This window comes from Panthera uncia, chromosome F1 (genome assembly GCF_023721935.1).
Source record: "Panthera uncia isolate 11264 chromosome F1, Puncia_PCG_1.0, whole genome shotgun sequence".
NCBI lineage: Eukaryota > Metazoa > Chordata > Mammalia > Carnivora > Felidae > Panthera > Panthera uncia.
Window position 1 is genome coordinate 62,811,591 of NC_064813.1, and position 71,053 is coordinate 62,882,643.

General features: G+C 51.8%; 1 protein-coding gene across 1 annotated transcript; it reads right to left on the minus strand.

Moving 5' to 3' along the window:
- Positions 1-34,085: 34,085 nt before the first annotated feature.
- VANGL2 (VANGL planar cell polarity protein 2) lies at positions 34,086-42,937 on the minus strand. Its single transcript, XM_049634688.1, has 7 exons — positions 42,654-42,937; positions 42,384-42,504; positions 39,173-39,780; positions 38,336-38,472; positions 37,742-37,877; positions 35,173-35,404; positions 34,086-34,511 (listed from the first exon to the last, which is right to left on the minus strand). The coding sequence occupies exons 1-7, from the start codon at positions 42,722-42,724 to the stop codon at positions 34,251-34,253; spliced, it is 1,566 nt and encodes a 521-aa protein (XP_049490645.1). The 5' UTR covers positions 42,725-42,937; the 3' UTR covers positions 34,086-34,250.
- Positions 42,938-71,053: the final 28,116 nt, after the last annotated feature.

A 71,053-nucleotide genomic window follows, 5' to 3' on the forward strand; every position in this document is an offset into this window, starting at 1 on the left:
ACCTCGCCTCCCAGGGCACGATCAACACAGTCCTGGTGATCGGCAAAGAGCTGGGGACTCTGAGGCACTTTGATGTTCAGAGCTACTGGGGGGTGGGGGGGGGGGGGGGGGGGGGGGTGGTGCAGAAATGACTTCTCAGTTTGCAAACTTTCCGGTGGCTGTGAGCCTCTATTTGATCGAACATGATCAGCCCCAGCCTGGACACCTTCTCTCTCTCTCTCTCTCTCTCTGTCTCCATCTCCCTCTCTCTCCTTTCTTCCTTCCTTCTCTCCGTCTTCCCCTCTTCCTTTCCCTGCCTCTCCCTCTCTCTTCCTGACCTGTGCCCCTCCCCCCACCGCCTCCCTTCTTCCTTTTTGCTTGGCCGTTGCTCTCAGTGCTTCAGATGCACCTTGATGGGGGGAGGGGGGGGGTTCTATCACAAGGAGAGAAAAAAAGAGTCTGAACATGCGATTTTGAGGCTCCTAACTGAACTGCTGCTTGTCCTGGGAGGCGTGGGAAAGACACAGATAAGACAAAGGAGAAAAACACTGTTCCTTTGAAAGAGGAAATGTAAAAACGAAACTTACAGCCCTGTTTACCTTTTTCCAAAATAACATCAGAGTACTGGCATCTGAGAAGAATAATAGTTCTGCCGCTGTGTGGCTGCTTTCTTTTGAAGTGTTCTCTGCAGTAGCTGGAAAGAGCTTGGGCTTTGTTGTGGGACCGCACTTGGGGGGGGGGGCGGCCCCCTCGCAGGCTGTGTGACCCGTGTGGCGGTGTGACCCGCGTGGGCTGCCAAGCCGGTGTCCACAAGGCCCCCACAGTCAGGCTGTCAGCGGCCGGCGTGGTCCTGATTGGTGGCTGACAGTGTGGCGTCCCTTGCTGAATGAGTCTAGTCGATCCCGATTCGACAGTGTGCATAAAGGACCGACTGGAGCCGAGTGTGGACGTTCAATAAATCTTAGCTCCGTCGATTCTTTTCCTACCCAGCCACCCCCAAACATTTTCACCAGCACAGTTCTGTTAGGAAGCAGTAAAAAATAATACGTGATATATTACCATGACGTTCCGCAGCCTCCGTAACGGAAAGCAGAGACCCAGAGGTGAGTGGGCTAAGAGCACCAATGGTGACTCAGACACACCGACACCTGGCCACGGCACCTCACACCCAGCTCAGACCATTGATGGCAAGACTCGAGGCCTCCCTGGTAATCAGTTAACAGTTTTAAAGCGGAAAGAGCACAGACTTGGGAGTCAGAAAAATCTGTGTTCAGACTCTATCCCTGTCACTTCCTATCTGTATGGCCATGAACAAGTCACATAACCTCACTAAACCTGTTTCCCCACCTGGGCAATGGGACCCATGTGCCTAAATGTTTCAGTGGGATCACGTATGTGTGAAAAGAACTTAAAATGGCGATTCTTTCTTTTTCAATGTGGGCTAAGTCTCCAAGAAGCGTAAATAAAACAGTAGTTGCTAAACTCGGCACACGTTACAGAGCTGGCCCACTTTTTCGGGAACCCACAAAGACGACGCGCGGAGGCTGGCTTCGTGGCCCTTGGCACCTCACTCCTATCGGGAGCCGACACCAAAGAGGAAGAAAAGAAAACTTGTGCAAAGAACCCACGTTCTTCACAGCATGGGACAGACGACGTGCCCTCACCTCAAGCCGGTTGGATGGCCTCCGCTAGAACCATACGTGGCAGATCCTTTCGAGTGACACGTGTCCTAGAGAGTTTGGAGTTTGCAAGGACTGTGAAGAGAGGTTGAGGATAGGTGAGCCTAAGGCCACAGAGCACAGGACTGACCACCCGCAGATGGTGGCACAAACGCAGGAGCGTTTCCTCAGACAAGACATCAGCTTCCAGAGGTGGCGTTGACCTGGAGCCAGCTTGAAAGCTCGTCACATTGGGGCACCTGGGTGGCTCTGTTAAGCATCCCACTTCACGGCTCGTGGCTTTGAGCCCCGCGTCGGGCTCTGGGCTGACAGCTCAGAGCCTGGAGCCTGCTTCAGATTCTGTCTCCCTCTCTCTTTCTGCCCCTCCCCTGCTCGTGCTGTGTGTGTGTGTGTGTGTGTGTGTCTGTCAAAAATAAATAAACATTAAGAAAATAAGAAAGAAAGCTCATCCCTCCATAGAGGTCCCCCATGACCAACTTTGGGAGGCTCAGCCCTGAGAGTTGAAGTTCAAAGCAGCCAATCAGATAAGAGGCATCACCCACAGCCTCCCAGGAAGTATAGGTAAAAGATTCCCAGCAGGGGAGTCTTGGAAGTCTTTACAGAATAGTCAGTAATGTCAATCTGCCCCAATCCGGGTCACAGGGATAGAAAGATGGGCTCCAACCTCCATCCTACATCCTTTGTCAATACAATGCCCTCTTTCACTGCATTGTCCTTGTGGTCACCTTTGGCTCTAAACTCTTGCTTCTGCTAAATGAGTGCACTTTATGAATCATTGGAGCAGCCGTGTGTATTTCCCTATTCCCTACCCCCTTAAACCCAGAAAAGATCCGGATCATTTCCAGAATTTCTGCCTACAGAGCCCCACTTACACAAAGCTGTTGCATGGATAGAACATTTTCACTGTAAGGAAGGTTTTAGGGGGTGAGGGGTCTGGCTGACTCATTTGGTGGAGCGTGCAACTCTTGATCTCGGGGTTGTAAGTTTGAGCCCCACGTTGGGTGTAGAGATTACTTTAAAAAAAATAAATCTTTGGGGCACCTGGTTGGCTCAGTCGGTTAAGCACCAGACTTCAGCTCAGGTCATGATCTCATGGCTAATGAGTTTAAGCCCCGCGTCAGGCTCTGTGCTGACAGCTCAGAGCCTAGAACCTGCTTCAAATCCTCTGTCGTCCTCTCTCTCTGCCCCTTCCCCACTCGTGTTCTGCCTCTCTCTCTCAAAAATAAAGACACATTAAATAAATAAACAAATAAATAGATAGATAGATAGATAAATAAAATCTTTTTAAAAAGAAAGGATTTTGGAAGAAAGGTTGGTTTACACTGAAGCAACAGACTCAGCTATTATTTTTTGTTTCCCAGAAAGCATTTCTATCCCCGTTCTTCTGGTAATAGACCCTTCCCCTACCCCAGGCAAAAATGTAGTCACATGACCTGCGTTGGATAATCGGCGCCCTATTCCACTGGTACTGATGATTGGCACAAGGAATGGACATAGAATCCAAACAAAGCTAATTAGAACATGTCTCTGGAATTGTTACATGCATGCTGGGACCCCCTTCCCCACAAAAAGCTCTCTCTTTACGGTTGCTGAGTTGGGTCTGGCAGCAACCAGGCTTCTTGCCACATGGTCAAGTCCTGTCTGCAGTAGGAAAGAAGGAATTCAAAGAGGAAGAGAGTCAAAGAGAGGAGCAAGGCCGGAAAAGAAGGAAGGGGAGAAGGAGAAAAAGAGAGAGAGAGAAAGAGAGAGAAAGATCAGGTACTGTTAACCCAAGACTCTGCTTAACTCTCTGCAGCACTGGTTTCCGCCATTGTTCCTTAGTTGCTACAAACCCACCTAGTATCTTTCCAAACTCTGTAACCCACTAAGATCCCTTTTTAAACTTAAGCTTCTTTGAATTGGATTTGTGTCACTTTCAAACATAAGAAGCCTAATGAACACAGCAAAAACCTTCCAATTAAACGCTGGGTATCTCGGGCCTTAAAAAGCCCTTTTCCTACTCCGCCCCCAGAATGTTCACGCCATGCAGGTCTCAGTTTTGTACATTTCTTATCACTCCACTCCCTTTCCTTGCTCTTCCCCTTCTGCCTTCTCATTTCTGTTGCCTCCTAGAACCAAAAGTAAATTCCTTCCTTTTTGTAGGCCAAACAGCTCGACCACTTTCTTCATTTCATTTCATTCGGTCCTGAAATCCATATCCTCAGATCATATCCTTTACCCTAAGTGGTTTATCAAGGTATTTTCCTAAATACAGTTCAACACACACACACACACACACACACACACACATAGAGTCTTGGGCCATTTGTTGGCTATTAGGAAAAAATCCAAATCAGATATTCCATAACAACTTTTTGGACGATTGGCCAGGTAAATTACTTAAGTCTTCTCATCTACAAAATTACATGTCAGAGCTAAAGAGGCCATACAGTTGAGCTATCCTAACCCCTTTAATAAACTTAGAGAAGGTAAGTAACTCATCCAGTACCAAAAAGGAGTTAGTAGTGTTATCAGGGCTCCTGATTCATTGTCCAGGGCCCCAGGTCACCAGGCAAAAGAACAAGCCCTTATGACTTTGACAAAGATCATAACACAGGCTGGTTTAGGTTTGCACATTCAGTGTTCAGAAGGCACCTCCCAGCTACGGTCCCTCAACTATAAATGACGTAAGACAGACCGCCAGTTCTCAAACACTTTTCAATCTGGAACTTCTTCTTTAAATGAAATCGTATACTGATTGCAAATAAAACCAAATATAATCATAATCATAATCATAATCAATACATTAGTTCAAATGCTTCGAGAATCAAGGTGCCAAAGATATACTCTCCAGGCCACGATGCAGATCTGACCCTCGGGAAAAAGAGAAGAAAGGAAGAAGGACTGAGTAGAGTCTCAGACTGCTATACAGTTCTATGAAAGTTCCATCCGGGCTGATGAGTCCTTAAGCCAAAGTCACCCATCAGAGGTATCTGCACCTCCATTAGCATTCATATCACATTCAGTCCATGGCTAGGGGCAGCCCATCAGACCATGGAAAGGGGGGCTTTAGGACAAACACAATGTTGTGTTCAGAGCACGCTGCTGGAGTCATCTATCAATTAGGCTTTCTACAACAAAAGATCTGAGTGTGTGCTTCCATGGCGACCTCCAAAGGAAAAAAAAAAACAAAACAGAAGTTGCATTTGGTTCTTTTCTCTATCTTCCACTTCTCTCCTTATTGTATTTACGTGGAAATAAATGGGAGATACAGGAAAGAACCAGATGGGAAGCTATAGAGTTGAAACATACAAGATCTGATCGGACAATTCACTAGCTGGGCCTGACAGGTGTAAAAGAAACGATCAGCAAACTTGGTGGCCTAGTAGGAGAAACCATGCAAACCAAAGAGGAGAGAGAAAAATACTCTTTTAAAAGAAGAGAGGGGCGGGGGGGGGGGGGGGAGAAGGAAGCGCCTCAGTGAAGTGTGGCTGTTAAGCAGCACAGCACGAATGTAATCAGAGACCAGAGAAGGGGATGGCTGAGAAATATTCCAAGGAAAATGATCTAAAATACTCCACATTTGCTACAACTATCAACGCACAGAATCCAAGAAGCTCAATGAACCACAAGCAAGAGAAACATAAAAACCACCCAAGTGATTCCGTAACCAAATTGTTGGAAGCCAGTGATAAAAAGAAAATACAAAATGTAAACAAAGAAAAAGGAACATTACAAACAAGAAAAAAAAGATAAGAATTATCGCAGTCTTCCAGTAAAAAAAAAATTTTTTTTGAAGTGCAAGCCAGCAAACAACATCTTTAAAGTGTCCCAAAACAAAACAAAACAAAACAAAAACACTAAATCTAGACCTCTATCCTGAGAAAAATACAGTTCAGAAAAGAAAGCAAAATATAGACTTTTTAGGAAGAATAAAAAGGTTAGAAGAATTCATGGCTGGAAGAACTAAACAACAAGAAATGTCTTTTTTTTAATTTTAAATGTTTATTTATTTTTGAGAGAGAGACAGAGACAGAGCATGAGCAGGGGAGGGGCAGAGAGAGAGGGAGACACAGAATCGAAAACAGGCTCCAGGCTCTGAGCTGTCAGCACAGAGCCCGACACAGGGCCCAAACCCATGAACCACGAGATCATGACCTGAGCCGAAGTCAGATGCTTAACTGAGTGAGCCACGCGGGTACCCCAACAACAAGAAATATTAAAAGAAGTTCTTGGGGCACCTGGATGGCTCAGTCAGTTGAGTGTCCAACTCTTCATTTCAGATCAAGTCATGATCCTAGGGTCACGTGGGGGTTGAGCCCCGTTTTGGGCTCTGTGCATGGAGCCTGCTTGAGATTCTCTCTCCCTCTGCCCCTCTCCCCTGCTCATGCTCCCTCTCGCTCTCTCTCTAAAATAAAATAAATAACAAATCTAAAAAGACATTCTTAAGGCTAAATACAAAGATTCCAGATGGAGACTTGGATACACACAAAGGAATAAAGAAGAATGGCTCTCACCTCACCTAACAAAACTTGAAAGCATGCCTCAAAACATCAAGCAATTCCCAAGTAAATTAACTTCACACACAACTCAAAATTATTTAAAAGAATTCAAAGAATTCCAATAACCTAAAATTCACTGTATCTGGAACCCAATAAAAAATTACCAGATACTGCAAAGAGCGTGGAAACTGTGACCCATAATGAAGACAAAAGCAAATGAAATATAAATAGAATTTTTAAGTGATCCCGATGACAGAACTGGTAGAAAAAGACATTTAAACAGTGGTTGGGGGTAGGAGGATGCCTGGCTGGCTCAGTCAGTAGAACATCCAACTCTTGATTCCTGGGTAGTGAGTTCAAGCCCCATGTTGGATATAGAGCCTACTTAACCAGTGATTATAAACACATTCTGTATGTTCAAGAAGCTAGAAGAAAACACAAGTATATTAAGGAGAAGCATGGAAAATATAAAACAACCCAAACTGAACTTCTAGAGATAAAAAATATAATGTCTGGCATCAAAAAATACACTTGGTAGAATTAAGAACTGATTAAACACTGTAGAGTTTAAAAAAAAAAAAAGTTTAAAAAAAAAAGACACGAACTGGAAGACACAGCACTAAAAACCGTCCAAAATGACACATAAAGAAAAACTGGGAAAAAAATAACTAGGAATCACTTACTTTCAGGGCAAGTTCACATGGACCAATATACATGTAACTGGAGTCCAGAAAAAGGGAGGAGAGGGGCAAAAGGTTTGAAACACTAATGGTCAAATTTGCCAAGTTTAATGAAATTATAAAAGGCAGATCCAAGAAGCTCCATAAATCCCAGCCACAAGAAACTTGAGAAAATGACGCCGAGATCCATCATAACCAAGTTGCTTAAAACCAGTGATAAAGAGAAGAGCTTAAAGGCAGTCAGAGAGGGTGCCCGGGTGCCTCAGTCAGTTAAGCAGCTGACTCTTGATTTCGGCTCAGGCCGTGATCTCACGGTTTGTGGGTTCGAGCCCCAAGTAGGAACCTACTTGGGATTCTCTCTCTCTCCCCCTTTCTGTGCCCCTTCCCCACTTGTGCTCCCTCTCGCTCTCTCTTTCTCTCTCTCTCAAAATAAATAAACATTTTTTTTAAGTAGCCAGAGATAAAAGACACATTATATACAGAGGAATAAAGATAAAATGATAACAGGCTTCTCAGTGGAGACCGTGCCAGCCAGCAGACAATGCCACGACATCTTGAGAGTGAGGAACAAAAACCGTCAACCTGGGATTCTATACCTAGTGAAAATAGCCTTCAAAAACAAAGCTGACATGAAGAATTTATCAGACATGCAAAAGCTGAGCAGACCATCACTGTAAGAAACGTTAAAGAAAGCCCTTCAAATAGAATGATAATGATAGACTTTACCCCTTATCGCTCTACTGAGATGCCCCAGCTGGGGACTCTGGAGATGACTCAGAACCACCTCCAATGATTTCTAAGAGCCCTTCCAGTTCTCACCTTTTAAAATGACTTGATTCTGGATTGTGTGTCCTGCTGGGTACTTCCCCTAATAGCAGAAGGAACAGCCATCAGATAAATGTTAGTGAGTGTGTCATAGTTTTGTGATGCAAAGAGTCAGAAATGAACTTAATGAGGTGATTATCCAAAAACATCCTTTCTTCTGATATTAGTGATATATACCGGTATTATTTTGATCATCAGCCATCAGGGGTGTGGCAAAGAGGCAGGGTCTGTGCTAGAACTGACAGTCAGACAAAGCCAACAAAAGCAGGCACAGTACAGAGGAACTGCAAACACCCTGAGGCTGACTCCTAAGAAACTGAGTGCTAGGTCCATAGAGCAGGTGGTTAGTTACACAGACTCAAGACCCACTCTTCCCTTCGCGACCTCATTTTCTTCCTATCTACAATTAAGATTTTGGTTAAATGACCCAGAAGTTCCTTCCGGTTCTAACTGCCTGGGAGCCGATACGTGTGGCTGAACTCAGACAAGTCTCATCCTGTCTGTGACTGCCTGGCCCTTCTCAATCTGACTCGTTATCAGCAGGGAAATTCCTGCCACCCCGAAGTGGGCATTATTTTTATAATTCAAAAATCTAAACCCCACAACGCAGATGGACCTTGAGGGAATATGCTCAGCAAAATAAGTGGGACAGAGAAAGACAAATACCGTCTGATTTCACTTAAATGTGAAATCTAAACAAAACGAAACAAAACAGACAAGCCGATGGATAGAGAGAGCAGATCGGCGGTTGCCAGAGACGAGGGTGGGCAAAACAGGTGAAGGGGCCCAAAGGTCAAAACGCTGCTATCAAATAAATAAGTTACGGGGGTGGGCTGTGCAGCATGGTGACAATGGTTAATTGTATTTTTGAAAGTTGCTAAGAGAGTGGATCTTAAAAGTGTTCATCCTGAGGGGAAAAAAAATTGTATCTATCTATCTATCTATCTATCTATCATCTATTAGATAGATATAGGTATGACTGTGAAGTGATAGATGTTATCAACATACTGAGGTGATCATTTCACAACACATGCAAATATCAGACCATTATGTTGTACACCTGAAACTAATATGATGTGATCTGTCAATCATATCCCAACTTTACAAAGTAAAGTGGATAATGGTTACGTTGGAAAATCTTTCCAAAATTTATATATCACATAATGTCCTTGCAAAGGCACGGAGACCAAGTCAATGATTGCCAAGGTCCGCAGGTGGCGAGAGGAGTTGACTGTACTTGAGCAGCACGGGGGGAGCTGCAGGAGCGACGGAAATGTGTCCTATCTTGATCACAGTGGTGTTTCCATGATTGTATTCATGTGTGAAAACCTACAGAATGATACACCCTCAGAATGAATTTTGCTGTTTGTTCATTTAAAACTAAGTAATTTCTGGGGCCTGGGTGGTTCAGTCAGTTGGGCATCCGACTCTTGATTTGGGCGCAGGTCATGATCTTACGGTTCGTGGGTTTGAGCCCCGTATCAGGCTCCGTGCTGACAGTGCGGGGTGTGCTTGAGATTCTCTTTCTCTCCCTCTCGCTCCGCTCCTCTCGTGCTCTCTCTCTCAAAATAAGTAAATAAACTTTAAATTAAGTGATTTCTAAAAGAATAAGCTATTAGTCCCAAGTTGATTCATGTTGTTTAAAGTTTACATCATTTTAGGGGCGCCTGGGTGGCTCAGTCGGTTAAGCGTCCGACTTCAGGTCAGGTCATGATCTCGCAGTCCGTGGGTTCGAGCCCCGCGTCGGGCTCTGTGCTGACAGCTCAGAGCCTGGAGCCTGTTTCAGATTCTGTGTCTCCCTCTCTCTCTGACCTTCCCTAATTCATGCTCTGTCTCTCTCTGTCTCAAAAATGAATAAACCTTAAAAAATAAATAAATTAAAAATAAATTTTAAAAAAGTTTACATCGTTTTAATAGATACTAAATAATTTTCTAAGCAATTACATTTAACTTCATATTTGAATCCTAAAATCTCTTAAAGTCTCTTCAAAACATCCCAATTCTTAGCATATACTTTAAACCATTTAACGTATAATGTAAAATAAATACATTATTTTTAAAATATGACACTTTGAATAAGAAACTTTGAATAAGAGACTTTGAAGAAACAGATTTATTGAGGTATAATATATACACCATCAATTCATCTATTTTAGGCGTACAGTTCAATGATTTGGGGTAAACTTGCAAAACCGTGCAACCATCACCAATATCCAATTCTAGAACATTCCATCACCCCCAAACGTCCCTTTATACCCATTCACAGTTTAAGAGATTTTCAAACAGTGGTAAAGGAGGAACCAATCTGATCATAATTTGCAAACACAGAATCACCAGATCTCAGAGTCGTAAAGCTCTTAAGACTGACTAGCTCAAACCTGCACCCACATTCAAATGCCTCTCTAACACGTCTGATGGGTGGTTAGTGTGCCCGGTTAGACAGCATGCAGTGACTGACTTTACAACCCATTTCATCCTTGGCCCATTTCATCCTTCAGCCAGGCCTATTTATTGCAGTCAGTCCTTCCTTCAAAGCCTTGAAGCCTCACACGCCTCCCCCTGCCACCGCCTGCCGTGTGCCCTAACCTGCGGCTGAATGTTGGGAAACCCCAATTCCAGCCCTCTTAGGAAAGTTTCTCTGTTCTAGGGACAAGCTGGGAATCTTAGGGACTGAGAAATAAATTAGTATCCAAGGAAGGTAGCAGGAAGAGTCTAAAGGAATGGTTCTTAAGCGCTCAAGGTCCAAACTGTGGTGGGCAGGGAGTGAAACTAAAACAAAGATCATTTATATTTTGGTATGTTGCCCCATTCCACGAGCTCCCTGCTTCCTGAGTGGGTAAAGCCTGCGTGACGGGTCCCCGAGGATTGCGCTGGACGAGTAAAAAGAACAATGGGGAGGTCACAATCCTACAGACCTCCATGGAATGCCAGGAGAGCGGGTGTGCTGGCAGCCTGGGAAATCACAAAACCACCAGGGCTTGGCTCCGTGGGCTGGGAATCTGTGCCATCACACAAGGCCACGCACCCAGATGGTCCCTGAACTTGGTTCCATGCTCTGATGTTGCCCTCTTCAAATTTTTTTTTTAATGTTTACTTATTCTGGGGAGAGAGAGAGAGAGGATGAGTGGTGGAGGGGCAGAGAGAGGGGGACAGAGGATCCGAAGCAGGCTCCAGGCTCTGAGCCGTCAGCACAGAGCCGACGTGGGGCTCGAACTCACAGACTGCTAGATCATGACTTGAGCCAAAGTTGGACGCTCAACCGACTGAGCCACCCAGGCGCCTCCCCTCTCGCGATTCTTAATTTTTTAACAGGGGGCCCAGGTTTCATCTTGCGACGGGCCGCATAAACTACACAGCTTGTCCTGAAACCCACTCACCCCAGGAGTGGGGTCAGAGGAGACATAATAGGCACACGTCACAGTCACGCGGCCCCTTAGGATTTCCAAGGCCTCCTGCACATCCGGCTTGACCGTGACAATGAGTCTTTCAAGGAGGCAAAAAAGATGAGGTCATTAGTTAGTTGTAGTCTGTCCAAGGGCACAGAACTGGGGACTTTCAGAAGAGATCTTATCTGCTGTGTAATTTATCTTTCTGCACCTCCTTCCACAAATAAAAAGCTCGGGCTCAGAGGAGTTACGGGACTTGTCCAAAGTCACACAAGTGGACTTACCGGGAAGCGGGCTTCGAGCCGTTGTCTCTGGAAGTTCTGGACCGTGAGCTCTGTGAGGACGGGCGCTGATTACGTGTTCCTTGTTCGCAGGCTCAGAGTAGGTACCCAGTGAATGCACATCTAACTGCTTCCGCCTTTAAAATACTTTATTATTTCTATTTCATTTGACCTTCCCAACACGTCTAGAAAGTAAGTGAGGTAGGTACTGTATCCTCGTTCGCAAGTGAAGGAAACCATTTCGAAGGGGCACAGGTATCCTTACAGAGCTGTAGAGTGACGGGGACGGGGAGGGGCGTGCGCAGACTGGATGGGCCTTCACCCCTCCTCATCACCTTTTCACCAACTCTCCCCACATGGGAGACCTTCTTTCCAGTTCCTCCTCCAGGGTAAGAAATCAGTTGTCTATTAAGCACTGCGTCCGTCCAAATGGGCACTGAAAGAAACCCTGGACCCAGAGGAAAAGAGACTAAAACCCACGTATGTGTGATACGTATGGTCACATAGAAAGATGGCGGTGGAGTCCCACTGAATTCTAGCAGAGGATGCCCATAGTCCCACAAATCAGAACACAAGTCAGCCTGGGGTCCCCCAGGACGCAGTTACAGAAAAGACTTGGGCCTTCTTGCTTCTGGGTAGAGCTCCTATGGTTCATTCTCCATGACTTGAATTATCCTTCTGTTCCCTCAAAGTATCAAAACCTTGAGAGGCAAGTATTGGGGGCGGTCACCCACAGGTGGCCCTGAACTGTGTGACTTGAGCAAGGCAGCAGCTGGGGCCACGGCATCCCAGGGAAATTACAAGGCACGAATGTGGCAGTCTGCCTAGGACTGAATCAAGGAATACTCGATACTGATTGTACTTTAGTATTTTCATAATACCACAAGGTAGAATAACCACATGGAAACCATCAATGGGAAGAGGAAAGAATGGCTGTCCGGAGTCAACAATTCCATTGTTCTCAGGGGCACCCGGGTGGCTCAGTCGGTTGAGCATCCGACTTCGGCTCAGGTCATGATCTCACAGCTCGTGAGTTCGAGCCCCATGTTGGGTTTTGTGCCGATTCTCTGTCTCCCTCTCTCTCTGCCCCTCCTCCACTTGTTTTCTCTCTGTCTCTCTCTCTCTCTCTCAAAAGTAAAAATAAACATAAAAAATAAATAATAAAAACAACCAATAATAAAATAAAATAAATCACAATGGAGCAACCACACCCCCACTACCTGACCCTGTAAACAAAACTCAGTTCCTTGATTATTAAAGACCCGGATGCAAGAGGCAAAAATATAAAGATCTTATAAGACAATGTAGTAGAAAACCTTCGTGATCTCGGTGTAGGAAAGGACACGAAAAGCATGAACAGTACTCATATGTTACACATTTTTAAGTCTGTTCACCTAAAGACATTATAAAGAAAGTGAAAGGCCAAGCCACGAACTAACACCCATATATATGGGATGCATAACTGACAAAAGAATAATATCCAGAAACATTTCATGAATTCCTGTGAACACATATGCACAAAAGAGAGATGGAAAAAAATAAAATAAAATAAAATAAAATAGTGGCAAAGACATGAAGAGGCATTTCCCAAAGGGCAAAGGGGAAATCCACATAGTCAATAAAGACATGTGAAATTGCTCAACCTCTTTAATAACCAGAGAAATGCACATTAAAACCACAAGGACATACCATTGCACGCCCTCAGATAACAAAGATAAAAGAGATAACAAAAATGCAAGAGAGAATGTGGAGCAAAGGAAATTCAATATAAGTTATGCTTGCTGAGTGCAGAGTCGTTTGGCGAGTTGGTCTTTTCTCGCACTCAGCCATTCCACCCATAGGTGCATACCCTACACTTGAAGGGGTTCCAGTCAAGTGCGCCAGGAGACAGGCAAGAACGTTCACAGAAACCCCGCGCGTCTTAGCTCAAACCCAGGAAGAGCCCGAATGCTCTTCAATAGTAGAATGGATAAATAAACAGTGATTTCTTCAAATCGTGTACTATTATACAACACCCCCCCCCAAAACTGTAACTGGGAGGTCAATCTAGCTCAATCGCACCAACATAGTAATGAATAAGAAAAGCAAGTCACCAAAGAACAGGTGCGGGGTGATCCATGTATATAAAGACACAAACGAGCAAAAATAAGGTCTATCCTTTAGAGATGCCAACATAGGGAAAAGGAATGAGTACCACAGAACTCAGGGTGGTGTTACCCAGAGGGGCAGGAGGGACATGTCACGGGGAGGGGCGTGGGGAGGCCATACTCTGTTCTTTGACCTGGCGGGTGTTCACGCTAGCGTTTGCCTTAACTTCACCAGTTCGTTGAACAGCACGTAGCATGGGAAATCAGGAAACCGTCGTTTCTATGTGTCAAATCTGAGCAAATACTGACAACTTCAAATGGTTTGATAGAAAATATATGTGGGGCGCCTGGGTGGCTCAGTCGGTTGGGCGGCCGACTTCAGCTCAGGTCATGATCTCGCGGTCCGTGAGTTCGAGCCCCGCGTCGGGCTCTGTGCTGACAGCTCAGAGCCTGGAGCCTGTTTCAGATTCTGTGTCTCCCTCTCTCTGACCCTCCCCTGTTCATGCTCTGTCTCTCCCTGTCTCAAAAATAAATAAACGTTAAAAAAAAATTTTTTTTAAATATATGTGTGTGTTGACACAATATGATCTGTGCATGCTACACTTCCCAATTAAAAAAAAAAATGAAAAGAAGAAGGAAAAAAGGAAGTATTGAATAGGAATCAGGAAACCTAGGTTTCTAAGGTGACTAACTGGGTTCCAAACTGCGTTCTAAGACCACACAGAGCTCTTTACCTGTTTCTTTTTTTTTTTTTTTTAATTTTTTTTTTTTAACGTTTATTTACTTTTGAGACGGAGCATGAACGGGGGAGGGTCAGAGAGAGAGAGGGAGACACAGAATCTGAAACAGGCTCCAGGCTCTGAGCCGTCAGCACAGAGCCCGACGCGGGGCTCGAACTCACGAGCCGTGAGATCATGACCTGAGCCGAAGTCGGACGCTTAACCGACTGAGCCACCCAGGCGCCCCACAAAACTGATTCTTGAACTCCGGATTACAACTTAGGTCCAAGGAGATGAAGACAGAAGCAAGACTTTCTTGTAAACAAACGGGCGGGGTGAGTACCGTCCCGCCGGAAATTGCCTTCGCCAGGGGTCCCAGCACGGAACTTCCCTGCAGCGGGTCTGGGAAGTGTTTGGATTCTATAGTCAGGATTACCGTAGAGGGTCTCCCAGCCGTCCTGAGGCCTCAGGAGACCATTCCAGCTTTGTGTAAGTTGCCCATGAGCCTGAACCCCAGGGAAGGGGCGGGCTGGTTGTTAAGTCTCAATGTCTAAGGAAAAACGGAGATTAATAACAAGTGGTCGCTCAGACGGGTAGGGATGATATATTGCCTTACCATGACACGCACGGATCTGACACAGAGGCCTGGTGAACAGCTTGACTTGGTTAGACCCCTCTCCGCAAGGCTCAAGCAATGTCGTCCGGGAACCCACCTTGATGTGAACGCACTGAATCACGGTTTCCTGAACCTGTGGATGAATTGCCTTTAACACTTACAATAAGTTACCACAAACGTTATCCACCCCGTGGATGCTTCACCAGTACCTGGGTGTTAGTGACCAGACCTCTCAAGAGCCTACCGATTCATATTTCATGTGGGAAGAGTCCTTGCGTTCTGTTTGCTCTAACGCTCGTGTTCATTACAATGAAGGACAGCACATCTGGCCACTGTAGTTTGGATAAATAGACTGGCATAACCCTCGGCCAACTTGGTTTCTTCAAAGTCTATGTGGGTGTTTTATCGCCTCCCTTTAAGAAATGGACAGGGAAAGGGGCGCCTGGGTGGCTCAGTCGGTTGGGCGTCCGACTTCGGCTCAGGTCACGATCTCACGGTCCGTGAGTTCGAGCCCCGCGTCGGGCTCTGGGCTGATGGCTCAGAGCCTGGAGCCTGCTTCCGATTCTGTGTCTCCCTCTCTCTCTGCCCCTCCCCCGTTCATGCTCTGTCTCTCTCTGTCCCAAAAATAAATAAACGTTAAAAAAAAAATTAAAAAAAAAAAAAGATTAAACGTAAAAAAGAAATGGACAGAGAAAGCATTGAATCCCGAGGCAGTGAAGGCATAGCGAGGTTTGCAAATTTTATAACCTCTCTCGTAAAATATGTGCCTTGATTACTGCTCATAGACAAAGATATTGCAAACGAAGAGATAATGTCTTTCAGAAGTCATTTGCCGACCGTCACCGGTCATAAGCAGTTACTTATGAACTCGCCAGAAAGATGTAAGCGTTTACACGGTCACTAAAGCGCAAGCAGGTAAACAACACTTTGCTTGTATAAAATCAACCCAAGTATTTAGCAAAGCCCCCACGAGGAAAGGCTGTGCCTCCTTAACCCTCTCCTGATACCAGAGAAGTGCATACCGTCGCATCAAACAACTCTGGACACACGGAGAAAACCAGCCAGCCCTAATAATTCGTGGAACCCTCTGTTCACGGATGCGATAAGCTACCCAAGCTTGGTGTCACCCAGCAGCCACCAAGGTGCCTCAAAGAAAACAAACAAAGAAAACAAAACAGCACGTTAGCCTCCAAGAACTCTGAGGCTTGGCGGGATTTGATTTTGGAGAAGAGCAGTAAGTGATAGAATGGCCAGGGGAATAGAGTGAGATGTTAATGTAAGAGTGAAGAGAACTGTTTACAGAAATGGCCACAGCCCCGGAGGTGTCATGGACCAAGCTAACCGTTTTTATAACAACCAAAACAGAAAGTAAGAAAAGAACCTGGGAAATGCTCATCGGTTCAGAAGTGAGAAACTCTTGTTTTTAGAATTCAGGAGGTACCCCAAACCATGGCTGGAGTCAGTCTCAAGAGCCCCGGCTCTGATGAGGCGGTGTTGTTGCTCCCCGGGCAGAATACGCAGAAACAAACCAACAAAAAGACTCTTAACCGCCGCACGGTGAGCATAGACTGCCAGCCAGAGGCGAATTTTCACTTCCTCGTCCTCTAGTTCTCTCCGATCAATTCTACACATTAAAAAAAGGGTGGGGGCCTGGGTGGCTCAGTGAGTTAAGCGTCTGACTTCAGCTCAGGTCACGATCTCACGGTCTGCGAGTTCGAGCCCCGCGTCGGGCTCTGTGCTGGCGGCTCAGGGCCTGCTTTGGATCTGCTCTCTGCCCCTCCCCGACTCATTTTCATTCTCTCTCTCTCAAAAACAAGTGAAAACATGGGGCGCCTGGGTGGCGCAGTCGGTTAAGCGTCCGACTTCAGCCAGGTCATGATCTCGTGGTCCGTGAGTTCGAGCCCCGCGTCAGGCTCTGGGCTGATGGCTCGGAGCCTGGAGCCTGTTTCTGATTCTGTGTCTCTCTCTCTCTCTGCCCCTCCCCCGTTCATGTTCTGTCTCTCTCTGTCCCAAAAATAAATAAAAAACGTTGAAAAAAAATTTTTAAAAAGTAAATAAATAAGTGAAAACATTTTTTAATTAACATTAAGATTAAACAAGTGGGGGTCGGGGTGCCTGGGTGGCTGTTGGTTAAGCCTCTAGCTCTTGATTTCCACTTGGGTCGTGATCTCACGGTTCATGGGTTCAAGCCCCATGCGGGGCTCTGTGCTGACAGCGCTGAGCCCACTTGGGACTCTCTCTCTCTCCCTCTTTTTCTCCCTCTCTCTCTGCCCCTCCCTTGCTCTCTCTCTCTCTCTCTCTCTCTCTCAAAATAAATAAACTTAAAAAAAATTCAATGTACTTTGTAAAGGAAAAACCCACTCCTACCGTCTGTGTTACTCACATGACCACCACACTCCACGAGACTTCCCTTCTGACACCAGTTGTGTGGGTTTTCCACCCGTCGAGCAATCCTCTGAGACATCAGCTATTCAAAACAACCCACCAGTTCAGGACCGACACGAACCTGGGATTAGCAGTGGATTCTGCATGTTAGGGGCTGAGTCCCCAAGATTCCCTCACATCAGGAACCAATCACAAGCCCACGTTTGCACCTGTGCTTCCGGCCAATCACCTAGAAATCAGGGTTCCCATGACTCCTTCTTTGGGTTTAGTAATTTGCTCTATAGAAAGACACACAGGACTCAGAGCAACACTTGATTACGTTTACCAGTTTATTATGGAATATAGGATACCATAAAGGATACAGACGAGCAGCCCGATGAAGAGATATATGGGGGCGAGGTCTGGGAGGGTCCTGAGCACAAGAGCTCTTGTCCCCGCAGAGTTGGGGTGCACCATGAATGGGTTCACGAACCCAGAAGCTCTGTGAACCCTGTACTTTGGGGATTTTTATAGAGGCTTCATCACGTAGGCATGATCAGTCATTAACTCCATTTCCAGGCCCTCCTCCCTTTCTAGAGAATGGGGATGGTGCTGAAATTCCAAGCTTCTAATCAGGGCTCTGTCTTTCTGGTGACCGGCCCCCATCCAGGAGCCCACCCAGAGTCACCTCATTAGAACAAAAGGCACTGCTGTCACCCAGGACACTCCAGGGGACTTGGGAGCCCTGTGCCAGGAACCAGAGTCAAAGAGCAAATATCAGAAGAAGGCAGGCCCCTGGTGTTCTTACTACTTAAGAAATTACGAGGAATTTCAGGAACTCTGTGCCAAGAACAGGGATGGGAAGGGCAGAGACCAATGAATATATACACATTTTTTTTTCTATTATTTCACAGCCTTGGTACGACATTCACATTATTTGACAATCAAAACAATATTTTTAATGACAGTAGTTATTTAAGCCTTTCAAACTGTCCCTTCCGAAACACAATCTCATCAAGTATTTTATAAGAAACTACACTGACTGATTTTATTATCTTAACGCGGAGATCCTGCAGAAGAAAGTGCTTCTATGTAGACAAGAATGCAGAGGTTAAAAACACACAGGAGCACGGTGTGCTGGCCTAGGCACTCGTTTTTTAGTCTCTCTCAATTTTAATTTCTTTAACGGTTGCCTGGGTGGCTCAGTCGGTTCAGCGTCCGACTTCAGCTCAGATCACGACCTCGCAGCGTGAATTCAAGCCTCAGATCTTGTGCACCCTGACAGTGCAGAGCCGGCTTGGGATTCTCTCTCTCCCTCTCTCTCTTCCCCTCCCCGACTCACGAGCATGCTTGCGGGCTCTCTCCCTCTATAACCAACAAAGATATATTAACTAACAAATTCAGTACTATAGCGCGAAGTCAATTAAGAACCTGAGAAAAGATAATTAATACTCGGATGCGATACAATAACTTAATATTAAGAAATTACCAGAAATACAGTAATTTCTTAAAGCTTTACACAGACGATAAACCTGGGTTAACTCTATAGGGCCGTGCAATGTGCAACATTGCCTAAAGTTAAAAAAAAGGACCGACCTAAGGGTGCCCGGGTGGCTCAGTTGGTTAAGTGTCCGACTTCAGTTCAGGTCATGATCTCAGTTCGTGAGTTTGAACCTTGCGTCGGGCTCTATGCTGACAGCTCGGAGCCTGGAGCCTGCTTCTGATTCTGTGTCTCCCTCTCTCTCTGCCACTCCCCTGCTCATACTCTGTCTCTCTCTCTTCCTGTCAAAAATAAAACATTTTTAAATACTTGTTTATTTATTATTTTGAGAGAGACAGAGAGAGCGCTAGTCGGGGAGGGGCAGAGAGAGAGAGGGAGAGAGAAATTCCCAAGCAGGCCCTGCATTGCCAGCCCGGAGCCAGATGCGGGGCTCAAACCCATGTAGGCATGAGATCATGACATGAGCTGAAACCGAGAGTCGGAGACTCAACCGACTGAGCTGTCCAGGCTCCCTTAAAAAAAGTTTTTTTAAAGGAACCAATATAGATGGATACTACATATTTAAATTATAATTCAATGTGGTGGCATGTAACTATGCTTATATTTACATACTTTTAAACAATAGAATAAGGATTTGACCTATAAGACAAGTATAAGAAATTTAGATGGTTGCATACAATCTAATTTTTTGTTAAAATAGAAACAAAAGATTTGAGCTGGCTAACTGCTGCGTTTGTATGTGAGTTTCATGCTGTGGCGAACACACGAGAAAAAAAGTAGCCATCATTTAACCCCACAGCCACAAAATAATTTTATTTGTCGCAAGGGTCGTTTTAATTAGCAGTGTAAGTAAAACTGAATTTAAGTTCAACTCTCTTGTGTTTATTTTACCAAGTAATATCAAAATTTGGTAGAGCTTGGTAGAAAAGAACTTCTCCGAACGTCTTAAAGGACAAATAAGCCTTTTTGTCATTTTTACCTGTTTTGCAAAATAAACAGTTGGGCCCGAAGTCTCTCGATGAATCCGTAATCAAGTTTAGATTGATGTTTTCCCCCTTAGGAGTCGGAGATCCCTAGAGATTCGCTGTAACCTCATGCCCCTCGTGCTGCTACCCTTTCTCCATTTGAAGAGCAGTTCCTGGTTTGCTTCTGGGAGCTGGTGGACCCTGAATGTTAGTTACCATGGGACACCTGAGTGTCGCACAAATGGCCCAGCATGAACGGGGTGTTGTCTGAACCACCAAGGATACACCTGCAGAGGCGGGTGGGGTGGCTTAGAGACGGCTCCACACTTTCCCATCTCTTCCCCTCACCCCCACGCCTACAGCCTCCTGGTGGGTTCCCTCTGAACCATTAACGGAGGAAGAAAATGTACGGTCTTGGGTCTGTGCTCCGGCCCAGCTCTAAAGGGAAGAGAATGGCCTCTCCCCTACAGCCCACTCAGTGGTGGCTTCCAAGTCAGGGATGAGCGAAAATCTCTCCAGTAGGAAGCACCCCAAGGAACACACCGAATCGTCCACTTTGGTCGGAAGGAGATTGCCTGAGGTACATATCTGCGCGGCTCGTGAGCCACATCTAACAGGCTGGCCGACTGACCAGAGACTTAAAAGAAAAAACAAAACATGAAGACCGGTAAAAGGAAAGTCTAGGGAAGAACTATGTGAAACGGCCAGAGTGTGAAGGTATTTGTGCCCCATGTAAGTGTTCTTTAAAGTACCGGGGTTCCTCAGCTGTGACACAAAACTGCTACATGCAGAACACTCACCGGGCTTCTCAGCATCAGCCAGTGGGAGCTGGAGGCAAGGCGAGCCAAGGCAAACATGAATTCTGGCCGCCTGCTGGGCCACGAGCGATAAAGTCCTTTGTCTCTGACCCAGGGCTCTCGTGTCTTCTGTCAGCGTCCAGGAAACGGTGGCAGGCAAGCTTGTTAGCCTGCAAGTGGGACACAAATCTCAGATCCTTGACAGTTGTTAACAGTGTGGACAATGAGAATGAGATGCTGACAGAAACACGGCTTTCTGGAAGAGGAAGTACGAGGGCCCTTTGTGGGCTGGGTTGGGAGACAGGAGAGGCTGCCTGGGATCTGGTAGCAAATGCTCTCATCCAAGTAACGGGCAAGAGGTGGGGAGCAAGGGTCCCCACTGTGCCACCTGTCAGTGAGGCCGAGGGGTGAGAGTTAAGATTGAAGCGAGCTGTCCAGTGGTGTTCGGCTTCTCTTCATCTTCCGGAGTGGGAGGAGGGGGGGGTGTCAGGCCGACAGGTGTACCAGTGAGCCCCACGGCAGCGGCCAATTAGTCAAGATACCCCCAGAGCTAACACGCGTGGTGTCGGCGATGTGGGAACCACAGGCAAACGAAAAGCGAAATGTCCCTACTGCCTACAGCCCATCGACAAGTCCTTGAGACAGGCTGAGGGACCTTCGTCTGAGAGCTGTCAGCTGCCTCGCCGTTGACACTTCGCTAAGGGCAAAAGGCAATCTCAGCCCAGCCCCCCCACCCCCAGGTTCCTGTAAGTCAGCTTGAACATAGAAAAATTCCTTTGGAATTTTTGGAATTCCTTTGGAAACCCTCCGCCCCTCCCACCGCCGCCCCAGACACATGCTGACAATCACAGTCCAAGCTTACGCCCTCCTGATACACATCTGAAGGGTCTCACGACAATTTTTACTGGACAGTAGTAAATGACCCGTTCCCAGCAACAGCTAGCCCCCTCAAGGTCCTGGAAACCTTGTTTCCAAAATACCTTAGAGACTTCTGCTACCGCTAACCCCGTCCCAGCTTGAAGGTCACTGCTCACAACCCCAGTACAGCTCTTTCTGCCCCCAGATCCTGTCCCTGTGCTTTAATAAACCACCTTTTCGTACCGAGGGTGTCTCAAGAATTCTTTCTCGGCCATCGGCTCCGAACCCCAACATTTTCCGCGGCATCGGGGGTTGAGAAATAGAGCTGGGGCTAGACAAAACCAGAAGTCTGTCTACTTGAGCCTGGGCCACCAGCGGTCACTTGACGCTGAAAAGTGAGTGCAAAGCCTTGCTTCCTGACACAGAGCCGCACTCAAGGATCTGGTTAAGTCACTGCCATCTCCCCCAGAGAGAAGCACGATCTTTATCCTCCAAGGCTATGACAGTTGTTTATAGAAAGCCTCTCTGTGAGGTGACATTAAGCTGACATCTGAATGACGAGAGCCTGGTAAGTGAAGGTCAAATGGTAAGCATTCCAGGCGGAGAACGCCTGATGCAAAGGTCCTTGGCCGAAAATGAGCATGGCATGTTCCGGAACAGAGAGAAGCACTGAATGTGGGGAAAGAAGGCAGGGCAGGAATTAAGGATAATTCCCATGGTTTTAGTTTGAGCCAGGAGGTGGACAGTGATGCGTTTAATGAAACATGATCACCAGGGAAGAAGCCAATGTAAACAGGGAATCGGTTCTGTTGGGCCATATTGAGTTTGACATGACTCCTAGATGTCTTTGTGAAAAAAGCAATTGGATTTCTTCTTGGATCCAGGTTCTGGGTAGAAATCAGGACAAGGAAGAGAGACTTGGGAGTACTTGGCATACGATTAACATTCATCAGGTGCTTCCAATGTCCCAAGCACTCGCTGAGCAATTTATGAAGATTTCCTTAGTTATACTCTCACAATCCCTGTGGGGTTGGCCCTGTACTATTATCTTCATTTTAATGATGAGGGAACAGAAAATTTCCCCATGGTTGTTCAACCAGGAGTGGTAAAGCCAGAAGAAAATCCCAGGCAGGCTGACACCAGAGTCCAAGCTCATTACCGTTTGGCTGTGCTACCTGGGGCACAATGGCATTTAAAGCCACGGGACCAGAGGCACCTGGGTGGTTCTGTCAGTTGAGCATCCGACTCTTAATTTCGGTTCAGGTCACGATCCCGGGGTCATGGGGATCGAGTCCCAGGTTGGGCTCCGTGCTCAGTGTGGAGCCTGCTTAAGAATCTCTCTCTCTCCCTCTGCTCTTCCCCCTGCTTGCTCTCTCTCTAAAATCGAAATAAGTAAATAAGTAAATAAATTTCCAAAAAAAATAAATAAGGCCAGGGGACCAGATGAGGTTCCCCAGGGACGGCGTGTAGATAACAAGAAAAGGACACAGAGAACAGCCACATCCAGTAATGTCTCTTTGGAGCTCCCAATTCCCTGTTTGCTTTTGTACTTATCAGACAAGACGCTGATTTTTCCATTTGATCGGTCTCCTCAAAAATGTGCCCATACAGATGACGAACCCCGCTTCCCAAACCAGATCCACTGGCTGTTATAAATGAACAGAGTATCATTCTTACCTGTAATTACTCTCTCGTATAGAAGACTGGTTTGATTCTATCCCCAAAACATTATTTCCCTTTAATTAATTGATAAAAATGTAACGTCTGGACCCGCCACGACCTTCCGGGATGCCAACACTCTGTGGGAGCCGACCAGAAGCACCCAGCAGGCTTTCCTGGGCCTCTCTTTACCTACAATACGTGCCATGCCAGGAATTCTGGAAAGCAGAGTTTCTATGTGGCTTACTGAAGAATTCAAGGGGAAATAAAATTCTGAACTGAAAATGCTTAACTCAGAATTTTCCTCAAACGATATATACTGTTTCAGCAACTATGCACAAGCTTTGGCAACTCAGAGACTCCCCTCGGGAAGAACCATGGTCCTTGAGCAAGTACCAGGCATGGGCTGTGTGGTCTAACCATCAGGGATTTCCACAAAGTTCCTCCTTTCTTTAGTACTGAATAATGGGTGTGTGTATCAGCAGGGCATGTTAGATGCCCCAATTCTTCCTCTCTCTCTCCTTTTATTTTATTCTTTAAAAAAAAATGTTAATGTTTATTTATTTTTGAGGCGGGGAGGGGCAGAGACAGAGGGAGACACAGAATCCGAAGCAGGCTCCAGGCTCCGAGCTGTCAGCACAGAGCCCGACGCGGGGCTCGTACTCATGAACCGCGAGATGGTGACCTGAGCCGCAGTCGGACGCTTAACCCACCGAGCCCCCCAGGCACCCCTTTAGTTTACTCTTAGAACGAAGGATTCATTTGTAACATTTATTTCGGTGGCCATATCTGTTTGTGAACAAAGACCACATCTGTATTCTTCCCTGCCATATACCTAGCACAGCTCATACCTAGCACAGCTCCGGGCACAGAGAAGGGCTCAACAAGTGTTTGTTGAATGACTAAACGAGGAAAGCACAGGACACAGATGAGGCAGCTCCCAGCAACATCAGCCATAGATCATAATGATCTTGAAGCCTGTGTAGCGATCACAACGATTTTGACAAAGAAACTTGAGAAGGTACCTCGAGGGGCACCGGGGTGGCTCGGTGGGTTAAGTGTCTGACTCTTGATTTCCACTCAAGTCATGGTCTCACGGTTCGTGAGTCTGAGGTTCGTGAGTTTGAGCCCCACATCAGGCTCCAAGCTAATACCTCAGAGTCTGCCTGGGTTTCTCTTTCTCTCTCTGCCCCTCCCCTGCTCTCTCTCTCTCTTTCTCTCTCAAAATAAACAAATTAACTTTAAAAATAAATAACCATAGGGGCGCCTGGGTGGCTCAGTCTGTTAAGCATCCGACTTCAGCTCAGGTCACGATCTCATGGTTTGTGGGTTTGAGCCCCGCGTCGGGCTTTGTGCTGACAGCTCAGAGCTTGGAGCCTGCTTCGGATTCTGTGTCTCCTTCTCTCTCTGCCCCTCCCCTGCTCATGCTATGTGTCTCACTGACTCTCAAAAATGAATAAACATTAAAAAAAATTTTTTAATTGGGGCGCCTGGGTGGCTCAGTCGGTTAAGCATCCGACTTCAGCTCAGGTCACAATCTCGCAGTCTGTGAGTTTGAGCCCCGCATCGGGCTCTGTGCTGACAGGTCAGAGCCTGGAGCCTGCTTTGGATTCTGTGTCTCCCTCTCTCTCTGCCCTTCCCCTGCTCATGCTCTCTCTCTCTCTCTCTCTCTGTCAAAAATAAATACACATTAAAGATTTTTTTTAATTAAAAAAAATAAAGTAAAATAAAAAATAAATAACCATAAGAGTAATAATTTTAAAAAGGTATTTCTAAATTATGGATATATATTTCATTCTGTACCTGTTGCAATTAAGATAAATACTGAAACACATTAAGGCATCTTATCTGAAATTCCACACTTGGTAAAACTGAATTTCTTCTGTTCTATTGATCATGTTGGCAAGAAATTTGTGGTCAGCGATAATTTATATTGGAAGCTGGTCCTTTAATTTCTAAGGCCTTTAATAATAAAATCTCACCAGCTTGGCTCTTTTTTTTTTTTTTAATTTTTTAAGTTTACTTATTTATTTTTGAGAAAGACACACAGTGAGAAGGGGAGGGGCAGAGAGAGAGGGAACGAGAGAATCCCACGCAGGCGCCACACTGTCAGCACAGAGCCTGATGCGGAGCTCGAACTCACAAGCTGTGCGATCATGACCTGAGCCGAAACCAAGGGTCAGACGCTTAACTGACTGAGCCACCCAGGCACCCCTGCTTGGCTCTTTTTTAGGTCATTACGAATGTCTCATTGAATCAGTAAGCTTTTGCATAAATTCTACACATCAGGCCAACCTTGAAGAATCCGACAAATGACGTATCTTAGTGGTAAGTAAGGCAAGTTTGGGCCCCTCGAAATGTCACAGGAATACAAAAGCTTCTTTTAGGGTCTTGCCGCTCCAAGTAAGTTCTACAGAACAGTGACGGCGACAACTGTGCTGTGGACTGAATTGTGTCCTGCCCCAAACACCTACGTTGAAGCCTCTGTGATGGTTTTGGAGGCGGGACCCTCGGGAGGTGATCGGGTTTAGATGAGGCCATGAGATTAGTGTCCTCTTAAGACGACGAGGAGACCAGAGCTCTCTCTCGCTGCCAAGTGAGGCTATAGTGAGGGGGCAGCTGTCTGCCAGCCAGGAAGAGAGTCCTTACCAGAACCTAACGGTTCCAGAACCTCCATCTGGGGCTTCCAGCCTTGAGAACTCCCAGAAGATACATTTCTGTTGTTTAAGCCACCCGGTCTATGGTCTTTTTTATTTTTTATTTTTTTTTAACGTTTTATTTATTTTTGAGACAGGGAGAGACAGAGCATGAACAAGGGAGGGTCAGAGAGAGGGAGACACAGAATCTGAAACAGGCTCCAGGCTCTGAGCTGTCAGCACAGAGCCCGACGCGGGGCTCGAACCCACGGACCGCGAGATCATGACCTGAGCCGAAGTCGGCCGCTTAACCGACTGAGCCACCCAGGCGCCCCCGGTCTTTTTTATTTTGACGGTAACCTGAGCGTCTCAGACACCGGGGAGCTTGTGAGGAATGCTGACTCTCAGGCCGTATCCCAAGCCTGTTGCATCAGAATCAGAATCTGCTTCAAGACAGAATAAAAACCACCTGATCCTTCCACTCCCAGGAGACCGGTTCCCCGGTGTCAAACTCTTCAAGAGGCTCCCCAAAGTGCGGAACTTCCGACCGGTCCTTCAAAATGAAATCGTCGGGGTCAGCTTCCTGGGCAACGGGGCTTCATCTTTGGGGTCTAAGGCTGCACGTTAGGATGCGGGTCCACAGGCAGAAGACAAGACCTTCGACCGCTGGGCTGTTTTCCACTTTCTCGAAGTGTAACTGTCAAACAACATTTTACACAGTTTAAGTGTACCGCGTTTGGCACACGTACGCTTTGTGAGACTATGTTACCACGGTCAGGGTAATTAACACATCTGTCACCTCACATAGTCACCTTGTGTGTGATGCCCGCATGTGTGTGTGTGTGTGTGTGTGCGGTGAGAACACAGAAGGTCTACTCTCTTGGCAAATTCAATGGTACACAACACAGCGTCATTCACTATGGTCCCCACGCTCCCCGGCAGACCCCCGCGGCTCACCCATCTTGCAACAGAAAGCTTGTATCTCCAGCAATCCTTTCTTACTGCAGTAAAAACTATCTCAGCCAACGTCACCCTAAAATCACACATCCCTATGTCAAACAGAACAAACACCAACAGGAACTTGAATGAAGTGAAAACAGCACCTAAGTTAAACCACCTCTCTCTTGACACGTTCAAGCCCGTTCATGCAAATTTCCAGATGTAACGGCACCGATGGACCACCAGACTCTCCTTTTCGGGGGGTTTTATCAGTCCCAAGTTCCATGACTCCCTTTCGGGGGTCCGGGGGAAACAGCATACACTTTCACAAGTGCCTATACTGTTAACTTTCATTACTGGATCTCTGTCTACAACCAAGTAAGGTTATGCTCGGTTTGGGTTTGTTTTCTTAGCAGGCTTTATTCTTTTTGTTTCAGTTTTACTGAGCTCTAGTTGACAAATGGCCTATGGAAAAGTTTAACGTGCATAGCAGAATTACTAGACCTACGATATACTGTGAAATGATGACCACAGTGAATTTGGTTGACATCCATCATCATCTCATACAGATACAAGAAAAAGAAGAAAAGAGGAAGAAAAAAAGAAAAATGGGTTTTTTTTTCCCCTTGTGGTGAAAACTTTTAGAATCTCCTCCTTTAACAGCTTTCAAATATATCATACGGCAGCATTAATTATGGTCACCATGTTGTAATTTATATCCTCAGGACTTATGTAACTTGTAACTGGAAGTTTTACCTTTTGACCAGACTTTATTTTTTTAGAGCAGTTGAAAGGTTCACAGTGTGAAATTTAATGAAGCAAAATCTCACTTACAGCAGACTCCGGGGGCCAGAAGGAAGTTCTGGTAGGCTGGGTCCTACCATTCGATGTCAATTACAGGAAGAATGATCAATCACAGACCCTAACAGAAGAATCTTACAGGAAAGAATCATCAATTACAGGCCCCAACTGGCCTTTCATCTCCTACAAGAAATCTACAACCCTTGCAACTCAGCCGATGAGAAACTGTCATTATCCTAAACCCTTGCTTCTCCAGAGGGGACTTTTGTTCAAAACAACCCCTCCCAACTTCCTCCTCCTTCTCCATAAAATAATGTTCCTATTCTTTGCTTCTCGGGACTTGCCTGTGGTTTTTGGCGTAGCTTGCTTGTCCTGGACTGCAATTCTCTGTTATTTTCAAATAGTCTCATCTTTTGCTGATAAAATACCTGGCAGGTTTTTTTTTCACGTTTATTTGTTTTTGAGAGAGAGCGATTGGGGGAGGGGCAGAGAAAGAGGGAGATAGGGAATCGGAAGCAGGCTCTGCAAGGTCAGCGCAGAGCCCGGTGCGGGGCTCGAACTCACAAACTGTGAGAGCAAAACCTGAGCCGAAATCAAGAGCCACGCGCTTAACCGACTGAGCCACCCAGGCGCCCCTTGGCTGTTTTAAAGTTAACAACAATGTTGAGCAGAAGGCACAGAGAGTTCCCAAATGCACGCCACCCCTAACACGTGTAGAGCCTCCCCGCACATCCACACCCCCCACCAGAGTGCTACATTCGTTACAAGTGATGAACCCACACGGGCACATCGTCATTACCCAAAGTCCACAGTTGACATCAGGTTTTACTCTTGATGCTGTACATGCTATGGGTCTGGTCACGTTCAGAATGACATGCACCCACAGCCATCGCGTCACCCAGAGCGATTTCACTGCCTGTAATTCCTGAAAGTCTGCACTTTCCCTTTGAATCACATTATCTGTCCTGGGCGAAGCCAGCAGATTGGGCTAACTGTGCCCACAAGGCAAGCAGAGAGGACAGGACACAACTGAAGATCTAATTCTCCTTTGTTCAACCAAAGTTGTCCTCGTGACAGGATTACCAGAGGGTGCAGACGGCTCTTTTCCAGTCACCACTGAAAAACACACATCAAACAGCTCACCGATCACGCTCACCGCTGTCCCCAAGTGTTGGCTTCGGCGTGTCCCTTGCCCAGGGGTACTTACCGCCTGTAGGTAGAGCTTGCTTCCCTGGGTTGCCAACGGCAAAGTACTAAAATGTCTGCAGTTTTACTGGCCAAAGTCCTTGGCATTGGAGGAAGGGACAGTGTTTTATTTCTCTCTCCGACTTTTCCGCACATCCTTCAGTTTGGCAATTATTGTTAGTTCTTAGGATTTAATGTCTACCCTGCCCTTGGTAATGAGGGATACATGCCATTCGCAGCCTACAGAGAAACTGGAAAGCTGGTGCAGTGACAACTGTTCCCCAAGATCTTTCTACGATGGACACGGTCTTCTAATACCTCCCTAGAACCTTCCGTGACCGCTTGTCCACTAATGCCGTGATGGTTTTCTGAAGGCCGACCTCCTCCCTCCCCGTCCTTTCCGACACTTGGAAGGGTATTTTCCATCCCGTGCTTAAACTAGCACATAAAAAGCCAGCGACTGTTTTAACCCTCTCTTTCTCATGGAGAAGCCATCAAGCTGGCCTGAACAAAAAAAGGAGTAAAGATTTGCTAAGGGACTAGATCTAACGGTGCCCATCTCCGCTCCCAGTGCCCCAGCCCCGGGTTTCCCCTTTAGTCTCATTTCAGAGGCAAAAGCTGGAAAATCACGTCTGGGCAGGAACAGCCGGGAGAAGTGGGGCGTTATCCCGACAGCACATGAGCCAAGTCCCTGTCCTCAGTGATATGTGCAATACTTCCATGGAAAATACATCCTCTCGGCCAACAGCTCCAAATGTCCTTTGTTCCGTGACAAATGGCCGGGGTTATCGCTTCTGCTTTCTCCAACCCTCAAGAGAAAAAATGATCCCATAGATCAAGTATTGAGACCGGGTCTTAAATCTACCGGTTCCTGGGCCCGGTGTTGGTGGAGGAGGCCCGTGAGGTTAAACGCAGACGCCTCGAGGGCTCACAAAGGTTGGGTCAGCGAAGGCAGGTACACATCCACAATCTCTACCAACCAACGTGCTTTAGTGCCAGGCTGGGGGCATCACCGCCACCGAATAAAGACTCGCTAAACCAAAAAGCATTTATTGTATTTGGCCTCGAAGAGAAAGGATAATTTCCGAAGCACGCGAGGGTAGAAGTTTGGTCACAAGAAATCACAGAGTTGGCCTCAAGATGAATTGAAACCAGTAAGTGAAACTCTTTAGTCCTGTTACCAGAAGGACAGTCATGAGAGCAGGGGATATGCCACTTCAAGGGAAACGTGTTTATTCATTTTTCTCATGAAAAAGACTTGCGTACAATTTTAAAGGGAGAAAAAGGGAACGACGCCCTTTATATGCCCGCATGGTACTGTTAGTTTCTTAAGCTCATTACTCATTCAGTAATTTTCTTTTTATTGAGCGCCAACTGTATGCGAGGAATGGTGCAGATATCAGGAATACTTCGGTGAACGAAACCGATAAAGCCCCTCCGCTCAAGGAGATTGTGTTACGGGCTCCTGATTCTTAAATTCCTTACGTTTCCTGGCGGGAGGCTCCCGAGCTTCTTGGGAGGCCAGCAGGGCCTGTGTGTGCTCTTCTGGGGACACAGCACACAGCCTTGCATCGGGTTACTTGGTCTGGCGCCTGCTGGAGACTTGGCTCTTCCTCCAGGACACGGTTTCTTGTCCTTGCGTCCTCAGCACGGCAAAATATGGGCTGGGGAGAGGAAGACTAAATCCAGGAAATGAGCCAACTCCACACGGAGAAGTTGACATTCCCTTGCTTGTTTGTTTTTGACCTCAGAAGGCCGCTCGTGTGCTAAGCCTGGTGCCCAGAGTCCCAGAGGAGCGTGGGTCTGGGCAGAGCGGGGAGAAGGGTCCAGATCACCCGACGATGACTTTGGGCTTAACTACAAGCCCACTGCCAACGGAACATTTTCACTGTAAATAAAGGACTATTGCTAGAATGCTCTTTTTTTGCGCAGTGCCTGAAAGATTAGAGAGAGCATGGTAGAAATAAGAAGATACTGAAAAAGAAGAGAGAGACTTGGGGCGCCTGGGTGGTTCAGTCGGACGAGGGTCCGACTTCGGCTCAGGTCACGATCTCGCGGTCTGTGAGTTCGAGCCCCGCATCTGGCTCAGTGCTGCCAGCTCAGAGCCTGGAACCTGCTTCGGATTCTGTGTCTCCCTCTCTCTCTGCCCCTCCCCGGCTCGTGCTCTGTCTCTCTCTCTCTCTGTCAAAAATAAACATTAAAAAAAAAAAAAAAAAGACAGAGACTTCAGAATTTTCCTCAATGAAAAGTGACGAGTTATCACTGTTGACTGAAACCATCAACTACTGCCTGAAATTCCTATGGATCCACCCAGAAAGTAAGCTTTCCTTCCTCCTTATCCTGACAACCACCCCAGGGAACAGCCGGGTCTTCACTTCCTAGGTTTCTCTCTTCTCAGAATCTGGGTTCGGAATAGGTAGTTTCCAGTCTCACACACACATCCGAGGGGCCGCAGAGTAACGATGGGCTCACACCGCCCCCTGCTGGCCACTCTCCCCCTAACAAGGAGCAGATCCTTGCCTGCTTTGCTTCCCACCCCAGTAAAAAAAGAAAAACAACACAATGCCCCCACAAAAGTCAAATGTCTTTATTTTATATAAAAAAAATTTGTACAGTTTTAGTTCCTATGTTTAAGAAAAAAAAATCCCTAAAATTGCCATAATGTTTAGATCCACTGCAAACTGTAAAAACAAGCTTTTTATATATTAAAAAAAAATTTACATTTTACAATTTTCTACATGCATGCACAAGGTCTCTGTAACCCAAAAAAAAAAAAAAAAAAAAAAAAAGGAAAAAGAAAAAGGAAGAGGAGGGGAAAAAAAAACCCTAGATTCAACAGTGGCAAATTCTACATTTACAATCTCACTCGGAAGGGACCCAAAAAAGCCCCTTTCCGTTCGCGCACAGAAGAACAGATCACAACAATCACACACCAGGACCGAATCCATCAGCAGATGCTGCCCTGGGGGGAAGGGCAGGGGAAAGAGCAGACAGACAGACTGACAGACAGCACGGAGGGGCCCAACAGAGAAGGAGAGGAGCACAGACTCTGGGAACGGATGTTTCCAATGAGAAGGTTCTGGGGGGGGGGGTCCCGATGCCTCTTCACAGGTACCGTAGCGGGGTGAGCAGCAGGAACAGTGAAGAATGAAAGGCTCAGGTGGAGAGGGGTGGGAAGAAAACACGAGAAAGTAAAAGGAAATAAAAATAACCAGAGCGTGAAGGGTCGCTGGAGAGACAGGGAGCAGTGGGGGGCTGAGGCAGAGTGGTGAGGTAGGTGAAGGCCCGAGGCACAGCGTCCTGGTGTGGAGGGAGGAACGAGAAGGTTCCAAAGTGATGAAGAGGCAGGCCTGGTGGGGGCAGTGGGATGAGCTAGGATGCCCTGGAGTTCCGGTGTTCTGGGGGAGCAGTGGCGGGGGGCACAGGTAAGTTCACCTCCCCCAGGAGGAAAGTAAGAAAACCCAGCACGTGATGGGACAGGCAAAGCGGGGGACAGGGCTCAGAGGCACCCCACATCAGTTCACAGCATGAAGACAGCTCCCCACGTAGGAGAAGCAAAAGACAAACACAGCCACACACTGGACAATTCATCCTGACGTTTTAAAAAATAATAATTATTATAACAATCATCGAAGAAGACAAAATACCACAGTTCTGCCGCAAAGGACCCAAACACTACCATTCTCAGCCACAGCCCTTAGTGCTTAGAGAGGTGGGGGGGGGGGGGGGGGGAGGGAATTTTTCTTGTTTTAGGAAAAAGGAATGAAAAAAATCACAGTGATTAAACACATGGCAGGTTCTTAAAATAAACACTCCCCCGCCCCTAACCTAGGGCAGCCACAAAGATCCCAAACCCTTTCCCTGGGCCTGCCCCAACTCGGTCCTTACGTCCCGACACACCCCACGCCTGCCCACAAAGGCAATGACCCCAATCACCATCCGGGCCCCGTTTTCCAGGATAGTGAGGTATTTAGAAATGTGACCCAGAGGGACTCCTCTTAAGCCCAGGTCCTTGGAGAGAAGATACCTTCCCACGACCCCCAGGACAGGATGTATTTCCCTCAGGCAGTGCCTGAGTCAGCCCCACAACCCACATCTGTGGGGACCGGGTTAAGCGTGAACTGAAGAGCCCTTCTCTAGTAAGCGGCGGACGGACAGATGTGCTTTTTCAGAGAGGACAGGGGAGACACGTGATCACTAGGCTGCATCACGTCGGGGGCCGCCCTGCCCACACTGGAAGCCTCCCTGGTCAGAGACCGGTGGGGATCTTAGCCCGAGGGGGTGCTCCGCGTGGCAGGCTGGCCAGGAGAAGACGGGCCTGAAAGTTATTCCGAGGCCTGGCCCAGGGCGGCTCCAGCCCAGCCGCCAGAATGGTCCTCCGCGTGGACCCAGGCTGGAGGTATACCGGTGTTTCCGCTTCCGGTCCTCTTGGCTAAAACTACGTAATTTAAAGGTGTCTGAGTTAAAGGCTCAGATTCACACTGAAAATAGGTCTCAGAAAGCCAGCGGATTTGGCTCAAAACGAGACCTGAACTCGCGAGAAATCAGATCGGGTGGAAAGACTACGGAAGCTCACTGGGGTGAGGGGGGCCGATGCCCACGAAGGCAGCAATCCTGGGCCCTCACCCCAGTACTGAGGGAGACAAGAGCCCAGAGAACCAGGCAGGGAGAGGAGGGGACCCTGGCCAGCCAAGGAAAGGAGACCCCTGAGGCAAAGAAGTGGGCTTAAGGCAGGGGACGAGGAGGAGTTACTGGCTCCCCCCCCAAAGAGAGATCCCCCCCAAAGAGAGACAAGACAACAGGCCCCTGGCGCCAAGAAGAGACACGCTGGGGCGGGGGAAGGAAAGAAAAACATCGGTCTAAGACCGTGGGGGTTGGGTCATGGTCTGCAAGCCACTCAATCTGTGCAGCAGTCGACTCGTCATCCTTCACCGGGAAGGGGGACCTGCCCCAGCCAGGCGGGAGCGAAGGTGCAGGCAGGTTCAGAGGCCAGGGGTCAGCCATGTTCCCCGGGGTCCCTCCTGTCCTTCCCTCGGAGGCTGCCTAGGAAAGACCCAAAGGATGGGTACAGTCCCCCATGGCCCAGGGAAAGTGGTCACAGAGGGTTTCGGCCTCAGTCTGGCTGTGGCCACGGGAGGCAGAAGGTGGAGACTTTAGGGTAAAGACTTTAGGGACCGTCCCTCGCTCTGAATACGTGTGGATGTGAGGGGGAGGTTCTGACAGCCGGAGCCAGTGACCCTGGCAGGGAGACCCCTGACTCGGGCTAGCTTGGGCGGGGCGGGGTGCGAGAGCACCCTGCCCCACAAACTCGGCGTCTGTGACGGGCCAGCTGGGCGGGCAGGAGCAGCGGATGTCCCACCGTCTGGAGGCGTTTGGCACGGTGGCTCTGTGTTGTCCTGTCTGTCCCCTGGCGACACCCTGTCGGGGCCACAGGAGAAAACTGCACAAGAGCCTGGTTTGGGGGTGGGGCTCCGGGGGACCCCATGCCCTCTCAGAAGAGAATGCCATCCGGAGGGAGAGGGGGGACAGGCACGGATTCCTGCACGATGACACCAAGTAAGGGCTGGCGGGGGAGGGGAGAGAGAGAGAGGATCCCAGGCACTGCTGACGCAGGTGGCCTCTCCAGGCTCACGGTGGGGGGGAGGGTGGGGGGCGACTAAGGAGGAGGGGGGAGCAGTCGGGCGGCGGGAGAGTGGGGGGAGTCAATTCAAGTAAAAGCAAAAGGGAGCGGGAGGAGGCAGGGCGGCAGGAGGCGAGAGCCAAGCTCTCCCCGACCCGCGGGAGCCCTGGCGTCACCCCTGCCGCTGCTCAGTCACACCGACGTCTCAGATTGCAGCCTCATGACAAACTTGTGCGACTTGGGATCCACAAACTCCTCGGAGAGTTTGAAGAACGGGACCTTCTTGGTGCTCACCACCAGGCTGAAGTCATGGCGCTTCAAGAGGAAAACGATGCCGTCCTTGAGCCCGCTGGTCACAGGCTCCTCGCTCACCAGTGTCCACTGTTTGGCCAGCCAGCGCTCCTTGTGGTACTGGATGGTGGGTCCGGCCGCCAGGTACCGCTCCAGGAAGGCCTGAGGAGGGGCGGGGGGCTGCGTGCTCACCTCTCCCCCCCTCCCCCCCCCGCCACCCTCGACGTTCCCCGGCTGGCTCTGCTTCCACGCGCTCTAGAACGTTCGAGCGGAAAGGCGCCGAGCTCATCTGCTCTGGACCCTGGTTCTAAGCACAGGGCAGCGGGAGCCCACAGAGGTGACGGGGACACCGCAGGGTCAGGACCGGCGTCCCCGCGCTTTCCCTGCACGGGGCTAGGACCGTGAGGCCTCCTCATTCTTCCTGCCCCTGCATCCAGCTCTCGTGGACGCGGTCACCCTGTTCACCAAGGGTGGCTGGGGACGCCACTCTAGGAGGCTGACGATAAAGCCGAGGGAGGGTCATGGCTCGAAAAGAGCACAGCTGGAGGTCACGGGGTGAAGGGGGGATGTCGGGTGCTGCCACCTCGGAGACGGGAATCAGGCCACAGCCTATTCCCCAGGAGAAACTGTCCCTTCTCCTCACCAGCTGGGAACGAGGCGGGAGGGACAGGGCCAGGGGTAAGAGAAGAGACCTGGGGGGGTGGGGGCTGGGATGTGGTGAGAGCACAGGGGCGAGGGGGGGGGCTGGGGCGGGGCGGGGGGGGGGGGCGGGGCGGGGGGGGGGGGGGGGGGGGGGCGGGCAGGGGGACGGTGGGGGGCCTACCTTGGGTGTCATGTCGTGCGTGATGCAGAACTCCAGGTGCTGGAGAATGCTCTCCATGCTGTGGTACGGCTGCTGCTTGGTGGTCCGTAGATACTTCTGCATGGCACGGGCCATGGAGGCGAAGATGGCCTGGGCGGCCTCCCGGGGGTCCATCACCTCCCTGGGGTTCTTCTGCTCCTCCTCCTGCAGCCGCTTAATGTGAGTGAAGGCCTCCTCCACCGCCACCACAAGCCTGGGGGACAGGGGGAGCCTGGACCAACCGCCCCTCCCCCTCCCTCAGCCCCCACCCCCTGCTCCAGCCGCCTGGGCGAGGCTGTGCCCCTCCCCGCCACCAGAAGCACCACAAACCCACCTGGAGCCAAGGGCTGGGCTCAGGGGGGCCGTGTGCGTGTGTGCGTGGGGGGGGGGGGTGCATGTGCACAGATGCGGGGCGGGGGTGGGGGCAGGAAACAGCTGTAGAGCTCAGTGAGCCTGGCGCGGGGACCCCAGCGTCCAACCCAGACACAGCCAAGAACCGTACTCTGGGACAGGGTGGCACGTGCCTTCCTGACGCCTTCCTCCACGAGACCCCCAAGTCACCCTTCCCCGGGTGCCAAACCAGCAGAACGCAACTACATCCAGAGAACAGCCTTCTACTCAAGCACGGGCAACGTCAACATCTGTCTGGGGACGGGCACACAAGCAACATGACAGCAAAATGCCAGAGGTGAACACACAGGGCCCCAGGGACCGGGACACCTGCTGGGCGTCAGACAACTCACATGTTCAGACAGTACTACTCAGCCGTCAAAACAGGATAAAAAAGAGGAAGGCCTATAACCCAGATGCCGGTTAGGGGCGGGGAGTCATCTGTGAACCACTAGGCAGCGACACGAGGGACACAGAGACAACGTGGGCGAGTCTCGAGGAGGGCGTTAAGGGGGAAGCACGAAAAAGAAGTCAATTTTCGTTAAAAGCACACAACGTCCGGAAAGCCAGGACCCCAGGAACTTCAAGGAGCGGGCAGGAGGGTACTCGGGACTAAGTAAACACGTGGAACATGTCCCGCTTCGGCCTCTCTGGTTATTCACGCGCTTGCTCCGAGGGTCTCTCAGTAAAGCTCCTTTTGAAAACCAAGGGAGAAGTCTTTTACTGGTTACAACCAAGGTAACAGGGGAGGGAGACATCGGCCACGGGCCAAGAACCGCATTGGCAACACAGGAGATCCAAAAGCCTGGTTGGGGCAAAAGGTGAAGGGGGGGGGGGGTGCCACCTCTGGGTTCCTTCCCACCAGGACCATTTCTGAGACAGCTGGAGACACACCGAACGGCAGACAAATGGGGTTGCTGATCTCCCATCGACGGCAGGGACACCAGCCTCATGTCAGAACAGGTAAGGGATAACTTCCTCCCTTGAAGCCTGGAGACCGTGTGGGAGGAGGGGCCGAGGGTCAAATCCTGGGGCCCTCTGCTATTTGAGGCCCCCTGGAAATCCCACCAGACCACGGTGGGACCTGGCAGCAGCGAAGACCCTTCAGGTATGACAAGTTTACATTACAGCGTGAACAGGAAAAAGAGAGGACAGTACCTAAGAACGTACCAAGATACGGGACCCTGCGTGGCTCAGTCAGTTAAGCGTCTGACTCTTGGTTTTGGCTCAGGTCGTGATCTCACGGATCGCGGGTTCGAGCCCCAAGTCAGACTCTGCGCTAGCAGTGAGGAGCCTGCTTGGGATTCTCCCTCTCCCTCTCTCTGCCCCTCCCCTGCTTGCTCTCACTCTCTCTCCCTCCCTCTCTCTCTCTCTCTCAAAATAAACAAAGTTAAAGAAGATGTACCGAGATCTGTACTAGAACCTCATCTGTTGCAGGTAAAAAGGCACCAACAGCCGAGCAGGCCTACGAGATCCACGGGGAGGAGGTCCGATCCAGCCTCCGTCCCTGCTGCTGCAGGCAAGGCTCACCTCGTTTACTGGGCCTTACTTACTCCCCTGTGGCAGGGAGAATTCACAGATGGCCCGTTCGTTCACCCTACCAGATTCCCATCGTCCCGGCTACTCTCTCTGCTGTCTCCGTACATTCTGCAGACGTAATTAAAGTGTCGAGTCGGCTGTCCTGGTCGTTATAAACAAGGAGGTGACCCTGGCCAGCCCGCTCTCACTGCATGAGACCCTTCAAAGCGCAGTGTTCTCCAGGCGGTACAGAACTCGGGGAGACCTGTTGTGGCCGGAAAAAGCAAACCGCAGCACCGCGGCTGCCGCCGAGGCCAGATGACAAGGGACTGATTCCACCGTGACCGAGGAGCTTGGAAGAGGACCCCGGCTCAGACGGGAGTCGTCTTGATTTCAGCCTGTGACACTGAGCGCGGGGCCCAGCTAAGCCGTGCCTGACGGCTGTCTGACCCCCGCGACCGTGAGCTGAGAAGCGTGTGCTGTGGGACAGCGCTCAGCTTACGGGAACTCGTTAGGAACCCAGCGCACCCCGTCGCGATTGCTCACGCGTTCCCCGCAGCCGCAGAACGCCCTGGCCTGGCTCTGCCCGGCCTGTTCACACCCGGCAGGCCCCGGGGCAGCCTGTCCTGGCCCAGGGACCCACCTGGCCCTCCGCTTGCGCACCCTCCGCTCGTGCTCTGCCTCCTCGTAGTAGTATTCATTGTGACTGTTGTCCCGCCGCCGGGCGGCCGCCGCGATCACAGCCCGCGACTGCCCTGTGGAGTTGTTGGTGCTGTTTTCTGCACGGGAGCGGGAGAGACAGGGATGGTCGCGTCACAGCACGCTCGCTCCCCAGCCCGGAAAGTCAGGGCGCAGCCACCTGACCGGTCCAGAGGCTGTGCCCGCCCACTGCGATGCCTCCCGTTCCCGACCCTCCTGGCCACGACTGGGAGAGGCCCCCCCGGAAAGCGACAGAGAGGGCCCTGGAGGGCACGGGTCCTGCACACGTGCCTCCTGGTGCCGGAGGACCTGGAGGTCAGAGAGCTGAGGGCTCGGGGCCAGGGCTGGTGAGCAGACGCAGAGAAGTCAGATTGGGGGGGACACACCACGGCATAAAGGGACAGCAAGTAGCATCAGCAGCTAACACCAGCCACCTGGAGCCAAGGGAAATGACAGAACAAAGGGGCTGGGGAAGCGGGGAAGAGTCTGAGAAGGAAACAGGGAGCAGACGGGAGGGCAGGGGAGCAGGGCCGCTCACCCTCTCCGAGGGAATACACCTTGAAGCCAGACACTTTCTTGGCCAGGACGGACTTGGGCAGGTTGAGGAGGGCAGGGTTGTAGACGGGGAAGTCATGGTAATACTTCTCCAGGATCCACACGGCCACACGCTGGATGCTGTGGGGGAGAGGGCGGGGGGAGGGGGGGAGGGAGAAGGGACAGACAAGGGGTGCCGGGGGGAGGGAGACATCAGGGCAGGTTGGCAGGGTGGGAAAGGACACAGGACAGGGACAGGCTGCTTCCAGGAAGCCTGGCTCAGGGCCTGAGGTCTACTTACCAGGCTCCCAAGCCTTCCCCAGGGCTGGGCCCGCTAGTCCCCTGCGGTGCTGAAGCCCAGGGGAGAGAGGGCATTGGGCCTGGGTCTCCAGCAAAGGGTCACCTCACCCCCTCCAAGTCCCCCAAGATTCCCTACGGGACCAGGAAGTGCCCCTGATATTCTGTAAGGCCTGGGGCAGGGTGGGGGCGGGCAGAGGAACTCTCACGGCACCTTTCCTCCAGGGGTCCCTCCTCTGGCCAGCTCATCTCGTGACCACCCACTCAACAGCTCACAGAGGCGGCGCCTCCAGGGAGGGCTCCAAAAGCGATCCCCCAAGCCCCGTCCGTGCCCCACGCCTTTCTGCCCCTCGGTCCAGCCCTCTGTGAGGTCCCTGATGACCAAACGTTCCTCTGCTGTCTCCCCGCTCCCGACTCCCAGCCCCTCCCGCCCCAGGACCCTGTTGGAGACCTACCGCAGGCAGAGCCCTCGGCCCTCCGGGCGGCCCCACCTCCCCACCTGCTCCCCCCTCGGCCTCCCCCCACCCCCGGCCCGTCGCCACACCTGAGGTGGCCCACGTTGTAGAAGCGGCTGGCGCCGTCGGTGGAGCGCACGACCTTGAGCGTGAACTGGGGCTGCAGCTGGCGCAGCTCCAGCAGGACCACCGCCAGGTAGTGCACGAAGAGCAGGGCGTCCACCAGCGACACGGCGAACTGCACCACGCCCTGGTAGCTGCGCTCGCGGGCGTCCAGGATGCGCACCCCGTAGAAGAGCCAGTAGGAGACGACGAGCAGGAAGACCAGCACCATGAGCAGCGCGCGCAGCACGAACACGCGCGGCAGCGAGGCCTTGGGCCGGCGGAGGAAGAGCGCCCAGCTGCCCAGCAGCAGGATGAGCAGCTTGAAGGCCACGGAGATGAAGAGGCCCTCGCAGGCCGTCCCGCACGGCTCCAGCTCCTCCCGCCACAGCAGCGGGGGCAGCAGCAGGAAAGCCAGCGGCGTGAGGAAAGAGAGCAGCGCCAGCGTGGCCCCCGCCGCCACGCCCAGGTGCCGGGAGCAGTCCAGCGGGACGCTGTCCTCCATGTCCTTGGCGATGCGCGTGAGGTCATCGTGGGAGATGCTGTGCTCTGAGGTGCCCGTCACTACAGTGGTCGTCTCCCCCCAGTTGTCATCCTACGGCAGGACGAGGGGGGAGGGGGGAGGGGGAGGAGAAGCGGGAAGGGAGGGGGGAGGGGAGAGGAGAGGGGGTGGGGGAAGGAAGGGGGAGGGGGGGAAGGGGGAGGGGAGGGGAAGAGAAGCGGGAGGGGAGAGGTGGGGGAAGGGAGGGGGAGGAGGAAGGGAGAAGGGGGAGGGGAGGGGAAGCAGGAAGGGAGGGGAGAGGGGAGGAGGAGGGGCAGGAGAAGGGAAGGGAGGGGGAGGAGCAAGGGAGAAGGGAGGGGAAGGGAGGGGGAGGGGGGAGGAAGGGAGAAGGGGAGGGGAAGGGAGAGGAGGGGAGAGGTGGGGGAAGGGAGAGAGGAGGGGGAAAGGAGAAGGGGGAGGGGAGGGGAGGGGAAGAGGGGAGGGGGAGGAGGAAGGGAGAAGAAGGAGGGGGAGGAGAAGCAGGAAGGGAGAGGGGACAGGGAGGGGTGGGGGAAGGGAGGGGGAGGAGGAAGGGAGAAGGGGAGGGGGAAGGGAAGGGGAGGGGGAGGAAAAGAGAAGGGAGGGAAGGGGGAGGAGGAAGGGAGAGGAGGGGGGAGGGGAGGGGGGAGGGGTGGGAGAAAGGAAGGGGGAGGGGAGGGGGGACAGCAGAGCAAGAGAGAGGAGAGAGGGCAGTCAGCCCATATGCAACCACCAAAGTATTTAGTGAGCTCCACTGTGTGCCCAGGCTTGGCACCTCGGGGCTGGCCCATCTGAGGCTGGGCCCTCCTTGCACACATGAGGGAGCCTGGGAAAGAACACCAATGCCCAGATCCCGCCCAGGAGGACGTCAACCCTCTTTTAAAAAACAGATGATTTTAACGTTCATCCAAAATTGAGAATCACTGAACTAAACAGTCCCTAAGGCCTGTTTACTGAAAACAGGGCCTGGGGACCAGCAGTGTAGACATCTCCTGGGAGCTTCTCAGAACTGCAGAGTCTCAGGCCCCACCCCGCATGGACTAAACCAGAATCTGCATTTTGACAAGCCCCCCGTGAATCCCTGGAACATGAAATGTTAGTGTGAACTGAGGCAGCCAGCAGACTGAGTGAGCAGGGTCCGCGTGCAGGAGCAGAGCCGGGGGCAGCCCGTGGGGTCTGGACAGGCCAGGCTGACCACTGAGAGCCTATCCTCCCGACATCGAGAGCCACTCAAGGTGTCTGATTCGGGGAGTGACCCGAAACAAGCAGTGCGGTGAAGGGCGGAGGACGCAGGGAGCGGGGAGGAAGGCAGGTGATCGGTGCATGGCATGGGAGATGGGCAGACTCAGGGCCACTCTGGGTCTCGGGTCTGCCCCGCTAGCCCTGCCATCTGAATGCCCACAGCACAGTGGCCGCCTGTTCCTGGAGGCAAGGGGGTTCCTGGAGGCCAAGGTCCCCAAGTGTCCTGAGTCTGGTCCACTGGAGCTATCTCTGCAGACGCTGGCCACCCTCCCACAGAAGGGCCCCAAGACCACCAGTGGCCATCAGCGCCCACACCCTTCACTCCTAGACGGCCCGGGGATACGGAGTCACAGGGCTTAGACACGGGACGGGGAGTGTAGGAGATGCCCGGCAGGGTCAGCGATCAGGGGGTTGACGAATCTCCTCTCCCAAGAACAGAGGAGCCTGATCTGATGGTACAAAGTGGGTGTACCGACCACTTTCAACTCAAGGTCTACTCCTCACCCTAGGCTGACCTCCAGACACACTGCCTGCCCTCTCCCCCACCACGGCTGAGCTGACCGTGTCTCGCAGTCCCTTCGAGAACTCAGGGCGCCAGGTCTCAGGGAGAAGACGGGATTGGGAAAGAGGGAGGGGGGCTATTTCCCCCAGGTACTCATCTGCTCCCAAGACCCAGGAAGTCCCCGTGTCGGTCACAGAGCTTTCCTGTGAGGGAAGAGGAGCTGGGAGTCTCCAGCCAGAGATGGTCCCGGGGAAGGAAGAGCGGGAGGTGCCTTCAGAGTCACCCCAAATCCTGCCCCTGCCCTAATCCAGCACTGAGGTCTGCCTGCTGGCCTTCCTACTAGGTGAACACAGAGGGCCACAGAGCTTAGAGCAGGAGCAACCTGCTCACCCCGCCCCGAGTGACCAGCGTCCTTCCGGCGGCCCCCCTTCTCACCTCCCCCTTTCTCCACCGACTCCTCCCACACCTGCTTCCAGCTCCAGACCCAGACGGTGCAGTTCTGCAGCCTGACACCAGAGGGCGCGGCAGAGCCCCTGCCTGAGACTCCAGGAAAACTCAGGGCTGCCCACGCCACCCCCCAGGCCGCACCCACCGCCCCCTCCTGCCCCAGGTTCCCAGCCCATCTGACCGGCGGGCCTCAGCTCAGAGGAACCAGGCAACTCCCATTGGACAGCCCAGGTCACCCTAGCTCTCTGAGAAAAGGAGGAAGGGGCTGCGGCTTCCAAAGGGATCTCTACTAAATTCCCTCACTTCTACTGAAACAGGTCCTCCTTTGGGACCCCAAGCACAGGACATGTGACACGAGATGCCCTCCCTGATAGGGCCACTGCCCGAAGAGACCAGGGTTCCAGGCCCTTTCCCCTCTGACGGACCTCCAGGTTCATGGATCTGCCTGAAAACACCTGGCCTGGCCCCCACGCCCCCCGATGCTCACCCGCTCATCCCCTCGCGTGGACTCATTGTCCAGCAGGGGCTCCCCTGGGGCCTGGATCGTCACCGACTTGTCGCCGCGGCTCCCATCTCGGCTCTTAGAGCGGTGTCGGTCCCGGCGGTCCCTGCAGCAGGCGGCCGGGGGCACAGGTCAGAGGGGGGACCTGGGTCGTCTTCTCAGCAACCACTACCCCACCACCACCCCTGTGCACGGCCACCTCTCCCCCCACCCCCCTGACCCTCCGCCACCCATGTCGCCCCCACGTCTGCCCACCTGTGCTTGCGGGAGCTGCGGGAGTGGCCCGACTTGTAGGAATAGCCCGAGTACTGGGACTCAGTGTCCATGGCGTCCGAACGCCGGGCCTTGTAGCGCTCCAGGGCCACAGGCTGGGGCCTTTTGGGGGGCCCCACAGCCACCTCCTTCAGCACCGGCTTCTTCAGGCCAAGGGGCACCTTCAGGAAATCAACCGTCACCCTGAGGGACTCTATTTTGCTGGACGGGTGGGCTTGTCTCAGAGAAAATCAAGCGACGCGCCTGAGAAGAGGAAGCCGTCGGTCAGGAGAAGCGGCAGCTCCCGTGGGGTCAGGGCAGAGAGGTGACCAGCCCCGAAGAGCGGCTGCCGCAGGAAGCTGTACTGGCCCAGCCGCTGCCCCAGACCAGTCCGCCCCGGTTCCCGCTCCGTCCAGTGGGCCCGGTTCCTCCTGCCCTGCCTCCCAGAAAGCGCACCCCGAGGCTGTGCCAGCGGCTCGGGGCGCAGGGCGGACGGGCAGCAGAGGCCGCAAGGAATGACCCAGCCCGGGACCCCCCGGAGCGGAGAACCAGGGCAACCCTCTGCTTGTTCTCGGCCAGGAAAGCCGTGGCTCAGAGACGGCAGGTTCTGGCCAGGCGGACGGGCTGGACCGACGGAGACCGCACAGAGCACAAAGCAGCTGGCCTCTGTCCAGGCCTCTCTTTCCCCCTCATCTTCCCCCCACTCGTGACTTCTGAAAGGGCCCACGGGGGGAGGGGCTGCTCACAGCCGTTTCTCTTGTCCCAATCTAGCCAGAGCCTACGTCAAACCTACCCGGAGTTACAGGCCGGGTCAGGCTGGCTGCTCCACGGAGTGTGTGTGTGTGTGTGTGTGTGTGTGTGTGTGTGTTCATGCACACCAGGGGAGCGGGGTGAGGGATGGAAACTATGATAACGTGGGCGGGGGGAGCAGGGAGGAGAAGACCGCGGAAATCGTTCTCCGAAGGCCCGAAGTGCTGAAATGGGCCATGCGCTGGGGAGCCTTCCTGGCTGTGCGTGTCCCCAGGGGCAGCGTGTGTATTCAGTCTGTTCACCTTCTACCTCTGCAGAGAATGAGCTCTTCTTCCTCCCCGCTTCCCGACCCTCAGCCGCATCCTGCTGGGCCCTCAGAGCCCACCCACCACCAACTAACAGCCAACCTGGCATCTTGCCCTCGGGCCCACCTCCACCAAGGCACGCGCGCGTTTCCCAGCCTCCCTTGCCGGGCCATCAGCTCGCTCTCGGGCACCTCTGTGCACCATGCACCCTGCGAGGCCCCGGGGAGTGGCGGGGGGGTGGGGGGGGGAGGACAGCGGGGGACCCGACCCCGGCTGGCGGGGCACAGGCACGCTGAACAAGTAAACTGGAGTATGAATGGCTAACTGCAGGAGTGATGGCAGGAACAGGGCGGAAAACCAGGAGAGGCAGCGCCGGGGGCTGCGACTTTGCACTGAGCGGTTCTAGAAAGTCTCTCTGAGAAAACGACACCTGAGCCTGAGGGAGAACAGCACTTAGCCAGGCAGAGAGGTGACAAAGGCAGGAAACCGCCCTGGGGAGACGGAGGGCAGCAAGGAGCTTGGTGGATTCCAGGAACCAGAAAAGGCCAGGGCAGCGGGAGCCGACGAAGATGATGGCTGGAGGCGGCCAGGGGCCAGGTGCAGAGCTCGTGTTTCCCCCAAGCACAAGGACGACGACCACAGGAAGCCCGCGAAGGATTTTAGCTGTGCAGGCGGGGACTGGGGGAGGGGCGAGCAGACACGGGAACACAAGGAAGGAAGCTACTAAGGCGGCCGGAGGCAGCGAGCGGCCCTGGAGGAGGTGACAAACAGCCGGTGCGAGACGCGGTGGTGGTAGGATCAACAGGGCCCGCTGAGGTCTGGCTGAGGGGAGGGGAGCGCCCGGGATCCCTGGCCTGAGCAAGAGAGGAAGGCAGGGGAGGAGGCAAGTCTGGGGAGGGAAGCAGTGAGCTCCATTCCCAGCGGGCTAAGGTCACGGCCAGGAGACAGGTCAGGTGAGCAGCAGGGTTTCAGAGGAGCCAGACTCAGGAGAGTCTGAGCTGGAGGTGAGCGAGGTCACGGGCATGGATAGGGTCACCTAGGGACAGGAATAAATAAGAGGGTTCCTGGGGATCCCAGTAGGGAAGAGCAGGCAAAGGGGCAGACAAGGCAAGGCCAGAGGGGGAGGACAGCCAGAGGAGGAGGGAGGCCAGAGGAGGAGGGAGGCCAGGGGTGGGGGAGGCCAGAAGAGCTGGCTCTTGTGTTTGGAGGCAGAAATAAAACCGACTGGGTCACCTGGTACCCAAAACTCAATTATGAGGGGAACTGAAAGGGGTTTGCTTCTGTGTAGTTGCTAACTTTTCCCCAACTAAACTCAACTATCAACAACTAGAGAGTAGGAAAGACGGCTGAGACATATTTCTGTCCACCACCGTCCGGTGCGCACATGGCCAAGAACTGACGCCCACCCCGTGGATGGACCTGCCCCTCTGACTCTCGGGGTCCTGTCGTGACTGCAGGGCGGTGACGTCAATACTACGTCCATTCCTTCCGCCACCACCAGCTCTCGAGAGGCACCGCCGTGGCCTGGCGATGTTTGTCAACAGCCCCACGTCAAGGCCAGTGTGGGACGGAGATACACCGAGGGGACACAGCCATGACACGTGAACCCAACCCTAACCCGCTCGAAATACCTTTGCCGTGAACAGGGCCCCCATCCAGCACCCTGTCTGCAAATCACACGTCGCCCCCCTCCACCCCGGCTCCTGAGGACCCTTCTACTGGTTTAGGTCTCGACACAGTCTCCCAACACCTCACACGCATCTCTCTGGCTGGGCGCCGCCCTAATCTAGTCCCCACCAGGAGGTTTGAGAGAGCAAGTGGGCTGCAGTGGGGGGGGGGGGGGGGATGTAAAGGGGGTCAGAACTGCCCTTGATGGGGTCTAGACAGAGGCACCGGAACCAGGACTCTCCACCTCCTCAGCCTCAAGCACAAAAAGAGCCCGGAATTTGCATCAAGGCTCTGCATTCAAAACCTGACTCTCCCACCAACCAGCTCTGTGACCACAGGCAAGTTACTTCACTTCTCTGTGCTTTGCAGCCTGGTAGGCTCGTCGGTAAAATAGGAAAGTAATGACACGTACTCGATGAGGCTGCTGTGAGGACCCCGGGGGGTGAAAGAAGCGCTTTTATAAACTGCTCAGCTTGTAATTAGTTAAGGAATTAATATGCTGTGGCTCCAGGGTCGCCCATACTCCAATCCCCAGACACTTCCTCTGCGATTTAGGGAAGAGGTGGTATAAATAAATCCTGCTGTTTGTACTACTAAATAAAGAAGTCACACGCACACACACACACAGTCCTGACCAGAACCACTTCAAACACACTCAGGAGGGAAGCTGATGCCATTGTGTTTCCCCTATAGATAAATTTCAAACCAGAGAAGGGTGCCAGCCCCTCCCAACCCTTTGTTCGGAGCTGCTCGGCCTGGAGCCCCCACCTTCCTCCCAGTGTCAACCCCCCCCCTTCACCCACCGCTTATTCAAGACCCAGCGTAAACCCTGCTTTACCCACCCCTTCCAACCCAACTCAAGGTGCCCCAAACGTTAGGTGCCTCCCCCACCAAACAGAGGGACTAAAATGAACCCAGTTTCTGAGCCCCTTGCCTGCTGACCCCTCAAGGTGCCAGGAAGCTAACCCGAATCTGGAGAGGCTGGGGGCGACGGGGATGGGAGGCAAGCGAAGACAAGGGCAGAAGTTCCCCCTTGTTTAATCAGCTCAGGAATCAGGGGTCTAGAGGGTCTCCAGGGTGGGCGGCGTTCCCAGGGAAGAGGGTGGGGGGAGGGGAGCCCTGGATCAGACCAACAAGTGGAAATGGCAGAGGTGGACCGTGAGGGCGGCAGGACCTGGTGTGGACAGGGAGGGCCCTGGTTTGCACATGGGAGGCCGTGGAAGGGGATGTGTCCCCATGCGTTCACCTTGCCCCCACCCCCAAGGGGCGCGAGCACGCGCGCACGCACACACACACACACACACACACACACACACTCAGTCCCCTGCTCAAACCAACCATGGATTATCTGGGGTTAAAAGGAGGCCAGAGAGAGAGAGGGAGGGAAGAGTGACTGTCACAAAAACAAGACCCTTCTCCCCCCAAAAGGTCTTTCAGAAATAAAATTAATGGAATGTGTCTCAGTACCATCCCAAGGGGATTGGGGGGAGGGGTGGGGGGGAATGTGGGGGCTTTTGTCCCGGCTGCCCAGCTTCTCCCACATTGATCGCCATGGCAACCAAAGCCCCCTGTTGCCTAGGTGATGGCAGCCGGGTCCTGGAACCCATACCCAGCATCCAAAGCGAGGGAGGTTGTGAAGGTAGGGGGGGGGGGGGGGGGGCTAGGGGCAGAGGGGGAGAGAATGGGGTTTCTCCTCTGGCAGCCCCAGCTTTTGTCTGAGTTCTGGGATCAGGTTTCTTCAGGAAACAATCGGAGGCCTCTGGAAAAAATACAGTCAGAACCTGGCAACAGGCAAGGGAACAAGGCCTTGCGGGTGCAGGGGGGCGGTTACAGGGGGGGAGGCTGGTGTTGACCAAAATGCACACTGAGACTGGACCCTTCCCTTTGCCCCACTCGGAGGAGCAGCCCAGGTGGACAAGGCACCCGACAGAGAACGGGCCTCTGTGGGCAGGTGCTGAGGACCGACGGGCAGCCAGCAGGTGGCTAAGATCAGTGCCTCCTTTGCCGGCTCTCTGGACCAGGGCCACCCGGCCCCCCAGTCCCAGCTCCTTCGGGCCTGGGATGGGGAAAAGAGGCAGGGCAGAGGTGAGGGTGGGGCCGGAGGAAGGCACTCTGGGAGCTGCAGTGACTCAGCCAGAAAAGAAAAGGTGGGGAGGGGACAGGACCCAAACATGTGCCTAGAAAGGCCACCCGTTCTTCCTCGGGTCTCTGGAAGACAGGGCTGCAGGCCAGCTGTGCAGCAGAAGGCACTTGGGCTGGATCATCCCGCGGCGGGGGAAGTGGATGGGAAGACAAGATGCCAAGAGCTTGCCTCTGGCTGCCACGACAGAGCTGTGACCGGCCCACTCGTTGAACACACAGCCTTCCTCTTCTCAGCCCAGGACGAGGGAAGGCCGGTCCTGTCTGGACGCAAGAGGTCGGGCACCATCTCGTCTTCAGACCCTTGTAGGACAAGACGTCTACAGACACTGGCCCATTAATGGTCTGTGATTCCTACTCGAGAGCCTGGATCTCACTGCACCTGCCTTCCACCTCCCCAATCAACCCAGACAGGTGTGGCCACGTGAGCGCCCCCGGCCCAGGGTCCCCAGCTTCCCCACCACAGTCCAAGGGTATGAATGTGCATTCCGCTCACGGTGCGGCTGGCCACCTCCCGGGAGGCACCAGGTGTCCCACCCCCCCACCCCCTCCAGCCCAGTATCCAAAGAACTAGATAACTAGCCGGAAAGACAGAGCAGGCTGCCACCTCATCATCAGACTGCTGGGAGGCAGGGCGGACGCCCAAAGTCACAACCATCGTTCAGACTGGAGGCCTTTTCTTTCTGCCACGATAGTCTCCATCCAGGCCCTGATGGTCACCAGTGGGGGCGGGAGGCGTCCATGAGAGCAAATGCAGACACCTCACCTGGTACCCGCGGAGGACCGGAAGGTGCCAGAACCTCTGACTGTGCCCACACGATCCCTGAGCTCCCTTTCCCCTCCCCCTCCAGGAGGAAAGCACACACTGATCTCACAGTTTCGTGAGATCGAGCCCCGAGCCCTGTGTCGGGCTCTGTGCTGACAGCGCAGGGCCTGCTTGGGATTCTCTCTCTCTCTCTCTCTCTCTCTCTCTCTCTCTGCCCCTCCCCTACTCATTCTCCCTCCCTCCCTCATTCTCTCTCAAAATAAATAAATTGGAAGAAGGAAGGAAGGAAGGAAGGAAAGAAAGAAAGAAAGAAAGAAAGAAAGAAAGAAAGAAAGAAAGAAAAGAAAGAGAAAGAGAGAAAGAAAGAAGAGAAGGAAAAGAAAAATGAGAAAAGAAAAAAAAGAGAAAGGAGAAAAGAACTTACTAATGCTTAAGCTTTGAGGCGTTTGCCTCTCAGAGAGAGACGGGGTTCCTCTAGGAAAGTCCCAGTCCTTGGGGTAGCCAGGATGGGGACAAGTGGCACAGATCCCTGCCCCAGCCTCTCTTCTCACCAGTGACAGGGGACGACGACTAGACAGGCCCGGGCCAAGACAGTGGAGACCAGAGCCCCTTCCCCTCCAAGGGGTGGTTTCTGCCGCACCCCTCCCCCAGCAACTGAGGCTCTGACGCTCCCTCGCTCGCTCCCTCCCTTCCCTCATCGGTCCCATCCGGCCTTAGGCCCTGGACAAGCCGTCCATCCCAGAGGCCACGCTGCGTTTCCCCACCACAAAGAGAACTAGGGCACACAGAGCAGGCCAGAACCAGCCCCAGGCCCTAGACCAAAAATGGGATGGAGATTCGCCCCCACCCTCACTCCTGTGCCCTGAAAAAGGCCCCAGTGTCCTTGGGTGAGGCCAAAGCCAGCTGGATCTCAAGGGGCCCGAGGGAGAGGAAAGGGCCGGTTTGGGGAGCCCGGGAGCCCCCGCCCTGCTTACCGGGCACTCTCCCAGGACAGCCCCAGACAGGAACTCACCATCCCGAGAGCCCCGGGGCAGGGGCCGGGGCAGGGTCCTTCCCCTCACTAGGCTGGGAAGCAGGGACGGCTGTGCTTGGGCCGCCCAGGCGAGGATGTTTCCAGAGCAGCTGCTCACCCCCAGACCCCAGAGCAAGGAGCGCCCCCACGCAGGGCTCCCAGCCAGGATACCTGAGCTTGCGTTCTAGCTAGAAGGGAGCTGAGGGAGCCAGGGCCAAGCCCTTCTCCTCCACCTCCTCAACTGCCTCCATCTAAGAGGGGGCGATGCGGGTACCCTCTGATAGCCACAGACACCCTGAGACACACACTCACGCACAGACACCCACACTCCTATCCCCCTCTGAAACCTGGAAGGGCTCCCGCCTGCCCCACCCAGCTCCACCCGCCCCAGCCAGGCAGGTTCTGTAGAGACCTGCTCGCTTTCTCTCTGGCACCCCCACCCCACCCCCCGCAGCTCGCCAAGTGTCTCCCCCAACACACCGTACCCCAGTGCACACACATGCACCCACACCACAGCTCCTCAGTCCCCGGCCACCCCCAGACCCATTCGCAGCCAGTGGAGAAGGGAACACTGGGCAGGGGGGAGGGTATACAGCAGAAGGGGTGAGTAATCTCTTTGGCATCTGTCCCAGATGGGGGCCGGAGGGGAGACAGGATGCTAGGCTGGTGAGAGGGTCACCACGGCTTCGAGATGCCTCGATGTTTAATTTGCACCAGTGGGCAGGCCCCACAATTACCACCCACTCTGAGCTCCTTCCTCCGTCGGCTGGGGCACAGGGCTGGCCCCTACCTGCCCACCAGGTGAGCTGCGGGAGAGCCAAGGAGGAAAGCAGGCACCTCGAGTTGTCCTCAGGGACAGGAGAAGGGGGACCCTGGGGGGCGAGCAGGCAGGCTGCGTGGACCCGCGGGTCAGTTCCCGCCTACCCCGTGCCCCCCCCCCGCCCTCCAGGAAAACAAAAATGCCTCCCCCTTCATGGCCTACTGTCCTAGGCAGGCCCCAAGTGACCCTGCCTCCGGGAGACTTTCTGAGCCTGTACACCGGCCCCTGCCAAGGAGGAGGAGGTGGAAAGCAGCCGCTTGGGGAGGGAGCGATCTTGGGCTCACGTGTGGTAGGGGAGCTGGGAGGTGGGGACACGGGCAGCAGGGTGGGCCTACGGGTGCCTGAGGCAGGCTTGGGTCTCCCCAGCCTGGAAACCTTCTCGTGCTTTGGGGGGCGGGGCCGGAACTGGCAGTGACCCAGCTCTCACGCAGGAGAACCGGAGACCGGGCCAGCTGAAAGGCCCACGTACCTACCGACCCCCACCATCGTGCCACTCTCAGCACCTGAGGTTTTCACTCTTCTAAGGGGTCCCAGCAGCCTCCAGCCCCTACATCTCCCACCCCCACTCCTGGAGGAAAGCCAGGGACAAAACAAGTGTCCCTGTTCACACTTGGTTGTTTTTTAAGTTCCTGCGTTCACACCTGGGGCTCAGCACCTGTTCTCCTTCAACCCCCACCTCCCCTAAGAAGCCAGAGGCCCCTCCCCAGCCTCGCACACGAACAGTGCACTCTCTCTGGGGAGAGTGGGGGCCCAGGGATGTTGTGGGGGGTTGCTGGAAAACTCTGCAGACAATGAGGGCCAGGCCCCTCCCAATCACAAACAAGACCCCATGGGCTGGAGTGGCCGGACCCCCAACACCAGCTCCCCCGCTCCCCCGGAGGAAGAGGCCAGCCCCTGGAGAGGTTCTGCCCAGGCCCTAGCCCTGCCCCAGGCTGGGGACAATCAGGTCCTCCTCCCAGGAGACCCATTCCTCCAGGGGACTCCACCCAGCCCCACCCTCCGAGGTAGACCTCTCTACTCAGGCTGACCTGGAGACTCCCTGTGCGCCCTTCAGGAGATAGGGGAATTATTCAAGTTCAAGACCAAAGGTGATGAGCAAATCCGATTCAACTGGAAGGAAGCAGGGGAAGGCGGAGGGAGCATTTTGGAAAATGGAGGGGCAATGCGGGCAGGTGGGCCAGGCACAGCCTCTGGGGAGATATGCTATCCAAGGTGAGCTGCTTCCCTTCTCTAAACCTCAGTTTTCGTGCCTGTAAAATGGAGTAATGGTGCCTACTTCTGGTTAAGAGTTTTCGACAAAATAACATATACAGAGTATCATGGAGTCGGGGACGTAAAAGATGCTCAATAAAACGTTACCTCCTCCCTCTTTGTCCTTTAGAGGCCGCACATCCAGTCGTCCTACTTCCTGTTCCCATGACCTCATTGTGAGAAGACCCCACCCAGCCCCTCTGGCTACAGCGCGGGCCCCAGACCCCAGATGATGACCCCGCCCTAATTTCCACCACAACCTGGGGCAGCCAGAACCCCTCTCCCCATTCTCTTGCCTCTTTCCTGGGCTGGGCTGGGGTGGGGTGGGGTGTGGTCTCGGATCCCCCTATCCCTCCCTACCCATCCCTCCTTCCACACCTACTAAGGCAGGGCCTGGGCTCCAACGCCAGGGCGCTGTGTGTGCAGTGGCAGGGGGACCCCAAGCCTGCCACCCCGCCCCAGCCCCCAGCTTCTCCCCACTCACCGCCCCACCCCGATTACCAGGGGATCCTGGGCTCTGCCGATTCCAAGCCTGCTTCTCCCAAACCCGTTCCCAGCTGTCATGTCTGTAATTACCAGCCTCGCCGGGGGCATCAGACCAGCACAGCAACACCTCATTTCCAAAGGGCCCCCACCAGACGAGGCCTCTGCCTCCTACTCTGTACCAAGCAGTGTGGAGGCAGGGATGGAAAGATTTTCCCTGACCCACCTCGTTTCTCTCCAGATCACAAGAGGGCTGCCCGGGGAGATCGCCAGGAGGCAGAATAAAGAATGGAAGGCTGCTGCTGGGGGTGGGGTCTGAGCTGGGAGTCTCTCCCGGGCTTCTCCCTCGCCTGGCTACCAAAACCTCCCCACAAACAAGGTTACCAACCCGGAGAGGGGGAGAGAAGAATTTTCAGGTCACTTTGGAGAGAGGGGAAGTTGATGCCCTAGTAAAGTTGAAAGGGGCACCCACAGGGATGAGGGCAGCTACGGGAGGGAACGGCCCAGGAGAGAGGAGGAAAGAGCGAGTTAAATGAAGTCCCATCCTCCACCCAGACCAAGAGGCAAGAGTAGCCCAGCCTCCCTCCTCCTTATCACCTCCATCCCCAGCAACCTCACAGGACCTCCTTTTACAGGCAGGGAAACTGAGGACAAATCCCCACCCACACTTCAAGATCCAACAGCCCCACGCTGCACACAGCTCAGCAACACCCCCGATCCTTCTGGCCCGCGCAGCCCGAACCCGCAGAGGCTCCTCAGTCCCCTCCCTGTCTGCCTAGCTCAGAGTCTGAATCCTGCAAAGGTCCGTCCACACAGTGGAATAGGGTTCAGCCATGAAAAAGAGGGTGAAATTCTGGCACCCGCTACGACGTGGAGGAACCTCGAGAAGCTTGTGCCGAGTGCAGAAAGACAGACATAAAAAGGTCCTACGTTGTGTAAAATTTCATTTACGTGAAATATCCAGAATGGGTAAACCCACAGAAACAGAATAGAGACTGGTGGCTGCCAGGGGCGGGGGATGGGGTAGGGAAAAGGTTCTCACAGGCCACGGTTGCACAACATTGTGAAGGCACTAAACGCCAATGCTCACTTTAAAACGGTAATTTTAGGGGCGCCTGGGTGGCTCAGTGGGTTAACTGTCCAACTCTTGATCTCGGCTCGGGTCATGATCTCACGGTTCGTGGGTTCGAACTCCACGTCGGGCTCTGTGCTGACAGCTCAGAGCCTGGAACCTGCTTCAGATTCTGTGTCTCCCTCTCTCTCTGCCCCTCCCCTGCTCATGCTCTGTCTCAAAAATAAATAAACGGTAAAAAAAAAAAAAAAATTCTTTTCAAGGGTAATTTTAGGGGCGCCTGGGTGGCTCGGTGGGCTAAGTGTCCCACTCTTGATCTCGGCTCACGTCATGATGTCAAGGTTTGTGGGATCGAGCCCCAATTCGGGCTCTGCACGGCCGGCATGGAGCCCACTTGGAATTCTCGCTCTCCCTCTCGCTCTCTGCCCCTCCCCCGCTTGGGTACGCACACTTTCTCTCTCTTGAAGTAAATAAAGACACTTAAAAAAACCAAAAAACAAAAAAAGCATTGAAAATGGTAATTTTACGGGATGTGAATTTCACCTCAGTTTCAAAACCCCCGGCCAGCCCAGGGCACATCTCCTCCGGTGCCTTTCCTGATACCCACCCCAGGGCCGAGCACTCCTGCTCCAGGCCCCCGTTGGCCTCCTAAACACACCTCCACACAGCACGCACCGGGCTACAGTGAACCGACGTGTTCCGGCACGTCTCCCCTGCGAAAGGCCGCCTCATCCCCTCTCCCCTGTGCTCAGACAGCGCCTGGCAGCCAGCAGGGTCTGCCAGAGGAGAACCAAAGCCTCGCTCTCCTCCCCAACCCACAACTGCCTCCCACGACCCCCTCCGTCAGAACCCGAACCACTCGGCTAACATGTACTGAGTGCTCCCTCTGGGCCGGGCACCATGCGAAGGGCTCGCGCTGCATTACTTCACCCGGTCCTCATAAACCGAAGAGACAGGGCGTATTATTAACTCCACTTTACGGGCGAGGCTTCAAAAAGTTCTCTCTTCTGTCTGAGGCCTCAGAACTAGGAGGTGGCGTAACTAGGACGTTAAGAGCAAGCCGCAACCCGAGGAAGGAGGCCACTGGGCGAACCTGGGGTTCCTCGAGGAAGGTCCCATCTGGGGTTGGAGGACACCGTCTGAAGACACCCAAGAGGCTAAAGAATGCGGTTCAAGAACTTGCCCCACGTCACCCCACTGTGAAATACTAATTCCAACCAGTGCTGTCGGGTGTGGGGAGCCGTTGGGGGCAGACTAGGCAAGGACTGGAGTCCCTACAACCCCGAGGACACGAGGGGAGTCCCGGAGCTCCTCTCTCTTCCCCCCCAAAGCTCCTCTTAGCCAAGTACACGCCCCCCCCTCTAACCGGAAGGGCCTCTTGGCAACCAGATGAACAGATAAAAATCTGTCCTGCCCTAGGTCCAGGAAAGGGGGCCCTTCCTTAGACTCTGAAGGAGCAGAGGGGGCACGTGAGAGAGGCCTGTCCTGGACGAATCAGACAGAAGCGACACAATGGGGCAGGAGGAGCCGATGTGGCCACTGGTTCCAGACTGGAAGTACGGCCCGAGATGGCATCGTCCATTCTCTGACCACAGTGCCTCCTCCTTGGAAGAGCGGGCCAGGAGGCGTGCACGGAGCCAGAGCCCCCCCCCCCCCATCCTAGATTCACGTGCCTCACTCACCCTGGGAGCCCTGCCCGTCAGACAGGTGTCGGGCTTGAAGCCCTCACGCATCAGGCCTTTCACACTCTGCCCCCAGCCCTAGTCCCAACGTGTCCTAACTCCCACCACCCTCATCCCAGAGTCCTAGGAAAGCCAGGGAGCCCTGGGGACTAAAGACGGAACATCCCGGTTGCACATGCCCCCTAGGGACTCAAGCACTCCGATTCCAGTTCCTCGGCGACCCTGAGAAACGTGTGCAGTCGAAACCTCAGCCCCTAAAAGCGGGTGTCTCGCCCAAAGCCCTGGCGGCAAGAGGAACGTGTCTGGGAGGGACATGGGAGGAAGAAGCGTGCGTCCTCAAGAGGAGAAGGCGGCCAGCCCCTTCCCTTCACCCCGAAAGAGAAAGGACAAGGGAGAGGACGGGCAAAGGACGTAGCTGCTGCTTCTGTGGGGAGGGACACAGCCCCTTCCCCGACAGTGGTGACCTCCCGCCAAACACCAGGACAGCCTGCCAGGGGCGCCCACCCTTTCCCCCACACGCGGACATTCAAGCTCTCACTGGCTCAGCCCCGATTCCTCACCCTCAGCCCCAGCCCCGGCCCCAGCCCACAGCTCCACCCTAACCACGCTCCTCACCAGGGAAAAGGGAATCTACTGGATACGTACACGGCGGGCACGCGCACACACCTGCAGAAACTCCTGAAAATGCACCCCCCTCCCCTGCCCACCAGCCTCCCCAGAGCTCCCATGCCACCGTCTCAACCCCAGGGACGGGGACCTGGGCTGTTCCACACCAGTCTCATCCCTCCAGCAGGCTGCGTCCTCTTGCCTCCACCCCAGACCGAAATCGCGACTCCTCAGGAGCTGGAGAATCCTGGAGGCAGGGCAGTTAGTGCACTCCGAAGTCAAAGACCCCAAGGCAGCTTTCCCGGGAGAACCTTGGCCTGAGGGGGCTGAGCCTGGGCGGGGAAAGCCAAGAATGTGGCCTCTCCACACACTGGAACCCAAGCTAGGATGGGGAGGGAGGAAGTCCCTCTTATTTTCCTCCCGACTCCTCCAGGGCCTCAAGATTCCTGTAGGACTACAACCAGAACCTCTCTTCTCTGTTCCCCACAACACACACCCTTTTCTAGAAACCCCCCCCCACCCAAGCGGGCACCTCGTAAGGTGGCCCACTCACTCCCACTTGTAGGTCTCAGATACTTCAGGCGCTACCTTTGAATCCAGGGAGAGCCAACCAAGAAGCTTCAGAATCGTCCATACAGCCATCCCTTTGGGCTTTCTGCCAGGAAAATGTGCCTGCAGAGGCAAGAGGTAGTACCCCCAACACACACTCAGGAGCACACACACCGCCTAAGGCGGGTCCACACGCTGGTACTTAACCATCAACACAGGTTACACCCAAGAGAACAGATTCCCTCACCCCCTTTCTGGCACACAGGTGCACACACACCTACCCAGCCAGGTATGCCCCATTCAGCTCTTACACACCCACCCTCCTCAGTACCTACACCCTTCTTTCCCAGAAACCCCTCCGCAGTTCACACACACAGACACACAGCCCTTCCCCGGAGTGTACACATAAATGCATATCCAAACACACGGCAGATACGTGGTCAGCCGCTCCCTGGGTGCACACACAGCCGCTGAAAAACCCCTACACCTCCAAACCCAGGGGCCCACCTGCAGGAACACGTTGCACATCACGGCGCGCGCGCGCACACACACGCGCGCACGCACACACACACACACACACACACACACACACAAAGAATCACGCACACTGATCCTCCGCCAATGCTTTAAAACTCACTAATGCAGGGCCCCCAGCCCCCCAAACGGGTAAGTATGAGTGGGGAGAGGGATGCCGGCGCCTGTCCCTGGGCCCCCATCCACGGTGCCCGGGTACCCTGCCCGCCAGCCCCGTCCTCAGCAGCACACACACCCCCCTCCACTCTCCTCGGCCGGTCCCCAGACTCCACATTACACCCGGAATGCATACCTGCCCCGTCCCTCCCCACCCTCCTGAGGTGTGTCTGCACCCCTAAACACCCCCGCCTTCCGATACCTCCGGGCTCCTGTGTCTCGCACTGCCTCTCTCCCCCCCCCACCTCCAGCACCCCCCCCCGGTCTCCGGCTTCACCCGGCCCCCCCCCCCCCCCCGGGGGCCCTTGGGCCCCCGCCGGAGCCCGGGCCTGGAGAGCCAGGGACTTTCCTGGGCCCGGGGCTCCGGCGGGGGCCTTAATGATCGCGGGGGGGGGGGGCCCTCCGCCTTGCAGTGGGGGAAAGGACCGGAAGGGGGGGGGCCCGGGGCCCCCCCTTCCCCCACAAGCCATCCCGCCCGCCCGGGGGCCGGGCACCCTCTGGCCCCCCGCACGATTGTCCTCCTCTCCCGTCTCTCGTCCTCCTTTCTTTTTCTGGCAAACTTTGCCCGCGCCCCCGCGGCCCGGCACTCACCGCCGCCGCGAAGTGCCGGTGGGCTCGGCCCGGCGCCTTTGTATCCGCAGCGCTCCGGGTCGCGGCGAACTCCGCGCTCGCGGACGGGCAGCGCGGGCGAGGGCGGCGCGGAGGGGGCTCCGGTGCCGGCCACCCCCTCTGCGTCCCACACCGCTGCCTGTCCCCCTCGGGGCCCCGGGGGCAGGGGCCGGGGGATGGGGGCGCTCAGGCTCCCATGGCGGGGGCCAGGAGCACGGAACCGGGGGCCGGGGATCGCACCGGAGCCGGCGGCGGAGCGGGGAGGGGACGGGCAGGGGAGCGGGCGGGGGGCGGGGGCGGGGGGCGCGCGCTCCCGGGCGCCGCCTCCCGGCTGTTCCCGCCGTCGCGCCCCTCCCGCCGCCGCGCCCATTGTCTGCGGCCCGGCTCTTCCCGGAGCCGCCGCTCCCCGGCCGGCCGGCCGCCCGGGACGCGCGGGGCCCTCCCGACCCCGGGAGGAGGCCGCGCGGCCCTGCGACCCCGGCCGCGAGCGCTGACCCGGGAGGCCTCGATCCGCGGCCGGGGCCCAGCCCGCAGCCCCTCCCTCCTGGGGCGCCTCTCCCCGACCCGAGGGTCGGAGACCGAGTCCCCAGACCTCCGGGGATGGAGGTGTGCATTCTTGCGGGCCACGGACCCGGCTACGCGGAGTCCGGTCTGGGAAATGGAAAGATCGATTTCCTCTCCCCCCCCCCCCCGCACTCCCCTCCCCTCCACGAGGGCTGCGAGAAGGGAGAGTCATTTCTGATGTTAATTAGTGGCAGGAGACGCTCCCCGCTTCCCGTGCATACGGGGATTTCCCTGACACCCGCACCACCGCATCCCCCTCGCTACCAAAAATAATTTAATTACTCTGGGTTCTAGCTGCGAGCGGCAACCGCCCCGTCAGTATGGGACGCTCCCTCATTAACACTTTTTCCCTCCCCTCCTGGTTTGAGTGCTGGGATTAATTACAAAGGGAACCGTGCCCTGGGGGAGCAAGGGCGGGGGAGGCGCAGGCCCTGGGAGCTTGGAGGAAGGGGAGAGGGGCCCCTCCTCCCAGGAAAACTCCAAAGGCCTATCAGGTCCCCAACCCCAGTCAGGCGGGCCCTTGGCTTCAGATACCTCGGAGTCGGGGTACTCTACAGGGATTCTAGGGTATCACAAAATACCCCCACATAATTGGGGCATTTCTGCTTGGGAGCACTCCACAGAACCAGTTAGGGTTCATGAAGTGGGGCAGTTGCTCTGAACCCCACCAAGAGTCTCCCCCATCATAAACGTGGGAAGTCCTTCCCTTTGGAGCGAGCGAAACCTTGAAGTATTATTATATTATCCTATTGCTGTGCAAACCAGCACTTACCTAGGATCACAATACTTCAAAAGCACGGTCACACCTCCACGGGCAGGTCCTGGCCTTCTCACCATCTCAACATCTTCCAGTGTTCAGGCCCGATACCTTCTCGCCCAACCCTGTGATTCAGAAGTCCAAAGGGAAGGACATTCCCAGCCTCCGTGCCTCACTTATTTGGGGAGTTTTGCTCCTCCCTGATGAAATGTTTTCTCTGAGACCTAAGCTCGTCCCTTACAATTGTCCATTCTAACCGAACCAGCCACGAGGACAAGAGCCGTCTTCATCCGCATTGGGACCATTGAAAGATGGAAAACCTTAAGCAGCAGTTCCCTTCTCCTCTGCCCAAACCCTTGCCTCTCCTCATCCCCCCACCCATCCACATCCTGCGTGAGCAAGTGACTCAGTACTGAGACTACATGAAATACGCAGAATCATTACTTCCGGTACCCAAGTCCCTGAGTGGGGCCAGGTACTCCTTAGCGTGGTGCCTGTCATGGGCAGTATTTGAGGGACAAGTGGCAGGAAAGCTAGGAAGGGGAAAGGGAGGTAGACCAGGCTTAGGCGTCCCCAGGCCTGCCCAGAGCACACCCCCAGGGCTAGGCGGCCAGTGTATAACTTGACCCAGGGATGGGGCTCCCGCAGCTGCCCTGCTAGCTCACTATCCAGCAGGTTAACGCAAGGTATGTTCACATGATGCTAGCCTGTTTCACAAGCTTCAGAAGGGCCCGAAGAATCAGAAACAGGGCTTCTGACCCCGGAATTACAGATAATTCTGTAGACTGGCCCTGCCTAAAGCCAAAACCAAAGACGTCAACAGATAAGGCTTCAGGATTAACAGATGTCAGGCATCAACCTGGAATAAACTCAGTCTCTCCTTTTTCTTCTCTAAAGGTGAAATTGGGGGCTTTCGGTTCTGCCTCTGCAACAAAAGCACGGGCTTACGGAGGAGACGTCCAACATTCACTCTAACCGGTGCGAAGTGTCCCGTGCAGCCATTCTCTGGACTGCCCTCCATGGTCACCCCTAGAATGGACGCCCATCTGGATTTCATACATCCTGAACTCACAGAGGGAAGAAATGGGCGCTCCAAAGAGGAGGCCCGCGTATCCTAGGGCCCAAGGGACCTAGCCCAATTCCTTTTTAATTTTTGATTTTTTTAAAGCTTATTTATTTTTGAGAGACAGGGCATGAGCGGAGGGGGGGGGGGGGGGAGAGAGAGAGGCACACACAGAATCCAAAGCAGCCCGACGTGGGGCTCACACCCACGAACCCTGAGATCATGACCTGAGCTGAAGTCAGATGCTTCATTGAACCGAGCCACCCCTTAGCCTTAGCCTAATTCTTTAGGAGAGAAGACGACACTGAAGTGACATCCAGCTGGGATTTTCCCAAGGGGCCCAACCCTCAGTGACAGAGGAAGGGCAGGAGCCTGAAGGAGTGGAACAGATTGCACAGCTCCTAGCTTTGAGGACACGGGCAAGTTTCTTCACTTCTTCGAGGCTCAATTCCTGTGTCTATAGAATGGGACTAATAAGGGTAACAGCAGGAACCCCTCCACATACCCATCATGCCCCAGTCAATTCCCAGCCCAACTCCCCCTCTTTGTTATGTACCTCAGAAGATTCCTAGTGCTTTCTGGAATCTGGCTCAAGGAGGGGGCTCTGCCCCAAAAGCCAGGGCCCTCAGTAAAAGTTCTTTCATTTCCCCACCGCCTCGAGGGCCTGAGGCAGTAGGAATGGAACAGGCTGACCAGAGGCCTCTCAGGAGCCCTGGTCCTGGTCCTCCTCCACGGAGGATGCAAAAGGTTCATAAAGTAGCAATGGACACTCTCTAAGGGAAAATGTCCCAGCTGAGAGAGAGGGCCTGCTTCTGGTACAGATGAAACTGTTCCCGGAAGTCAGGCCCAGAGCCCGGCCACCAACATCAGGTGTTCCGCTCTGGTGAAAAGTTGGGCCTTTTCGCGGCACCACTGTTGAGAAAGGGGTCTCCTCTGTACCTTGCTTAAACCCAGAAGCTTCGCAGCTAGTGGGATGGCCATCAAAGCCCTTCCGTGGGAGTGAGGAACAGTTTCTCCAACCCCCGGGTACAGGTGGCCCCAGTAATGCCCACATCCCAGCCAGACCTACTATCATGGTACATCCCTGCTGATACAACTGGGAACGGTTCTATCTCCCAGGATAATCAGAGCTCCTTCAGCAGCACCCACGTTCCTGGAAAGGCTACCCTCCATGCTTGCAGAAGTATTTCCAGACCCAGTCTCTACCGTGAAACGAGTGACTCTTTTTTTTTTTTTTTTTTCACTTTCAGTGAGAAAGGGAACAAAATAGCAAAACTCCTCCGCTGGTTAAGAATTTTGTGCTGCCACAGGGTTGTTGTGATGTGTCTCTGTCTTCACGGAGCTCCTGATCTCTTTGAGAAGCAAAACCGAGCCTCATTCGTTTTGCCGTGAATGGCACGTAAAAGTCACTACATCGGTGTTACTTCCCTTTCCCTCTAATTCCCTTCTCTATCCCTAGTCCTCACCTGTCCCAACCCTTTGCCATCCCCTGTCATCCAACCTGTATCAAGCGTGAGCTTCCTCAAATCCCATCCCGATATCACCAATCTACAAGGTTACCTACAATTAAACCCGTGGTTCTCAACCTTGACTGCAGATTTTAATCACCTGGGAAGCTCTGAAAACATACGAATGCCCAGGACCCATCCCAGAGTAATTAAACCAGAGACTTCCGAGGCGCACCCAGCCTTCGGCATTTTTTTTTAAGTTACCTCTGCGATTCTAATGTGAGAACCGCTAAGTCAGACTCTTTCTGATTCCCTTCCTTCTTCCTCGGCAGAATAAATGCCCCACCTCCCTTGCCAAGGACTACTTCCTCCAGGTTCGCCTTAGATGCTGTCCTTTCCTACGTCCATCTGTCTCTCCTGCGTCTGACTTAGGCCTCCTGGCTCATCCATGCCCAGCTGGCAGAACTAAGTAAAAATAGGCACCTCCCCTCTGTAAGGCTCCCTTTGCTGCAACCCTCCTTCTCTCCTCCTTCTCATTCCACCCTCTTGGAAGAGTAGATTCCTCACCACCGTCCTCCCTCCTCTCTTCACTCCTTGGCTCCTTGGATCCCAGTCATCCTCTCGATCTCCCCTCCTCCTGACTTCAGATATTGATATTTCCCAGAACTCAGGCTTTGGCCCCTTTACTCTCACCTCGCATGCTCCCCCAGAAGACTCTCATTCTGTCTCGTGGCTTCCATCAGTACGTACTTATCAGTGTTCCTAAGTCCAGATCTCATGTTGCCAGCATCCTGATGGACATTTTCCCCCATTTTACGGATATATCCTAACGTATTTATTTATTTAGTTAGTTATTTTTAATATGAAATTTATTGTCAGATTGGTTTCCATACAACCCCCAGTGATCATCCGGAAAGGTGCCCTCCTCAGTGCCCACCCCCCACTTTCCCTGCCCTCCCACCCCCCATCAACCCTCAGTTTATTCTCAGTTTTTAAGAGTCTCTTATGGTTTGCCTCCCTCCCTCCCTCTCTAACTTTTTTTTTCCTCCTTCCCCTCCCCTCCTGTTAAGTTTCTCACGATCCACAAAAGAGTGAAAACATATGGTATCGGTCTTTCTCTGTATGACTTATTTCACTCAGCGTAACCCTCTCCAGTCCCATCCACGTTGCTACAAAGGGCCATATTTCATTCTTTCTCATTGCCAAGTAGTATTCCATTGTGTATATAAACCACAACTTCTTTATCCATTCCTGATGGACATTTTAACTTGGCTCTTCTTTGGGTGTAATAGGTTTAAAGGGAACACGTTTTCTTCCCTCCACTCCCACCCCCTTGGCCTTTTCAGACCTTTCTCACTTCCAAACGTGTATCATTCCCTTACCGATGTACCTTCCCCTGCCTTGCCAATGTGATGTTTCTGAAAGAGAAATCTGACGGTCACTCCCTCGCCTAGAACAACCCAATGGCTCCCCACCGTCTGCAAGATGAAGTCAAACCTTCTTGGCACTCTGTGTGAGGAAGGGCCTCAAGTACCTGACTCCCTCTCCCCCTCCAGCCTTCTCTCCTGTTACCCTCTGTGCATTCAAAGCCCAAAAGTCAACATAGATACATTCAAACTTTCCTCATGAATGGGTTACTCTGCCAACTCAGGACTCCCATGACCGCTTCCCTGTACCTTCATATGGTGTTTCCTTTGCCTGAAATGTCATCCTCCTCCTCTGCTTAGAAAATTCTGTTCACCCTTCGAGACTCAGCTGTGGTCCCTCTTTGAGGCCTCTCCAACTTTCCCCGAGCAAAGTTAGATGCCCCTCCCCCAGAGGGCCTCCTTTGTGCTCCCAAAGCTCTGCATTTTACGACACTGTATGGTAATTTCTTATTTACATATCTGTCTGCCCAGCTGGTCTGTGAGCTTCTGAAGTGGAAGAAACAGGGCTTTATTTATTTTCTAAACGCAGAACTTAGCTCAGTGAATGGTACACAACAGTAAATGTTTGTCTAGAGGAACAGAAAAGAGGAGAAGAGCCTGAGTGGAATATTTGATGTTGAAGGAATCTACTTGTAAGTAATAGAATGATAACATTTTGAGACTGGAAGGGATCTTTCTCTATTCTATGGACAAGGAAAAGCTGCAGGAAAACACCTTGCCCTCAAATGGTACAACTAATTAGTAGAGGCACCAGAGCTGGAACCTAGGTCTCCTGACGTCTTGTTCAGTAGTCTGTCAACAGCCCTGTATTCACAGAGCATTAATTGTTTGAAATAAAGAACAAGACAGTCGCTCTTAGCTTTCTGTAGACTGCTGCTGTCTTTGAGACTTTGATGAAAGCTACAGGTTCCCCACCAAAAAACAAAAAAACAAAAAAACCACACATATAGAATTTCACATCCACTTTCAGGGGTGAGAGGGAGTTCGTGGCTGTGCGAAAGATGGTGTGAAGGAAGAATCTAGAAATGGAGAGACCAGTGAGAAGGCTAATGCGGTAGTTGGGAAGAGAGAGAGGAAGAGAGAATACAAGAACAAGAAGCAGTAAGTGCTGGCTCCAAGACTGGGGCGGGGGTGGGGGGTGGGGGGTGGGGAGGAGTTAGAAAGGAAAGTTCAAATTTGAGAGGTGACCTGTGGGTGGGATGGGTACAGTGGAGGGACAAAGAGGCATTTAAGATGACTCAGAGGCTTCTGGTATAGATATCAAGGAAAATGGTGATGCCACGCATCAAATTATGGGCTAGTGAGAGAGAGAGAGTAGGTTTGCAGGCAAATAATGTGTTTGATTTGACAGGTGTCCTAGATGCCTGGAGGCCATCAGGGTGGGGATGTCCAAAGGAAGCTGGCAATAACACAAGCACCCTCCACATCTTCTCTTGCCGCTCTTCCTCTGGCCATCTGGATAATCCATTTTTCCCTGAACCAAACACATACTTTCCTACCTCCATCCTCTTTGCTCACCCTACTCCCTCAATATGGTGCCCTTCCAACCCCCTCACCTTTATCCAAAATATTTCACGGTCCAGTTCAAATGATATTTTCTCTGTTAAACCTTTCCTGACACCACCAGTCTGATCTAATCTCTCCCTTCTCTAAGATCCCAAATCTTTCTCTGAACCTCTCTTACCATATTTTATATTTGGACTTTCAGTTACTTACATCATTCAGTAAAAGCCTGAAAGGAAGAAAAAAGGAATAAAGGACAGATGGTACAAAGAGAAAACAAACAGCAAGACGGAAAATCTAAACCCAACCATATCAATAATTACATTAAATGTGAATGGTCTAAACACACCAATTAAAAGGCAGAGTTTGCCAGTTGGATTATAAAAGCAGTATCTGACTATATGATGCCTACAAGAAACCCCTTTAACTATAAACCATGAAAAGATAAAGGTGAAAGGATGGAAAAATATATATCATGCTAACACCAATCAAGATGAAGTTAGAATGGCTATATTAAAACTAGATAGAGTAGATTTCAGGGCAAAGGGTATTACCATGAATAAAGAGGGTCATTTCATAATGATAAACAAGTCAATTCATCAAGAAGAGATGACGATTTGAGAGGTACCCAGCTGGCTGTGTCGGTAGAGAATGTGACTCTTGATCTCGGGGTTGTGAGTTCAAGCCCCAAGTTGGTTGTAGAGATTGCTTTAAAATCTTCTTTTTTTTTTTTTTTTTTAAAGAAGACATAATTGGAAGCACTTATGTACCTAAATAACAGAGAGTCAAAGTACACGAAGCAAAAACTGATAGAACTGTAAGGAAATTGACAAATCCATGATTATAGTCAGAAGTGTCAATACTTATGTCTCAATAATTGATAGGACAAAGAAATCGGAAAGTCAGTAAAGATATTTAAGGACTTGACCAACACTATCAATTAACTTGACCTGATTGACATTTATAGAACATTCCACTCAATAACAGCAGAATACACATGCTTTTCAAGTGTGCAAGGAACATTCACCAAAATAGACCATACCTTAGGCCATGAAAGAAGTCTTGGTAAATTTAAAAGGAATGAGATCACACAAAATATATTCTCTGACCACAGTGGTATTAAATTATATGTCAACAATTGAAGAATACCTAGAGAATCCCAAATACTTGGAAACTAAGCAACACTGTTCTTTTTTTTTTTTTTAATGTTTATTTATTTTTGAGACACAGAGAGAGTGTGAGCAGGGGAGGGGCAGACAGAGAGGGAGACACAGAATCCGAAGCAGGCTCCAGGCTCTGAGCTGTCAGCACAGAGCCCGAAGCGGGGCTCGAACTCACGGACCGTGAGATCATGACCTCAGCCGAAGTTGGACACTCAACCTACTGAGCCACCCAGACACCCCTAAACAACACTGTTCTAAATAATTCATGGGTAAAAGAAGAAGTCAATGAGAAAATTTAAATTTTTGAACTGAATGAAAATTAAGACACAACATAATTAAATTTGATAGCTAAAGTAGCCCTTAAAGGGAAATTTATAGTTCTAACAGCCTATGTTAAAAAAGAAAACAGGTTGGGGCACCTGGCTGGCTCAGCTGATAGAGGGTTGTGACTCTTGATCTCAGGGTTGTGATTTCAAGTCGCATGTAGGTGTAGAGATTACTTACTTAAAAATCAAATCTTTAAAAGAAAAAAAGAGGGGTGCCTGGGTGGCTCAGTCAGTTAAGCGTCACTCTCCCTCTCTGTCTCAAAATAAATAAATAAACATTTTTTTTAATAAATAAAAGAAAAAAGAGGAAACAAAAAGGTCTCAAGTCAATGATGTCAGCTTCCACCTTACAAAATTAGGGGGAAATGCAAATTAAACACAAAGTAAACAGAAGTAAGGAAATAATAAAAACAAGCAGAAACCAATGAAATAGAGGGGTGCCTGGGTATCTCAGTCCGTTGGGCTCTTGCAGTCTGCGGGACTGAGCATTGTGGCTGGCTCTGCACTGACAGGGCAGAGCCCGCTTGGGGTTGTCTCTCTCCCTTTCCCTCTGCCCCTCCCCTGCTAGTGCTCTCTCCACCTGCCCCCCCACCACTCTTAAAATTAAAAAAAAAAAAAATCAGTGAAATAGAAAACAAACTCAATAGAAAAAATTAGTAGAAACGAAAGCTGGTTCTCAGAGAAGATAGGAAAAATAGACAAATCTAGGGGCTCCTGGGTGGCTCAGTCGGTTGGGCGGCCGACTTCGGCTCAGGTCATGATCTCGCGATCCGTGAGTTTGAGCCCCGTGTCGGGCTCTGTGCTGACTGCTCAGAGCCTGGAGCCTGTTTCAGATTCTGTGTCTCCCTCTCTCTGACCCTCCCCTGTTCATGCTCTGTCTCTCCCTGTCTCAAAAATAAATAAAACGTTAAAAAAGAAAATTAAAAAAAAAAAAGAAAAATAGATAAATCTAGCCAGAGTTATCAGGCAAACAAGAAAAAGATATATATATCATTAATAACAGGAATGAGAGACGTGGCATCACCACAGATTCTAGAGATACTAAAAGGATAATAAAAGAATATTATTAACAGCTTTATGCAAAAAATTTTGCCAACTTAGATGAATGTAAAATTCCTTGAAAGTAACAAAATATCCAACTCACTCAAGAAGAAATAGACCATCTGAATTAGCCTGTGGCTATTAAACAAATTGAACTGTGGTTAACAACCTTCCCACAAAGGAAACACCAGACCTAAGTAGCTTTACTGGTTAATTCTACCAAACATTAATAAAGAAATAATATCAATTTCACTCAAACTCTTTCAGAGAATTGAAGCAGAGGGAATACTACCCAATTCATTTATACAAAACCGCGGTTACTCTAACACCAGAATGAGACAAAGATATTACAAGAAAACTACAAACCCATAGGAACATAGATGCAAAAATCCCTGACAGCATTTTATTTTATTTTATTTTTTTTAATTTTTTTTTTTTAACATTTATTTATTTTTGAGACAGAGAGAGACAGAGCATGAACGGGGGAGGGTCAGAGAGAGAGGGAGACACAGAATCGGAAGCAGGCTCCAGGCTCCGGGCCATCGGCCCAGAGCCTGACGCGGGGCTCGAACTCACGGACCGCGAGATCGTGACCTGAGCTGAAGTCGGATGCTCAACCGACTGAGCCACCCAGGCGCCCCGACAGCATTTTAGTAAATCAAATCCAACATTATATAAAGAGGATAATACATCATGACCAAAAATGCAAGGTGGAGTTAACATCTGAAACATTAGAAACCATTTTTTAGACATTTTATTTTATTTTACTTATTTTAAAGAGAGAGAGAGAGTTCATGAGTAGCAGAGAGGGGCAGAAGAAGAGAGAGAGAAAGAGAGAGAGAGAGAGAAAGAATCTTAAGCAGGCTCCACGTTCAACGTGGAGCCCAATGCAGGACTCCATCCCACAACCCTGGGATCATGACCTGAGCTGAAATCAAGACTTACACACTCAACCAGCTGAACCACCCAAACACTCCAGGAAACAATCATCTCAACAACTATCAAGAAAACATTTGGCAAAAAGCCAATATAAATTTCAGATTTGAAGAAAAACCTCTCAACAAATTTGGAATAGAAGGAAACTTCTTCAGTCAGATAAAAGTCACCTACACACACACACACACACACACACACACACACATCCATGCACATATACACACAACTAAGGGATAACATCTTATAAAAACATCATAGTAGAAGACTGAATGCTTTCCTCCTAAGAGCAGGAGCAAGGCAGGGATATCTGCTCTCACCACTTTTTTTTGATGTTTTATTTATTTTTGAGGGGGAGTGAGTGGCAGAGAGAGAGGGGGACAGGGGATCTGAAGCAGGCTCTGACAGCACTTGGTGCTGAGAAGACCAAGCCCAACGCAGGGCTCAAACTCACAAACCGTGAGATCATGACCTGAGCCAAAGTCAGATGGTCAACCAACTGAGCCATCCAGGCGCCCCTGTTCTCACTTTTCTTCAGCATTATACTGGAGGTTTTAGCCAGTGCAATAAGGCAAGAAAAGTAAATAATGGCATCCAGATTGGAAAGGAAGAAGTAAAATTGTTTTTGTTCAGAGATGACACAATCAACTATGCAGAAAATTCAGTGGAATCTACAAAAAAGTTACCAGAACTAACAACTCAGTTTTAACACGCTTTCAGGATATAAGATCAATATGCAGAAATCAATTGTGTCTCTACCTACTCGTCGTCTTAGTTTCCTATGGCTGCCATAATTAAGTATCACAACCAGGATGGCTTCAAAGAGCAGAAAGGTATTGTCTCAGAGTTCTGGATGCTGGAAGTCTGGTAGCAAGGTATCGGCAGTGCCACGCTCTCACGGAAGGATCTAGGGGAGAATCCCTCCTTGCCTGTGTTAGCTTCCGGTGTCTTCCGGCAATCCGTGTGTTCCTTGGCTTGTAAATGCGTCACTCCAATGTCTACCTCCGTTGTCACGGGTCCATCTTTTCCCTGTGGGGTTTTATATCTTTTTCCCTCTCTGCATATCTGTGTCCAGATTTCTTTCTTATACGGACATCTGTCACATTGGATTACGGGCCCATCCTACTCCAGTATGACCTCATCTTAACTCTAATTACAGCAGCACAGATCCTACTTCCAAATGAGATTACACTCACAGGTTTCCTGGATTAGTAAGGACTTCCACATATCTTTGAGAGGGCTTAAATTTAACCCATGATACGAGCAGTCCCCACTCAAAAAAATAAGTTTAAGAATATCATTGATATTAGCATCAAAAAAACCCCCATAAAATACTTGGGAATAAATCTGACAAAAGCTGTGCGTTGAAAACATAAAACATTGCTCAAATAAATTTAAAAAGACCTAAATAAATGGGAAGATATATATTGCCCATGGATTAGAAGACTCAATGTTATCAAGATTTCTTATGACTTACATTTTTTCATGTTTTAATGTTTATTTAATTTTTAGAGAGAGAGAGGGAGAGCATGAGTGGGGGAGGGGGAGAGAGAGGGAGACGCAGAATCCAAAGCAGGTTCCAGGCTCTGAGCTGTCAGCACAAAGCCTGACATGGGGATCGAACTCATGAACCATGAGATCATGACCTGAGCTAAAGTCAGATACAGCCAGGCACCCCTATTACTAAGATTTCAATCCCCCCGAATTGATCTAAAGATCTAACGTGATCCCAAGCAACATCACAACAACGTTTATGGAAACTGACAATCTGATTCTAAGTGTTGTATGGAATTCCAAAGGGTCTAGAACAGCCAAAACAACTTTGAAAAACAAGAATACAGCTGAAACACTTACAGAAATTCAAGATTCATTATAGAGCTACGATAATTAAGATAGTATAGTATAGGCGTTTACAAAAGACAGATAGATCAATGGAACAGAATAGAGAGTTCATAAATAGATCCACATACATATGGTCAATGGATTTTTGACAAATGGGCAAAGACAATGCACTAAAGAAAGGACAGTCTTTTCAATATAGAACAGTTGGATGTCTACATGCCAAGAGACAGAGAGAGAGAGAGAGAGAGGGAACATCAATCCATACCTGGCATCATACACAAAAATTAACTCAAAGTTGATCATTAAATTAAATGTAAAACGTAATGTCTGGAAGAAAACATAGGAGAGCAAATCTGTGCAACTTTCAGCTAGGCAACAGTCTTAGGACCCTAAAAACTAGGATCCATAGAAGATGATAAACCTTAAAAACAAAGTCCATTATGGAGGCGCCTGGGTGGCTCAGTCAGTTGAGCATCCCATTTGGGCTCAGGTCATGACCTCGCTGCTCGCTGCGGCTCGTAGGTTTGAGTCCCGCATCCGGCTCTGTGCTGACAGCTCAGAGCCTGGAGGCTGCTTCTGATTCTGTGTCTCCCTCTTTCTCTCCCCTTCCCCTGCTCACGCTCTCTCTCTCTCTCTCTCTCAAAAATAAACATTAAAAAAAATTTTTAATAAAAAAATAAAGTCAGTTATATTGCCAGCAAAAAGTAGGTTTATTCAATAATGGAGAATTGAAATTCAGGACGTACAAACTATGACAAAATTCATAGGCAAGCCCAACAAAGAAGAGGACTGTTATTTTATGCAAAAGAAGGAGATGGGGGGGTGTGTTTTGAACCAAGGTCCACGGAAGAAAAGCAAGAGTTGAGGGTGAGGAGGGTTACACACTGGCTGAGTTGCAGGAGGGCTGATTTCTTATAGAAGAGCCAATGTCCATCTTTTCCTTTGGGGCCTGTGGTTGATCATCCTTTCCTGTTGATGATTCAGAGTGATGATCCAGAATCCCAGATTCTGCAGGGGTCTGTAACTGACAATTCTTCCAGTATTTGACATTGAGTGGTATGGCTTCCCCTCCGGCCTCTGGATTCCACTAATAAAGTTTCCCTTTATTAATTGTCACAAAACATAAAATGATAAGTTGGACTTTACAAAAATTGAGGACTGCTTTCAAAAGACACTTTTTTTTGTTTTTAAAATTTTTCAAGTTTATTTATTTTTGAGAGAGACAGAGTGAGCGAGCATGGGAGTGGGGCAGAGAGGGAGTGGGAGAGAGAATCCCGAGCAGACTCCGTGCTGTCAGTGTGGGGCCGGACACGGAGTTCGATCCCACGAACACCAAGATCACGACCTGAGCGGAAACCAAGAGTTGGTTGCTTAACTAACTGAGCCACCCAGGCGCCCCTTGTTTGTTTTTTTAAGGAGGCTCCGTGCTCAGCCTAACGTGGGGCTTGAACTCATGACCCCGAGATCAAGACCTGAGCTGAGATCAAAAGTCAGGGGTTCCCCGGGTGGCTGAGTGGTTAAGCATCTGACTTCGGATCAGGTCATGACCTCACAGCTCAGTTCGTGAGTTTGAGTCCCATATGGAGTGAGCTCAAGCCCCTCTTTGGATGAGACCCGCTTCCCTCTCTCTCTCTCTCTCTCTTTCTATCTTTGCCCCTCACTCACTTGCGCCCCCTCTCTCTCTCTCAAAAAAAAGGAAAAAAAAAAGAGTCAGGTGCTTAACCAACTGAGTTACCCAGGCGCTCCTGAAAAGACACTTTTAAGAAGTGAAAAGACAAGTCACAGACTAGGGGGAAATATCTGCATGTTGCGTATTTGATAACGGCCTTGTATTAGATTATATAAAGAACTCTCGAAACTCAAAAAAAAAAAAAAAAAGGAAAGGAAATAATATATAACTATATTGCAAATGAAAAAATAAAATTGTTCTTTGA

Bases quoted from the DNA above. Each gene is read 5' to 3' on its own strand.
- VANGL2 (XM_049634688.1), bottom strand. From the start codon at position 42,724: ATGGACACTGAGTCCCAGTACTCGGGCTATTCCTACAAGTCGGGCCAC. The intron at 42,505-42,653 runs GTGGGCAGACGT...CGCCTGCTGCAG, and splicing joins CGCAGCTCCCGCAAGCACAG to GGACCGCCGGGACCGACACC. The intron at 34,512-35,172 runs GTAGGCCCCCCA...GCCCCTCCTCAG, and splicing joins CGCACGACATGACACCCAAG to GCCTTCCTGGAGCGGTACCT.